Source organism: Clupea harengus, chromosome 16 (assembly GCF_900700415.2).
Source record: "Clupea harengus chromosome 16, Ch_v2.0.2, whole genome shotgun sequence".
Taxonomy (NCBI): Eukaryota; Metazoa; Chordata; class Actinopteri; order Clupeiformes; family Clupeidae; genus Clupea; species Clupea harengus.
Window position 1 is genome coordinate 11,055,872 of NC_045167.1, and position 52,500 is coordinate 11,108,371.

The 52,500-nt window shown below is 43.6% G+C and overlaps 1 protein-coding gene across 1 annotated transcript; it reads left to right on the forward strand.

Moving 5' to 3' along the window:
- The first annotated feature begins 11,917 nt into the window (after window positions 1-11,917).
- On the forward strand, window positions 11,918-42,162 carry mdfic (MyoD family inhibitor domain containing). The gene is made up of 5 exons (XM_012824445.3): window positions 11,918-12,186; window positions 12,503-12,671; window positions 14,382-14,519; window positions 31,889-32,164; window positions 38,694-42,162. Exons 2-5 carry the CDS (start codon window positions 12,575-12,577, stop codon window positions 38,942-38,944), a joined length of 762 nt encoding a protein of 253 aa, XP_012679899.2. The 5' UTR covers window positions 11,918-12,186; window positions 12,503-12,574; the 3' UTR covers window positions 38,945-42,162.
- Window positions 42,163-52,500: the final 10,338 nt, after the last annotated feature.

The following is a 52,500-nucleotide window of genomic DNA, read 5'->3' on the forward strand; positions in this document are numbered from 1 at the left end:
TGAGCTGAGACAACTCCTGAAGCTATACTCGCTCTCATAATTAACACACCTAAGAATTGAGTTTAGGCTCTGAAAGTGTTGACATCACAACGTAGTTACAAAAACAGCATGGTGTGATTATAATCAGTGTGGGAACATATAAGACACTCTGGGAAGTCATGTTAATGTGCAATTTGGATAATTATACATGCCCACGTCTAACCTTGGAAACCTGTAAACATTTCCCTACCATTAATGTAGGAGGTGAGAGGTGACAGCAACCTTTAGCTCATAATGTTTATCCTGGCTGCATTAAAAGTGAAGGTTAGCCTTGAGTGCTGAAAGTCAACAGTCTGGTTTTAACTTTTATTAAAGTGCAGGTAAATATCAGTTCACATCTAGGAGCCAAGTTTCTCTGCAGTGACTTCATGACTTTGTGCTTTGCACTTAAAAGTACCTCAACTGGGGAAAAGCCACTTAATGACATTTTAATGGAGTCTTTAAGTTGTATCTATCATTGAGGATTTTCTCTGTCAGTCTGTCTATGTATGTCACTGTTAGTCTATGGATCTATCCTTGGTACATCTGTCTGCTTGTCTCTTTCGTTTGTGTTTCTATCCACGTATCTACCTAGTTACTCAACTTTCTACCTGCTTATTGATTAACATATACACTAGTTTTACAATCTTCAAAAATATACAGTAGGCCTTCTGTACCTTTTGTTATTTGCATGTGGTTGATTGGTTGACAACCAACACTGTGGCCACTCTTAGAACTCTTAGTTGAGTCCTCTCATACTCTTAGAACTCTTAGTTTAGTCCCCTTATACTCTTAGACCTCTTAGTTTAGTCCCCTTATACTCTTAAACCCTTTTAGTTTAGTCCCTTATACTCTTAGACCCTTTTAGTTTAGTCCCCTTATACTATTAAACCTCTTAGTTTAGTCCCCTTATACTCTTAAACCCTTTTAGTTTAGTCCCCTTATACTCTTAGACCTCTTAGTTTAGTCCCCTTATACTCTTAAACCCTTTTAGTTTAGTCCCCTTATACTCTTAGACCCTTTTAGTTTAGTCCCCTTATACTCTTAGACCTCTTAGTTTAGTCCCCTTATACTCTTAGACCCTTTTAGTTTAGTCCCTCACTCCCTGAAGGTGTGCCATCCTCCATCACCCAAACGAGGGAGAGGAAAGCCTGAAGAGGAGAGAAAGGAAAGGAAAAGAGAGGAGAAGAAAGGAGAGGAGATGAGAGGAAAGGAGAGGAGAGGAGAAAAGAGGAGAGGATATGAGAGGAGAGGAAAGGAGAGGAGATGAGAGGAAAGGAGAGGAGAGGAGAAAAGAGGAGAGGAGAGGATATGAGAGGAGAGGAAAGGAGAGGAGATGAGAGGAAAGGAGAGGAGAGGAGGTGAGAAGAGATAAGATGAGAGGAGAGGAAAGAAGAGGAGAGGAGAGGAATGGAGAGGAGATGAGAGATGAGAGATGCCTCTCGGAGCAGAGCTGCTGATAGCATCTTACAGGAGGCGCTTTTGTGTGGCCCCACAATGTCAGCGTGGTCATTGAGGAGAATGGCGGATGGTGAGTCTGCTCTGCTCTGCTCTGATGGGGAGATAAGGGTGTTTTTTTTTCTTGAGGGTCTGCAGTTCTGCGATGAGCTGCTTTTGTTCTGAGTGCCGGCAGGAGGCAAGGCCACGGATGCTGACACAGCTACATGGCGTACTTATGCCCATGAAAATAATTATTCTCAGTTCTAGGTAGGCTGAAAATTAATGCAGATTTTTTTTATGAACCGGATAAACAATAAAAAGATGTTTTTTTTCAGTGCTTCTGTACTAATTGTTTTCTTCAAAATAATTGTATTACATGTATTTGAAGTTTTAACATACGTATTTGTTAATTAATCACTTTATTTATCATTCCGTAAACTGCTACACAGTGTCAGGCCAGTGCAATAGGCAACACTATTTTTTTATTCTTTTGTATACGTACAGCTATCATTATTAATGTATTTATCTAAAAAATAAAACTTGAATTGATATCATGTCCAGTTTATTACCGGTTTATGGTTCACCCTGTCCAAATCTGTAATCCTCTTTGGTGGTGCTGACATTTGGTGAATTCATGATTTACATAATTAGACAACTTTGATATGAGATTTGTGAAATCCTCTATTTCAACACGCCTGACTTGTTTCCACACACACCTTGCAATCTTCAAACTAATGCCAGCGGTCGGGCGCGGGCTTAGACGTGACATTTCAAAAGAACATGTTTAACTGTATGAAGGAGGAGGAGGCGCCAACATCATTACCATAGACACACACACACACACACACACATTCGCTGTATACAAGTCTTCGTGTGGCGTGTGAACTGATGACAGCGGATGCATACACACACACAAATACACACACAAGCAAACACACACGCACGCACGCACACATCCAGTGCAGAAGAGTTCTTTGACCTTTGACAGCAATGGCTTTATTTCCCATCTAACTGAGCTATCATTCCATGAAGGCAGAGTCCTAAGGAAATACCTCCTACTGGGAGGAAAGAGAGATAGATAGAGTGATAGAGAAAGAGAGAGAGAGAGAGAGAGAGAGAGAGGGAGGCTCCCTGTTACTTTATTGATTTCCTTACAGCTGCATTTCTCTTATTGTTTTGGGGGCATGCTGAGCTGAGCTGTGAAGCCACAGCGTCTGACACACTGTTCTGCCTATGATCCTGACACACACACTCACACACTCACACACACACACACACACTCACACACACACACACTCACACTCACAGACACACACACACACACACACAGGCACTTCTCCACCTGTGATCTCATGCCTGACACACACACACACACACACACACACACACACACACACACACACACACACACACACACACACACACACCTGATTCTGTGATCCTGAGGTAGGGGCCTCGTGTCCTGTCAGCGTGATACGAGAGGTAAACATTCTCCTGCGCTGCTCAACCCATGTTGTCACCACGGGCACCTTCTCCAGGTGAACCCAGCCCTCATCACCTCATGATCATCTCCCACCTGTGCCCAGGATACAGGCCTTTAAAAGATAAGATACAAGCAAGTGTGTTTATGTGGCATTGACGAGACTACTTAAGATGAAGATAAAATAAAAAAACCTTTGAAGAGCTGAGTGAAGGTTGGGATTAGGAAGCTGTTTGGCAAATAAGTGAATAAGTAAATAGATTAAAAAAGGCAATGGAAAACATGAGTCTCTGGCCAAGGAAGAGGTCACTTAAATGCATGGCCCCGCTTTGATAAACAGCCATTCAAAGGCTTAAACTGTTTGCAGCCTCTCACATTCAAACACTCCAAACAGGAAATGGCTCCTCAGGACAAAATGTCACCGTGCGCACCTGAAAGGCCATAAACACTTCAGACTCCTCACAGCTTGAGGTGCACGAAGTGTGTGTGTGTCTGTGTGTGTATACAGTATGTGTGTGTGTGTGTCTGTGTCTGTGTGTGAACATGTGTGACTGTGTGTGTGTGTGTGTGTGTGTGTGTGTGTGTGTGTGTGTGTGTGTGTGTATGTGTGTGCTTGTTTCCACAGGGGGACAATGAGGGCAGCCCACTCCGAGCTCCCACTCCTTCAGGCCTTCGTATGTTCGCTGAGGGAGAAAGCGAGGACTCACCTTTGTGTGGTCTACCTTTCATTATCTCCAGTGCGGCTCTTGGAGTTTGCCTCATCAACTGGATAAATATTTGACGGCCATGCCTCAAATTGAATGGGGTTTATTTTAACGCCACACGCGTCTGCGTGCAGCACAAACCCCGCCTGCTCCTGGAGATGCACGGCGGATTGCCTTCTCCGCGGGAGGCCTCAGATGATCGCAGCATGGGGTAAATTAAAACCTTAAATTAAAAAAAAGGAGAGAAAGAGAGAGAAAATCCAGGCCTCTCAGATTTTCAATATTCAAATATTACTTGACGCCTGGAGAAGGTGGAAGAAGATTATGGCTTCTCTTAGGCTCATCAGAATGGCTGGGTATAATGGCCTCTGCTGTCTTGCCTATGTGTCAGCAAGGCGTGGCAGCTTTACATTACTTTGTGGAAACACTGTACAGACCTTATGCTTTCAATTCACCTTTATGTGAGAAAGGTATTGTGCGTGTGTGTTTGAATGTCTCACTGTATTCATATGTGTTTGCCGATCTCTGCCTATACATATGTACTGTATGAGTGTCTCTGATGTTACTCAAGTGTGTGTTGTGTGTATGTACGTGTGTGTGTGTGTGGATGTCTGTGTGTGTGTGTGTGTGTGTAAAAGCTCAGAACAGGACTCTAAATGTATTGGGCCTCACGCCTCTCAGAAATAGCTCAGTTCCACCCTACTGTGACTGTGCAGCTGTTGCTAGCGGACCTTGGCTAAAGTTTATGTTAATACTCCATTTCTTATAAGCCACTCTAAACAAAAGTTAAACATAATTTTGTTTCGGATCAAACAAATAAACAAACCCGAATGGAGAGAACACACACCAGCTGTTCCAACCGGATTTGAATTTCGTAAGCAGAAAGAAAACTGTTTGGAACCCTGTGCCCTCCAGAAAACTGGGTTTGATCCATCATTAGCAAGGGGCAAAGTGGCCAACAAAACAATCTAGTAGTTTTAAAATATTTGGTTAGAAACAGGATACTGCTCGCTGGCGTTCACAGCGGTAAGTGGATGTGCAATGTAGACGCAAAACAGCATGACAGAGACACAAACACAAACAAACACATACACATACAAGCACACACACGTACAAACACAAACATACAAGCACACATACACAAACATACAAATACACATGCACACTGTGACGGTCGTGGTGCGACCGCACATGAACCGCACACTCCTGCCCCATCTTTGCAACCATCTTAGCGCACCCAAACAGACATGGTTTGCACACACAAACACTCATACCACTGATTACAATTGGATCCACCTCATTGAAACTGCTAATTGCCTAGACTGGTGGAGGGGACCTTAAAAATGGTCTGGGCCAGACCACGTAAATAAGGTGGTTGTTTTCCAAACCTGTGAAACATGATAATGTACATTATATAACATAGTTATGTCTTTGTGTTAGGATACGGAAGAAATACTATTTTTGTCTCAGGGTCTGTCTTGTCATTGTGTATTGTTTGGTTTTTGTGTCTCCCCTTTGTTTTAGAAATGGTGCTGGCCACCTCCTATATATGTTCATTGTTCTGTCTAGGGTTTTTTTGGTCTTGTTCAGGTATGTACATATATGTTGACCTCTATTTTAGAAGAGGCTTAGCAGGTATTTTTAAATCAGAGATTGGTACTGCTGATTGTTGTCCTCTACCCAATTTAGAGGCATAGCCGGTTACATTTCCGGAGACTGCTGATTTTTGTCCTCTACTGAGTTAGAGGCTTAGCAGGTATCTGGGATATTTGAAGAGTTAATAAAACTTATATTTTTGAACCCTCGCTCTGCCTGAGCTTTTTGGGCCAAACCCACATTTTTGACGGCAACCGAGACTCGGGCCGTCATGATATATAGACACACACACCAGTGGTGAGGCCAGATATTTTAAGATGGGTGGTCTTTTGTGAATTAGGGTGGGCCACTATTTTGTACACTCAAATTTCTGTCAAATTATAATATGGACCCCCTTTTTAAAATGTACTTTTGAAGCCTACATCTAGTAAAACAAAAGCAAGATTCAGATGTTAATTCACATCAATGTATTTCTTACCACAATGGAACATGAGAACAATGATTTTTCTTTGTGTGTGTGTGTTTCCATGTATTTGTGTCTGTGTGAGAGAGAGTCTGTGTGAGAGGGTATGTGTGTGTGTGTGTGACAAACAATACACAAAAACAACAAACAAACAAACAAGGCTAACTTCAGTCAGTTTTTTATTGCCACAAGCGACACACTGCACAACACACACGTGGATTTTATGGAGGTGACACAGGACACACACACACAATGACAAGACAGACCCTGAAACATAAACGTAGTATTCCTCAGTGTTTTAAACAACAAAGAAATAACTAGGTAATAAAAAAGCACTTTCTAAGTATATAAAACCCACTTTATCAAAGTGGTCTGGCCCAGAGCATTCCCAGTGTCCCCTCTGCCAGCCTAGGCAATTAGCAGGGTAATTAGCAAGGAACCAAAGTAAATGTTCTGTGTTTCCAGCTGCCACTTCTTGCGTCGGACTGACCATCTATCAGAGGCCACAAACTCTTCAACAAGTTGGTCATCCAAGTATCTTTTCTCAGTGACCCACAGTTGGTGCACCAACCGTGTCCACTTGAATAAATGGTTTGAACTTTGTTGAGGTTCGAGTAATCAGTTGTATGTTTGCTTGTGTGCGCTAGCGGTCGCTAATATGGGGCAGGAGTGTGCCGTTCCTGTGCGGTCGCACCACGACCGACACAATGTACATCATGCTTTCCTTAAAAAAGCATGACTGTTATGTGGACAAAATGAACGTTCGATGGCCTAGGATCTATAATGTGGACAGAATTTGCTTTTGTCTATACAAATTTCGTTTATTTTGTCCACAAAGTGAGAAGTGCAATCAGCCTTTTGTCCACAAAATGAAAAGTGCAGTTGTCAATTCAGTGCAGGACATAAATCATCCGTTTAGGTTTCTGTGCATGAAAGACTGTGCTCTCTTCAATATTTAGTAAAGACAGTGCTTATCAAATTTGTTTCGACGTGATTAGGTTACAGTGGCTAGTTTATAAGCTTTTCTAATGGCTAACTATAGCTAGCTCAGCTTGCAAACACTTATGATATGGCTAACATTAGTGACTGATGCAGCTAGCATTTACTTATGTGTGAGTAGCCTACCCAATCATGTTAATGTAAGCCTGGAAAAGAAAGAAAATTGTGTTTCTAAAAGTATGAAGAAAATTATTATTATTTATTTTTAAACGTATTTTCTCATATGGCAACCTATGTTTTTTTTTTTTATTCCTTCACTCAGTTTCAAATCATAGGCCCCAACACTTTTGATTGGGTGGGTCATCTGTCAATCTGGGCGACACTGGTCCACCCTGGCCTTATCCGATCTCATCCCTGACACACACACAACCACATGGACACACAAACACACACACACACACACACACACACACACACACACTCAGAGCTGAACAACCACACATTAACATCAGTAAGTGGATGTGCAATGGAGATGCAAAACATACAGAACACTAGAGAGCTAGGGAGAGAAAGAGAGAGACTGAGATGAACACAAATACATACACATACTGAGCTGAATGGCCACACATTACATAGATAAGCATAAACACAATAAAAAAAAAAACCCCGGGCGCAGAAACATGATGCTAATGTACTGTTAAACATTCTTGTTGTTTTCTTTTAATAAGTCCCTTTCTCTCAGCCTGCCTCCCAGTCAGGGAATGCCATATGCTTGGCCCTCCATCTGACATGTTTTTGACATACTCCTGAGCCTGCTGCAGCTGTGAAATATGGAGAATCTGACACAAGAGCTACCAGTGTTGGGGGTGGAAGTGTGTGTGCGTGTGTGTGCGTGCGTGCGTGCGTGCGTGCGTGCGTGCGTGCGTGCGTGCGTGCGTGCGGGTGTGTGTGTGTTGGAGGGGATCTGAGATGTGTGTCTGTGTGTCTATTTGTGTGTATTGGGAGGATGCTTTATGGACGCTGATATCTCTCCATAGACAAGGTATGTTCTTCACTGCCTCCCACTGCCTTCTGTTTAGAATAGGTTCCAGTGACCTTGGTCTGTTGGCAGAGATGTCAGAAAGCCGTCAACCTGTGCTCCAGAGAAGGATTGGATAATGTGACGTGTATTTGTGTTTTTTAGAGAAATGTCAACGAGGTTAAACTGGCACAGGTCTTTATTTTCACTTTGATCTCACAGAACATGTGCACCAACAGCATCCACGTGTATACACATATAGAGAAACTCACACTCACACTGACACTCACACACACACACACACACACACACACACACACGCACACACACACACACACACACACACACACACACACACACTTCAAAACCTGTTAGCTATTTTGGTCTTTGCTCACGTGTTTAACCACTGCACATGCAGATTCTGTGGCTGCACTGATTTTCTTTTCCAAGCTACCTCTCCCTCTCTTTCTCCCTCCCTTGCTCTCTCTCTCTCTCTCTCTCTCTTTATCTCTCTCTGTCTGTCTCTCTCGCTAACTTTCTCTCTCTTCAACTCTTTAGGTGTGTCATTAGTTGTCATTCAACCCCTGCACTCAGCAGTCAGAAGGCTTTCCTGCTTTTCCATTTTCACAGATACATATTTATGAACCAGTGGCCAGCCCGAGTTAACATTTGCAACTGATTACAGGCATACTTGAAGTAATACCAGACGCCGGCCCAGATGTGTACACACACACACACACACACACACACACACACACACACACACACACACACACACACACACACACACACACACACATGCGTCTCCCACGGCAGCTACATCACACATCTGCACACACACACACACACGCACACAAAAACACATCTTCACTTCTGTGGAATAGAAGACATTTGTTATTGTTTTAATCACCAATCAATTTACTGGAATTACATAGTGCCTGATCACAAAGAAGGCTGTCCTAATGAGTTTATTTGCACATGCCATGTGCTTTTTAGACAGATAAGATTCTTCTGCCAGGTCAGGATACAGAAAGGACACTCTCTCTCTCTCTTTCCTTCTCCCTCTGTGTTTTCTTTCTTTCTCCCTTTCTTTCTCTCCCTCTCTTTCTTTTTATCATCCCTTCCCTGTGCCTGTTTTCTCTTCCATTCTCATTTCACTTTAACCACTTTCTTTCTCTCATGCTTTCATTGATCATTTAAATAGTCTTTCTTTCTTTCTTTCCTTCCTTCTTTCTTTCTTTCTTTCTCTCTGCCTCGTTCTCTCTTGCTGTTGCTCTCTGTCTCACTTGGTGTGTGCTGATGGAGTGAACTGTAAAAAGGCAGAATATGCTGATCACAGTCGCTGACCAGAACATGAGTGAAAATACCCATAACGCCATTTATCAGGCAGGTCATCAGTGGTCATTGTCTTCATGCTTGACTGGGGATTGGCAGGGTTCCGTTTTATTCTTTTTTTCCTCTTCTTTTTTTTTTGGCGGGGCCTTCAAAAGGCAGACTTATTAGGTTCTCCTCACTCCGCTGAGTCTCTAGTGCGAAGTCTTTGAAGATTTGATCAGTTACAGGCGTGCATTGTGGTGCTGAACCGCAGAGGGTTCAAAGTCACACTTACCTTTCCTGGCGACCATTAGAGCAGATAGGAGCTCAGCAGCGCCTGTAAGTTTGCCATTTTTTTTCAATCACAGAGCTGAAGAATACGCTCATTAGTGTAATTACAGGTTTCCTATTTGTCCGCTTCCACCATCTCACTTTCACAGTTTTTTTTTTTTTTTACATTTTTCCTTTAAAATTCATAATAAAGTACAGTTGCTAGACATGGAACCAGGTTGTGGTAGTGACTAGCAGGGTATGTTGTCTCGTCTCGGCTGCCATGGCTACCGCGCCTGGAAACCACCTCCATGTAGTGCTTCACGAACTCAAATGTTTACCAAAATCACGGTCGGACGGTTTTGTGTTCCTGTCAGTGCCGTAGCCGCGGAGACAGGTAATTCTGACGCATGCATGTACTGTGAAACATGGTGTGTGTGTTTGTGTGTGTGTGTGTGTGTATTGTGTTTGTGTGTGTGTGTGTGTGTCTCTATGTGTGTCAGAACTCCCAAAGAGAGACAGAGAGAGAGGATTACTGAGCCTGTTTTTTCTTTCTCCTGTTGGCACCACTTCAGCAATCAGGCCCAGTGCCAGACAAACAGTGCCAGTCAATAGAGACGTCCTGCCTGCGTGTGTGTGAGATGTGTGTGTGAAGCTGACGCCACGCTGACACCGTGCTGACACGGTGTGACAGTCTGACAACCCACCCCACCACACACACACACACACACACACACACACACACACACACACACACACACACACAGCCTGAGTCTTCATTCAAGCTCATAGCCTCATGACTTCACACCAGGGAGGATGTTTGTCAGCACTGTGACTGTGGAGTACACAGACAGGCATTTACTGGAACCATCCACTGGGACAGCCGTACTGTGAACCATGAACTAAATGTGACACTCAGGGGCTTCTTTTGATTGTCATGTTGCTGGAAAGCAGGTAAAGCTGAAGGGTTCACTGTTTACTGTTGATAAAGTGTGTGTGTGTGTGTGTGTGTGTGTGTTTGTGTGTTTGTGTGTTTGTGTGTATGTGTGTGTGTGTGTGTGTGTGTGTGTGTGTGTGTGTGTGTGTGTGTGAGAGTGTGAGTGTGTGTGTGAGTGTGTGTGTGTATGTATGTTATTGCGTTTATCACAGTATTAGTGCCTTTTAACAGTTCATAAGCCTGTGTGTGTAGGGTTTATGCTGCTTTTTTTATACCAAGTGCAACTTGCCCATCAATAATACTGAATTGGTGCCAAAAAGCCCCTTTTGCCTCAGGAGAGCAAATTATACAAGTCTTCTAAAAGTGGTTGTTAACCACAAGTGAAATAGCAACCCTACAGTGGAGCCAGTAAGATTTAAGACTGGTCCTGTAAATGACAAGCAAGATTGGACAACACTCATAAATTAGATCACATGATGGATGAAACAAGGTTGGTTTCACTGGGAATCTGTTAGGAAAGCCAGCATTTTAACAGACATCTGACGAGTCAGAAAACTCTCAGTCTTGTTCACACGCTTCATGCACTAGTCTCAGGGAACCTGCTCTGTTTGGTCAGTTGTTCTCAACAACAACAACAAAAATATGTACTGTATCTGATAAGGACAGGCAAGGACATGTCTAAAGCCAGATGATTTCTTGGTTTATAATGTATTGGCCTAATCAATCTCCAGACTGAATTGTATTCTACTGTTATGCCACAATTGAGGCTAAATTTATAACATTGTCTTTTTCCCATAGCCTAACTTACTCTGAAATATATATATTTAAATTGTACACCGAAATACATTGTGTGGGCCAGGACCCTCGAATTGGTATATGTTTCCTAATGGGTGACTTTTTTATATCACGGTATCTCCTGGCAGGGAATTTTAGCTTTGCTGGGGAGTCAGGGAGCATATAGGCTACGAGTAATTACCGTCCAAGGAGCACCGAGGCCTTATGTGATTACGGATGAGAGAGGTAATAGATTCAACACTTATAAACGGAGAATGCAGTGTTTCTCCACAGCACCAGTTGTATCTGCAAGATGGATTATGTGGGGTTTGCGGAGTTCAGCATTGACACAGATTCATCGTAAATCATTATGCCAGAGACCCGCAGTGATTTCTGCATTAGGAGCAGAAAATGGAGTTCACCCAGTCAATGAGGAGGGCATAACTCACATCAGTCATCCGCTTTCATGTTCCGCAGGACTTTATCTCCGGTATTGTTGCCATAAGGTTGTGGGGTGAAGTATATGGGGGTTGTGTGTGTGTGTTTAATAAATATATATATAACAAATATCTTCAGTGTGATGATATAATGCCCTTAAGATTCATAAACTGTCATTAATTGAACAATTATATTACAAATCATCAATTGAAAGCACACGTATTACTATAATTTGAATGCTTGCAATCTGACAACAACATATTGACGTTTCACTTTTTAATGTAAACAGCTAAAGGAGTAAAATAACTTTAAGATCAATTCCATAGTCGATCATAGAGATCTCCATAAACTGGCGGGCGTAACATTTTGCATAAATATGTCTTATATCATTCTAAGAGGACTTCCAAAGTCTTTTGGACCTGGCTTGCTTTGAAACCACTCTTGAGTCCACTCTCTCAGCTTAAGAACTAACGAGCACCACGCGGGTGCAGCTGGCAGTGTGTCAGGGTGCGAGTCGCGAGCGGAATCCGGATGTGATGAAAAATGTTTCAGTCGAACTTTCTTCAGCGAAGTAGCAAAACCAGCGTGAGCGGCGGGACACAATTGCCGTGGCTTTTTTAAGCAGTTCATCAGAAAACAGAACGTTTGAAATTGTGGATGTATTGATATACACTTCTTTTTTGTTAAAGTCTCGGCAACATAACTCAGAAAACGTGTGAAGAGAACGGTGCTTTTCAGTGTGGAGAGGATGGGAATAACTCAAGCCTGAAGACTGGGAGTTGACATGTTAGAAAGGTAGCCTACTTATCAACTCTGTGTTTGTGTTTACAAAATCTGTTACATTTTCGATGAAAAGTAACTATGTCATCTAATTTGTAGACTTCAGTGCCAACATTTAGTGAGAGGTGTCCGGAATTAACGACCTAACATTTGAAATTTCGGGAGTGGGGGAACAGAAACTTTCCTCAACTTTTTAACGACATTTTGCAAGTTGACGTCACTTTTCTTCACAGCAAAGATCAGCAAGGCGCGCTTATCAACATACTCATAGCATTCCAGCTATGTTACAGCCTAAAGCCGAGACTCACTGAAGTATTATTTTCATGAACAGGGTTGGTGGGTGATAACTACGAAGGGGAGACATTTTCGGGTGTGTACAGTGTCTGGACAAGGAGGCTGTCTCATGTCCGCGGAGACAGTGTTACCTCCGGAAGGGCCTGTAGGGCCAGCGACTGACCTGCAACAGGAGACGAGTCGTCTTCTGCACAGCTCCACTCAAGGTAAGTCTCCTTGATTGCATTACGACCTTTTTTTACCAGCTAACTTATGTTCACGGAATACACATTGACATTTGCCTTAGTTACACCTAATGTTCTTAGATATGTGCATATAAATGTGTCATTACCTCAAGGTAACATTCAGACTGCATTTTGCTCATGCTACTGCTTAAATGCGCTATAAATTACAATCTGGCAGAACCTATTTCTTCAAATTATTTCTTCAAATTATATTTGTAGATAGACCAGACATCAGTATGTACAAGCCTGCATCAGGCCTGGTGTGTAAAGTTTTCATTATTTTCTTACAAAGGACTGAAGGGGGGGCCTTGGTGGCTATTAGCAACACCCAATGCCAATTATAGTTTTAATTAACTTTCTAGTTGCCCATAAGATTATCACATGTAAAATAAGCCTGGCCCCATTTTTTTAAAAGCAGCCACTGAACCGTCAACCATTCTATTTATACCGAGCATCATTACAGCACTGTCAAAAAATAGCAAAGTAGGACAAAGTAAGCAATCACAGACACTGGTGGCAAATGGATTTTCTCGGGACCTTCAAAGCATCAGTGTTAAGGCTGGATTTCCCTCTCAGAGGGCTGTGTTATGTTCCCGAGAATAGACCTAATTTACTTCAAACTGTAATCACTAAATACTTTGATGCATCACGCCAGCCATAGCTTAGTAAGAGTGCATCGATTCAGGAGAGGCGCCGCAGGCATGAAAAATAAAATTAAAAAAGGTTCTCCATGCATTAGACCAGTGGCCAAGATGAGGCCATATCTATCTCTGTATCTAAAACAACTGTACCATATCCATCATGTCCTCTCATCAGGCTGGTGAGAAGAAGTGGGAAGAGAGTCTAGGAGTTGAAACAAATATAGTCTTTGTTCGGGAGGAGGAAAGAAAGAAGGGGGGGGGGATTGCAGTGGCTCTGCAGATACATTCTTCATTTATCTCTGGAGCCAAAACAGCTGAGCCACCTCAGGTGTTGCACAATTCCACTGATAATAATAGAAGATGCGAGCAGGGGGTAGGAGGGCGGGTGCAGGTTTTTATTTCTTGAGGTTTGTTGAAGATAATGCCACCAATTCCCAATCCCACTTGTACTTTTAAAGAGAGATCTGTGTACCAGTTCTGTTGAAAACAAACTTTCTCATTGCACTGAGACAGAAAGTGCAATTACCGAGTGTGAATAAATATTACCTCAGAGTTATGAGTTATGCTATGAGAATGTTTGACGAAGACAAGTCTTAAAGGTTGGTTTTAGGCCTCTTGCATGGCTATCAGGCACATTTGCCCACTGTTTTCTCTTTTTTCCCCGAGTTAGATGAATGCGGTCTTTATGGCTGTAAAAAACTTGGCAGGTAGTTGGGTGCGGAGAAGCAGAGGAGAGGAGAAAATGAGATCCAGAACTCTGGCCTGAACGTTACCTGGTCCGCCCACACTGTTGTGTAACTTGTGTGCCAAAAAGGAATATGTTTTATCTGGCTAAGGGTACAGCTGAGGCCTCCACTCGATATTAAGCCAAGCTAATTTTTGCTCTGACCTTTTTTTCCTTGATGTACATCAACACACTGCAGTTCTTGAAGTTCAGCGGGTGCAAATAGATTGAGGTAGCAAGGGTTGATGCAGATACACAAACAACGTTTCCATGTTGTGGTTTTTATGTGGCTTTCGAATGAGGTCATCCGCTCTGTTTCGCTTCCAGGCGCATGCAACAATGACAGTTGTGAATCACCAGACGCCACATCAACAACCAAAACTCGGTCTCCAGGGGAACCACAATCCAGCGGAACGCCAGAACATGTGACGGGAGGAGGCTACACCCATGACAACCTCGTCAGAAGTAAGTAGAGTACTGACTACTGGGTGACTGTGTGTGTGTGTCCGTGTGTGTGTGCGTGCGTGTGTTTGGTAACGTCTACTAACTGTTTACTTACTCACCCTTTTTTGTTCAGTGTCATGTGTTTGATAGCTAGTGTGTCACAGCAGTGATACTCAGGTCAACTTCGACAGATTATTTTTTGTTTTGCAAACTGATATAAAAGGGAGCTTTACCCATATTGGGTCAATGGGGAAATGCATTTTCAAGTGATGTATGTTTAAATGTTAGTTCTTTGTAGACGATTGTCTGAAATTAGGGAATCTGTTGAGTTTTTTTAGATGTGTATGCCTTAGTGATACACAAACTAAGAGGGTTCCTCTTCAAAGTTCCTCTATTCTCACAGACTACTACAGAAGTGAACACCGGTTTGCAAGTGGTTTGTAGATTTTAGTGAAGTCAATGATAAATCGGGTTTGTTTGGCCTACATCAAATCCTACAGACTGGTTCCCATTTATTTTTACGAGAACTGGGTCTCATGCCCAGTGTGTTTCCGCGAGCGTGTGGAAAAATATAAAGTTCTGTGATCAGTAGATACAGAATCTGTGATGAATTCAAAACGTCGTGTCAGGATTCCTTTCTGTCCCCCTGCAAAGAAAGAAATTAATTGAATTTCCTTGCGTCTGCAAATGAAAAGAATATGCCCTTCTTTAGGAGGTTATTAATAAGGTATAATGTTGAGGTGATTCCCTTTGGACTGTCACTGACTAAATCTGTTGAACGTTTGAAAGTTATTCACATTTTTTGTGAATCATTATTCACTTCTCCTTAATCATGGACTGCAGAGAGATCACTAGCCCTCCATCTCCAAGACATTTCAAGCAGTGTTTCACGTGTCCACACTACACTTACATAAATCAAGCCACTCAAAATCACGTGCGTGGGGTGTATTTCATATAGCTTTAGCCATTTAGCTTTGGCGGTATGTGTGTGTTTTCTGTGGGGGCCGTATTATTAGATAATAATGGCAGTGTTCAGTGGTGGCTGGGCCAAGCTCTCAGAGGACTGAGCGAGTAAGGAAAGCCCTTTGTGGTTTGGCTTGGAGTGTCCTGGCTAGGACCTATACACCAGAGATTTGTTGGGGCAGAAAGACAAATCCAGCATACCTGATGGTGCAGTGGAAACCACAGGTCTCGGAACTTAGGCCTGGCTGCCGGATGACTGCCTACATTTGTTGGCTAAATTAACTAACTGACCTGAGGTGGGCCCCTAAAAGAGGAAGGATTGTTTGGGGTTTTCTGTAAAAACGAGTCTTTTTTTCCACGCCAAGGCTGGAAGGGGTGTTCCCAGTGGAATGGTTTCTATAAAGTGTGTCACCAAAGAACATCCAGGGTTTAAAATAGAATGTCTGTTGAGGCAACAATCTATCTGTTAGAAGCATGTCTAGGCATTGTTCTTTTGCACTGCGATTTAAACACCTTTTTTGTTTGTTGTGTTGTGAGGCTGCTTGTGCTATTACACTGGACAGCTGACAAGGGTTAGAGTATTCCAACACCACAATCTCGATCATGATAGGTATGTTTGGTGTTATAGACAGTTGACATTGACAAAAGTGCTGTTACATTTCGGAGGCAACAGACTACTATTGCGCTAATGTTATATGCGACATCAATGGCATTATTGTTCAGGTGCGTCACTCAGTCACAGGCAACACAGTGAATCCCAGAAGAGTATACTGACTGTAGGAAACTGGATCCTCTTTTCACTCTATTCGCTTTTGACTAGATATTTTAGTGACATTTCTTAGATATAACTTAGCTATCATTTTAACATTTCATAAAATTGGAAATGCTAAATGCTAAGGCGTAATTGAGCCGCCTTGCCATTAAAAGGATAATGCTTGTCAATGCAATGATGTTTGAAACGAACAGCATAGATTTGAAACAGATAGACCAGGGTCAGGGCTTGCTGGTAGACACGGGGCACTGCTGCAGAAGGCCCCAGAAAGGGCAAGTGTGCTGTCGTGAGTAGCGTAGTTGTAGAGTATATATATAGTGTATATTGGTACATGGCACACATTTGCATGTTTTGTGTGGTGATGTGACACCTTTTTCGCCCCTGAGTAGTCCTATATCTGACTGCTATAATGTGCATGTGACAGCGTGCCGTCACTACAGATGAGTATGTGCTCTGACTGCCATACCATAACGAGCCAGGCTCTTAGGCGCTGTGGTCAGGGTGCAGGTTTAGTACCCCGTAGACCTCGGTACAAGGCCAGGTGGGGTGAATGCTCTCTCCCTTCGCTACGCTACAGAGCACAATATTGCCTTATCTGCCTAATGCTTTGTGATTCCATGATAGGAGTCTCGTATTCGAGGTCATGGATCTTGGATCCAAATAGCTAGTTAGTTAGGTGCTTGTGAGACAGGTCCAGGCTAACATGACCTAATACTTGATACTTTTCATCAATTTAGAGAAAGCCTCTTTCTGTTTGTAAAAATGGAGACAAGCGACTAACTGTTGTTATTTTTTTAATCAATGTTAAAATAGCAGTAGTTCCGCAGTAGGCCTGAGCCATTTTTGCACGGCCCAGATGAAGACAGTGTATGTACAAGAGGTACCACCCTTGTGTTGTTTGGAGCCAGGAAAAAGCCCTGGAGGTATAAAACTCACAGTGGAATGAAATAATGCTTCCATGCTGTTTCTGGATCTCTCGCCCTCTCTCTCTCACTTTCTTTTTTTCTCACTCTTTCTCTCCTTTCTATTTCAGATGTTGGGAAAGAAAGGCAGAAACTGTGTTTTTTGGCCTTGTGAAGCTGTGGTTGTGATTGGAAAACTCTCACCATTTGTTGTTTTTATTTTTTTATTTCTGTTTTTTTTTTTTTATTAAAGAGGAAAATGGCCACCACACCCATATCACATAGTTCCATTGTGAGAAGCCATGTTCTCTCTCTCTCTCTCTCTCTCTCTCTCTCTCTGTCTCTCTCTCTGTCTCTGCACCCTATCCTCTGTTTCTCTTTCAAAAGCACTTGTAATAATATCCACCCTGTCCTCATGCTTGTGAAGAATCTTATTCTTAGTTCTGCTGGGGTTATGTATAGCCTCTCCAGTCGCCGGCAGCGCAGTGTGATCGCCCCCTAAGACCTCTTTATCCCCATGGCTACAGCCTCACACAATTCATTTAAACAGGTCAAACGCCCGCATTACGGCAGACCATTCAATCTCATTGGCTTTGCTATTGTTTGGAGCACAGCTTGCAGACCTTCACGAAAGCCTGATCACAGTGATTCAGGAGGAATAAGAGAGAAAGAGCAGTGAGTTTCTGTTACCTCTCTCTATCGCTCCTCTCTCTCGCTTTCTCTCTCCTCTCTCTCTTTCTCTCTCTCCTTTCTCTTTCTCTACCCCCCCCCCCCCCCTCCAGGCTTCTGTGGCATCTAGCAACGCTAATAGCAAGTGATTGCTTCCATCCATGCAGTTGTTGGTGGATTGTTTTTTTGGGTTATTCTTTTTGCCTTTCACAACAGTTCTTTTGTTTCTAGGTTGTCAAGTTTTCCAGCTCTCACTCTTTTCCTCTGTGTTTCTTTCTTTCTCTCTCTTGTTCTCTCTCTTGCTCTCTCTTTCAGCTTCGTGTGATGACGTGCTTGTTGGTTGTTTGTTTACCCATGCAGCCAAAGCAAAACATGCTCCATGCCCACGCTTCTGGTTTTAGAAACTTTAGCCACATGGGAGGCATTCTCTTTTTGCACAAGCAGGTGCAGTGTATCATGTCTTTCATTCCCTCTCTCTCTCTCTCTCTCTCTCTCTCTCTCTCTCTCTCTCTCTCTCTCTCTCTCTCTCCCTCTGCCTCTCTCTCTCTCTTTCTCTCTTTCTGTCTGTCTCTCATTGTCTTTCTCATGTCATCTGACTTGTGAAGTTTGGGAATAGACAGGTTCATTCCATATCATGATCGATCCCTTTTTTCGCTCAGAGATATTGAAGACTGTGAATGACTGACTGGGCTGTGTCCATGTTCCTCTTCAGAAAGTAGATGTCACCCTGTTTTAGGCTACTGTGATTGAAACAGAAACGTCCGCATTGATGGGGCCTTTCAATGTATGTCAGGCCGCTTAACAATAGAGAGATCGTCTGGCAAACTGATGATGATGATGATAGAGAGAGTGTTCTCTTTCTCTTCCCCCTGCGGTTCTGTTGCACAGATGGAGAGATGTGGATGCATCAGAGGAGGAAAGCCCACTTACTGAGGAGGAAAATAAACCCCCACAAGTCAGATAACAACCTGACGTCTTTGTTGTGAATCCGGAAATCAATAGTCAGCCTCAGTTCTTAGAAAACAGCAAGCACTGTTCTGATTTAGTTGTTGTGAGTATGTCTCTGGAAAGTCACACAAAACTGCGTGAGGCCTGTGACGGGTTGAAGTATTGCTTGAGTCTCCAAAGGATGTTTTAGTTGAATATACCCTTTAATTATGCAACAGTTAGGTCCGGTCGAGCCATTTATACATTTCCGAAGAAGAGGCATTCCATGAGTGGGGATATCCTGGCACAGCCTTACTCAGTCTCTTCACCGCTAACAATCACTCCACGTTTTATATACTTAAACCGTTGGATTGTACAATGTCAACATTTCATTAATTCAAAGTGAGAGAGCAGAAGGTAGGCAGAAATTGTATTATTGTACATACAGTTTTTGAGTGAGGAAAGGGAGCAAATGGAATAGGGGGAATGTAATAATGAACATTTAATGTGAAGAGATGAACAAATTAATGTGGACAAATAGCCTCTCTGATTTAACTTGGCTGCAGAAGGACAGTATTTGTTGCTGGGCAACGCTTGACGCCGAAAACTCAGGTTTGAACAATTTTTTGGGGGACGGGAAATGAATAAATAAAATCAATATAAACAAAAGAAAACACAATTTGGTGTCTTCAAACTCAATAAGCCGGCAGTAGAACTGTCGTATAAAAGCAGTATCCCACCCGTGTTCATGGGGTCCATGGGGATATCCTTCACCAACCCCTCTCTCACTTGTGTCATAGTGCTTAAATAGCCTGAAATGACATTGGAGCCAGTCATTTCTTGAGTGCTCGGAAGGGTGAAAGAGAGAGAGTGGGAGTAGGCTTTCTTTTTCCTCCTCCATTCTACCGACTTCAGAAATGCAGCTTCTTTTCCAGAAGCTTCTATCTCCTCCTGAAATGAGGGTCTTTGGCTTTACAAGCCTTACCAGTCTAAAATAAATTACAGCGACCCCCCTCCCCCATACACACACACACACACACACACACACACAACGCCAGTTTAGGTGGTTAATCACCACATTATTCATGGTGTGTCAAATAGTTCCTAAGTGCTCTCCTGGATAAAGAAGCACTGTCTCGTCTGAAGAACTCCTACTTTTCTCCCGCTCTCCAATTTTTTTATCAGTCTGGAAATTCTGAAGAGAGCCAATAAGGTCAAACAGACTTGAGGCTTTGCACTATAAAAAGAAAGACATTAACTTGGCCTTTGTGTGAATCCCTGATTGTGCCCTCTCACTGGTTGAATCCTCAAGGTTGTTCACTTGACAGGAGCGAAGTGACCTTTTTTACACTGCCGGATATGTGACACTTCAAAAGGTTGATGAATATTTGTTTAATGGAAGTGTATCCACACATTGGATATAACTCCTCTCTCAGGAAGTGCTTCTGATGTTGCCCTGGTGTGAATGTGCTACTGGTGCTGGTAGGAGCGAGGTCAGAAGAGCTGCACATTCTCCTTTCAGGGTAGATGAAATCATTCACTAAAGGAATACAATGTGACACAGGAATGGTAACAAAAACTACTGTACTGTTACCTCAGCCCTTTCAAAAGACATTCATGTAAAACACACTCGTATTCAATACACTCTCATACATTTCATTTTTAAAGGTGGGGGGGGGGGGGCTCTTATTGTTGAAGTCCTGTAACCATTTCCAGTAAAAAAGACTGATTTCATTGTTGTTATGTAAGGATAAAAAAAAGATACGTATAAATCAAGAACCCCACCCGACTCCATTCAGCGCTCTCAGATGGTGAACGACCCTGGAGCAGAACCAGGCCAGATTAGGTTCTAATGTGCCGGTTGTGGGCCGGGTTCTGTTCTGAAGTCGGCTGCCATCCATTCTGTCTCTGCACAAATTATGTTTCTAAAGCAAGAGGCCATTAAAACAGAGAGGTAATTTTCAAGTGATTACTTAGCAGCGGGTCAGAGAATCAGAAACTGTATAAATAGGGTGAAATGCTTATGCAGGGGTTGATTAAAATGGCCATTGTAGTTCTACATCCGAGGGTAATTATTTCCTCATTGTCTCGGGTGTCGATGTATGGTGTGTTTTTTTCAAGCCTTCTAATTAACATTCCCTGAACCGCTAAATTCCGTTCTCTCAAGCATGTATGTGTTTTCTTTTGATATTCTGAGATTTAAAATCCTGCAGGCTTGAACCCAGGAAGTGTGTATGTAATCGTGTACTTCATATTTTCACAGCAGAATATTTGAGCAATCTTTGTTTCCCCCCACACACTCTTTTCCTCTGACACCCACTTTTTTTCAGCTGAGAATTCTCCAGTCCTACATCCTCATGTCAAACATTCGTGTGCATTGTTTCAGTTGCTAGCTAAAGATTTATATTGGAATTTTCCTTTTTGTTCAAACATTTGGGGGGAACGGAGTGTGTGTTGAGCAATTAGATGTACACACACACTCACATACAGACACACACACTCATAGAATAGTATGCAGATGAAGAATCACTCCAAAGGCAGACTGCACAGAGACTGCAGTGAGGAGCTGGTTCTCTGGGAGACCCCAGCAGTTGAATTCCTGCGCTCCTCCGCAAAGAGACTCCCCTCGCTGCAGGATCCAGTCCCAGTGGCTTCCTGGGTGCCTGCACCTTCCCTCACCCTGCACACAAAACATCAGTTGGAAGAGGGGGAAGAAGAGAGTAGATTGAGGAAAAAAAACACACAGAAAGAAAGAGAGAGGGAGACAGAGGGAGCGGGATGGAGGAGGAGAGAGAGCGAGAGAGGAACCCACTTCAAATGAGAGTAGAGCAGAGGGGATTACTGGGTCTCTAACAGGGTTTTGGCTTTGACATTAAGGTTAAACCCCATTTCTATTAGGCGTCCCTGTGTGTGGTGGCGGGGCGGCTCTCTCGTCTGGCCCCGCCGTGTTTGCAGGTTCATCGCCCCGGCGCCGGGTCATTCTGCCAGGTCCTCTGATCACTGAAGGGTGACTGGGGAGCGGAGCCCTGGCTCCAGTCCTGACACACACACACACACGCACACACACAGTTAGACACACTCTCGGTCTGTCTCTGCCAGACACACACATACACACACACAAACACACACACACTGTTAGACACACTCTCTGTCTGTATCTGCCACACACGCACATACACACACACACACTGATACTCTCTCACACACACAAACACACACTGACACTCTCACACACATACACACACAGCACCTCAGAAGGCTCAGAAGTGTTCTGTCCAGTTGCAAAAAACACACACACACGCGCACACACTCACACAAACACCTCAGTCAGAGATCCCGCAACTCACTCTCATACACACATTAAAAAACAAGCACACACTCGCATCCAGACACACGCTTGCCAGCAGGGATCGATATTGCCGTCTCCCCGTTTAAAAAGCCACTCAGAGAGAGACGAGGCACCTCTGCACCCCGGCCTGATTCCCAGGGCTTAAGGGCTTGATTGGCACCCTGAAGATAAAGAGCATTGACCCACAGCTGTCCATTAGGCCAGCTTAATGCTGCGATTGATACTGAGCAAATAAAGGAACCATGTGTGCTGATGCTTTGTTTTTTTATAGACTCCTCATGTGAAATGGTGAGGTGACTTTTGGTATCTTTTTTCCCCAGTTTTTTTTTCTTTTTATGCTTCATTTTGGATGTTACAAACATCTGTTTGCTGACCCTTGCCCTGTCTTGTAATGTCTCCAACAGATGCATTGTATGCTGTTGTAGTTTTTTTTTTTTTGGAAGCCAGTTTGTTTCCTGTGGAACTTTTGCGCAGCATGAGATTTTGAAATCGGTGGAATCTGTGAGTCATGGGCCCTAACTGAAACTGAAAATACACCCCTTCTTCCCTCCTTTCCCTTGCTCCTTCTCCACCTCCTTCTCCTCCTCCTCCTCCTCCTCCTCCGTCTCTTCCTCCCCATCCCTCCCTCTCTCTCTCTCTCTCTCTCTCTCTCTCTTTCTCTGTCTCTCTTTTTCATGTCTGTGTAACTTGGGGTTGGTTGTCAGGGGAGGGTGGAGCACGCTCGGGGCATGCAGTCTGGCAGCTGGACCAGGCTTGCTCTGAGTCACGTCATAACGGATCTTTCTAGAAAGCTGTGGTAGCAGCTTAAAAAAAAACAACAAAAAAAAGCGCGGGGTAAATCTGTGCAAGATGTGCAGCAGTTTAACGCAGCAGCAGTGGTGAAGAAGGAGACTGTGTTTATGGCATTCTTCTACCCCGCTTTGAATGGAAAGAATTGGAAAAAGGCGAGCACGTTTGCACTACATGCGGAGATGAAAGAGAAGAAGAGACTGAAATTGAAAGATTGATAGAAGGAGAGAAAGAAAGGAGAAATGAAGCGAGAGAGAGAAAGAGAGGTAGGGAGGGAATGAGAGAATAAAAGGGCAAAAGGGAGAGGGAAGAGAGAGAGAGAGTAAAGTAGTTCAGTGTTTTTAACATGGTAAGTTTAAGGCCAAGGATTTTCTCCCTGTTATGCTGCATTAACACCACTCAAATTAGCACCGTGCAAATTTCACACAACACAAAGGAGGGTAGACCTTCTGGCTCCAACGAAACATAAGTGATTTTTTTCCACCTCAATGTGCTTCTGTACATTTGAAGGAAACGACATCTCATAGGGCCCCCTTTTAATGATTTAGATAGCAGTCAGACATATTAATCACGGAAAAACGCTCAGTTTTGAAATCGAAGGATAATTGATGATAGCCTGCTCCTCCCGGAGAGCACTGTAAGGTTCAGGTCGTCAGAAATCTCGCTCTTGTCTTTTAAGTTGCCTTCTCCACTGTAAAATGTAATTAAGGAGAACAAGGTCTGAAGGGGTTACTTCTTCCCCTCAATCAGCAGTCAAATTACTAAATTTGAAATTAGTAAATCCCGGGCGCCCCGTCTTTCCTTGTCATTGTTATCGAGAGCAAGACGGAAGAAGAAGAAGAAGGGAAAAAAGGGAGGGAGACAGACGGTGTGAAAGAGAGAGAAAGCGAGGGTGGCTCGGAATATTAAACATCTTGCTTAGCGTCAGAACTCTGCAGTAGGTTGCATTTTGAAGGGCCAAATTTGAGTGATTGTCATCGAGAATTAAAAAGGTGCCATGACTAGAAAATAAGAGTCGAGTAATTCTGACTGGCCCATTCAGTGCCGAGAGAGAGAGAATGAGAACAGGAGCGTTCATCTGAAATGAGATACCACATGGCGGCATCAGAACGGTGTAAAACAACCTGAAAATGCTTCCATCCAAGAGTTCTTCAGATACTGTGCTTCAAACTCAAATCACTTTAGCCAATTTACCCTCTACACACAGGCTCAAGCTGTTGTCTATCTACTCAAATTTATTTTTTTGGTTATGAACAGACATGTGTGATGGAATTATATATCAGTGGTCTGCCGTTATCAGGTTAACTCAACTATTTTCATGAATGCACAGGGTTAATAAAGACACTGTGGGACTTATACCAGTGGTCCTGTTAAGGTTGTATATTAAAGTTAAGGGGGGGGTGGGGGTCTGGCTGGATGAAATGGATCGTATATGCTTTGTGTGGTCGTCAAAGGGACAGTACGTGACAATTATAACATGCCTGCTCCCTTCAAACCTGTCCCCTTGCTCAATAAAGGAAGTCCTTGCTGCAGAGTTGGAAGGTCAAACCATAAATGAGCTTTGATGTGCCGAAGGAAAATTTCAATCAGGAAGTCTTTGTAATAATATTCATTGTACATTTTCTCCCCCTCTGCAATATAATTCCCATGGTTTTGTTACTATAAATATGGACATTGGGATATCTAATTTCTAATGAGAAAAAAAATATGTATGTATATATATATCCCTTCGGATTGAAAGGTAGAACCATGCCATTGGTGTTTGTGAAGAGGAGAAATGCTACCCCGGGCTGTGTTGCTCGATGATGGGTGCTCTCCTGGTAGGTCAGCGCACATTTACAAATTAGCATTTCAATCAGCTAGGTAGGCAGGCCCCAAGAAGCCATAAAATATGTATTTATAATATATTTATTTCACCAATCCGGGAGATAAACAAATGAGAGAATTCAAAAGCGCTGCTACTTATTTTCCTTGAAATTCAGAAAAGAATATATATGTTTGAATCAAATGGTAATAGACAATAATAATAATGAAAAAAACATTTTTAGCCAGTGTGTTTCAGTACACGGGTGTAGCCAGTCTCTTTTAGGCAGTATCAGTGTAGCGTTAGGAGAGACACAAGAAAGGGGCTCTGCAATTTTGGCTCCTTGAGCATGTCAAATCCCTCAGCAGATGGTACTATCATGATTCATTGGAAAAGGAAAACACACACACATACACCTGGGTGCTGTGGTATGGGGCTGTGTGCTTTTCTATGATTGTCTCAACCTCTCAGTCATTCCTGTCCTGTTTTTCCTCTTTGAAACAGGTAATAATAGTTTGCCATCACAAGATAGTGGGATTGGTCTGTTTAGCTAGATGGCATGACGTGACATGTGAATTACAGTATTTCCTGTGATGGACATTCTAATGGAGCAGGGCAAACATGTCTCCAGTGCAGGGCTGAAATAGTGAAGGGACTGGAGCTGTGAAAATACCCAGGAATGCATTCCGCCGCTTTTCAACCTGTATACTTTCCCACCTTTCACTCGTCGCACTCGCCGTTTCATGAAATGTGCAAATCAGAGTTTGTCCCGGTTATAAACTCCTTTTCTCTGTCCCTGTCTCTCTTTCTCTGTCACACACACACACATTCACACACTTTCTCCATCTATCTATCTCTCCCTCTCTCTTCCTAATACACATGCATGTGCACACACACACACACACACACACACACACACACACACACACACACACACACACACACACACACACACACACACTCATACACTTTCTCGCTCTCTCGTTCCCTAGTCCTAGTCTTTATCTCTTATTCCCAGAGTCTTGTTTATACCCTTTCGTGATTTTACATCCTTACATATTCCTTCCTGGGAGGTCTCAAATGTGTCTCCTGTCTGTGTCTTTGGGGTGCAATTGTAAAGTCTTCCTATGGACCTATTTTCTGTGACAAAAGGAAGCAGACGGTGGGGGATTTGAGAGGTGGTGGTGTCGGTGTCTATGTAGGTGGTGGTGGTCGGGGGCAGGGGGGGGGGGGGGGGCATAGTGTTTATACACAGTTTTCCATATGGAGCTTCGCGGTGCAACGTGAAACGCCAGCATAGCCCCCCCCCCCCTCACCCCCCACTCTGCGCTCCGGATCCGAGGTCCCCCGTGTGGCCTCTCGGAGAGGGAGCCGTGGTGACAAATGGCAATTATATTTGTGTGTTCTTCGGGAATCCATCACGCGCTGGCCTTTTAAAAATGCTCCCGGGATAGTCTGGGGGGGTGGGGGGGTGGTATGTGTGTGTGTGTGGGGGGGGGGGTGAGGTGGTTGTGCTTGTCAGAGACGCCGGCGACCAAATTGGGCAGGCTGCTTAGACAGTCAAGAACCGCTCATCCCCGGCTCTCACTCTGATGTGTTTGACAGAGTGTGCAGGGGGATAGCATGTTTTATTCACATAGCCACAAATGCACAGTACCCAACATCTTGTTGACGCGCAGGAACAGTAGAGGTGGCCCAGAGCCCAGCGCTGAAAGAGATATGCATTCAAAACAAGAGAGAAGAAAAAAATACATATGAGCAAGGTCTTCTAATGATGTGACCTTTCAGGTAGTGTGTGTGTGTGTGTGTGTGTGTGTGTGTGTGTGTGTGTGTGTGTGTGTGTGTGTGTGTGTGTGTGTGTGTGTGTGTGTGTGTGTGTGTGTGTGTGTGTGTGTGTGTGTGTGTGTGTGTGTGTGTGTGTGTGTGTGTGTGTGTGTGTGTGTGTTTGCGCCCAGTTTTATGAAATACAAGTGTTTGTGGCTAGCCACAAGTGTTCACATTTAATAACTTATAAGTATTTTTGGGTCTACCCCTCTTCCTTTCTCTCACCCTCTCTCGCTCTCGCTTTCTTCCTCTCTCTCTCATCCACTCCTCCTCTCTCTCTCTCTCTCTGTTTGGGTGGGCTGGTTATACAGCAGCCTTGTCTCTTGGATGCCTGTCAGCTATGCTAGAGCAGTAACTATTGCAGCTGGATTTCACCCTCTCTCCTTTTTTTTTCCTCTGGAGCATGTTTCATAAGCTGAGTCTATTGGCACTTCAGTAGGTTGAGACCTCTGAATGCAAGGCCTGTTACTGGACTGTCTTTCTGTGTGTAGGTGTATGTTTGCGTGTGTGTGTGTGTGTGTGTGTGTGTGTGTGTGTGTGTGTGTGTGTGTGTGTGTGTGTGTGTGTGTGTGTGTGTGTGTGTGTGTGTGTGTGTGTGTGTGTGTGTGTGTGTGTGTGTGTGTGTGTGTGTGTGTGTGTGTGTGTGTGTGTGTGTGGGCATGGTGTTACGACCCTGGCGGGTCTAGGCCCCGCCCCATGAGATTTGCATGCCTGTCTCTATCTGTCGTTACAACAGGAAATTGGATCCAGGTGTATGGGTGATTGGCTGGGCTACAAAAGCCCTGCTCAGATGGAAGTCGGGAGAGCGTTTGGATACCCGGCAGTTGGTTTTGGATTGGTCGTAGAATAGTGATTGGATTGTGGATACCCGTTGGATTTTGGATTGTCGTCGTCGTCGTCGTCGTTTGTTTTATATTACCATTTAACTGACATACCATTACATCTTTTGTTTCTCTCCACAACACTGACATTCACCCCACGTTTTCCTATAATTAATAGATAAACTATATACTTGTAACCCTTAATAAATAACATATTATTATTATATACTCAATTCTGCGTGGGCAGGGTAAGTTACAATGGATACAACCTGCTGCACTGCTGTCAAGACTTCCTAGGCGTCTGGGAACTCAAACTTCTGTGCTTGTGCACATTGCTTTTTATGTGGTGGTTCTCTGATAACTATTTATACTTTGTGAATTGAAAGCTTGACTAGATTGCCCCTTTTTTCAGTCCTTCTTTCTCTCCCTCTCTCTCAGTCTGTCTGTCTGTCTTGTTGTCTCCCTTTCTCTTTCTCTATTCCCCATTAAGAATCTTTATCATTGGCATACTGCAGGACTGACCCCGGTCAAAGGGGTTATGACCTGTGCATTAAAGAGATGAGAGTCAGCTAGAAAACAAATTTGATGAACAGTAGATAATGCAAGGAGATGGAAACAGAATGGAACAACTGCTTTGTATCAGCTGATCTATAGACAGGTGCATTGTTGTGGTGCATCACTAGAATCTGTTCTAAGGTAAAATAAGAATCTCGGCTGTAACATAGGACATGCCCTTTGGAGTGTGTACACTGTCTTTTATCTACTTTAGTTAATTAAAGGTTCACACAGACTCAAAAATATGATCCCTGCAAGAAAAAGTACCCAGTGCCTATTGTTCTGCAACCTTGTGGGCTTTGTCATTCAAGGTGTGCGCCAAGTGTGGAGTTGCAAGTTCAATTCCCTCTCTCCTGCGCGCCGGTCTGTCTAATTTAGCCTCAGAAGAGAGTTGGTCTCACAAGTCAGTATTTGTTTGTGGAGGTTTTTCTTTTTTTTAAATCTGATTCTGACAGATTTGCCGGTCACAGAGACACTCGGCTGCTTTTAATTGCATTGTTTAACATTCGCATTCGCGTCAGGGGCCTCCCAGGTTGAGGTGTTGTTAAAAAGCGGTGTGCTGGATTTTTCCTTCTCTTGTTAACAATAATTGCACTTGTTGGTGCACAGGCACACACACACACACACACACACACACGTATGCACGCAGGTCCACACAGATATGCGTGCTAATAGACTCTCACACACATCTGTATGCACACCTTTTTGCATACACACACACACACACACACACACACACACACACACACACAGATGCTCACGTTCACACATGCACACAAAAGGCGGCAAGAAAAAGCTGAATGTTCACACCTCTGCTTTGGAGAAGTTCAAGTTCATGGCAAATCAAGGCGTTGACGAGCTGTCACTGAAGTTTGCCTGTGATTGCCGTCAGAGTGGGCTATCTCTACTGCCTCCACCGCCTCTGCCTCGACACGCACCGGGCAAAGTGCCGAGTTTGTGGAAAAACTTGAAGACGAAGAAGGGAAAAAAAAACATAGAAAATGAAAATGTGGAGGAAAGAAAGAAAGCAAAAAATGAAATGTAGAGAAAAGTGAAGAAATGAAGAGATAAGAATGAGGCGGGGTGTGGATGAATAATTCAGAGATTGCTCCGAATGTCACGTCGCTAGCGTTGTCTTTTTTTCTGACGCAGATGGAAGGCAACGCGGAGATCCCAGTGGAGCTGAATAGGCACCTGTCTCTTCTTCCTCTTTCTCTTCCTCATTTCCTCCTCTCTCCTCTTCCTCCACACCTCCTTATAGCTTATCTTCTCCTCCTCCTTTTCCTCTCCCAGATAGACACTGTGCTGCGACTCGGTTAAAGTCACCATGCCTGTTTCACACACAAACACACACACACACACACATTATATTGTACACTTGCACATGCACAAAAACACACACCATGACATTGTCACCTGCTTTCCTCTCCCGGTTTATCTGGAAGTTGTCCAGTGCTAAAGTCAGTACGCTATTGGGATGTCAGGGGTCATTCCTTTCAGAGGGCAGAGTTTGGTTACCACACACTGTACTGTGTGTCTGTTTTGATCAAAACACATCCATAGCTCATACAGTGTAATGCGTTTGGACTGTTATGGAGTGTAATTTGTGTCAAAATTTGTTTGGACGGTTATGGAGTGTAATTTGTGTCAGAATTTACGTTTGCATGTGTAGGTATGTAATGTATACCAGCTGTGGGCAGTGCCACACCACTTTAAAACATAGATCCATTAAATTGTTAATTGTAAATGTATTCAATCAGATCTTTAAGATTAGTGAGGCACTTTTTTCGGAGTTTGTTTCTAAGTCGCGAAACAAGGATTGGGTGTTTAAATGTTTGCGTAAGAGGTTCACCTTCTTCATGTCTCATTAGCTTGCCTCCTCTGCTACACTTAGTGTAATAGGTTTCATGTGGGGCAGTGGACAGGAACTCCATAGCGCCCCACAATTTCCCCCAAGGAAATCTGTGGTCAGAAATGGAACTGCACCAAGCCCTAATAGACAGCCGTTGGAGCAGAAATAAATCTGCCCTTCTTGCTGTGAACATCCTGGTGGGCCCAAGGCAACACAACAGTTGACCCACAATATTAATATTAGTCTGCACTATCATGACTGCCGTGCCAGTTGTGGCGTGTACCATCCAACAACATCATGCGTGCCACAGAGTTTCTTAACTCAATTCAATGACTGCAAATTCAAGACAGAAGCCACATTGATGTCAAATTGATATTCCATTACACTGTAGTCTTAGAGAATACACACGACACTGAAGAGAAGCCCTCTGTCTGCTGCAGGCCACAGTACACAGATGCTAAAGTTAGCTCACAAGCCGTCGGCCACTCGCGCTGCTAGCTAGCTTTGTGGCTCTCTGACACACCAGCCGCCTCAGACTTGCACTGTACGCCCTGGCCTTGACTCATCCCATAGACTCATCCTGGCCACGTTGCACATGTATTTTTGTTTATTCTTTCCCACTGTGGCAAATAATATCTTTATTGTGTGGTCGAGTATGGAAAGGGTAGACAGGGCACTATGCTGGGGGTCTGCTGCTGTCAGTCGGTATTTGATGATTTCATTTTCAGTGATTGATAGAAGTGTATAGAATAGAAATACACCATGTGTGTTAGGTTTGTGTGCTACTGGGGAAGTAGCTGGTGTGCACTGCTAGTATCCATCGGGGGTATCCATGCTAGTGTTCTTTGAAGGCCTAAAGTCCATTTTCAAACTGAATGTTCTAGCTCTCTAGTTCCGCTGTTTATATTTGATGACTGAGACGGATGGTTGATCTTTCAGAGCGCAGTGGGTTTTAAAATATTCAAATAGTTATCAATTCAGGATTCAATCTAGTGGTTGTTGTTGTTGGTCCTGTACTGTGACTACTTTCGTTGTGTGTAACCTACTATGAGTTGAACTTCACCCCTGAGCTAAACCACAACGGGAAAAAGGTGTATAAAAATAATCACATGAAGAGACCTAAACATCTGACAAAAACAACAATTAGCGTTTGACATTAAGCAAATATGCTTATGCAAAACAACTTTTTACACTAGAACTGTCAACATTCATTATCCGTATTAGCACCTGCCATTCATTATTTGAGTGAAACACTGTGAAATTTAGCAAGGTCTTATATCCAGCAGCACATTTGTATCTGAGCACATTGCAAAATAGAAAACTTGTTTGATTAAACTTGGTAACCCTGCCTATTTCTCTGGTCACAAGCTGCTACTGGTGTATACTGTTAATAGTGTGGAGATTTCTGTGAAATAGTAGTGTTCATCTCTTCTCCAATAGACATTCCCTTGTGAAAAGGCTTTGTGTTAGGATGGGGATGGGTGTTAACAGGCGCCCTCTGCATATCCATTAGCCCTCCCATTGAAACGTTTTGATCATATATGTTAGATGGCCATTTATTTGTTCATATGAATGGAGTAATTAAGAGCTTTTACATTTATAGCATATCCAAAGACCTTAGAGAATCACCTCAAGTGACCAAAACAGTTCATCATTGTGGTTCAGTATATATGTTTTTAATATATTCGAGCAAAAGTAAAAAAAAAAAAAATACTTTTTATAGTATTATTTTTGATAAGGATATTTTAGAAAAAAATATCATAAAATTGAAATACAAAAAATACATATATGACATGCATGCTACTTACTTATTATTGTACCTAAACTTGTGCAGAATTGAAACAAAAGGTGACTTTGGAATCACTGTTTAAAGTAAAAAAATATCACAGCATGTCAGAACCACAAAAGTGCCTGAATCGAGCTCCGGACCCCTCTGGGTTAGGAATTGACAAATGCTGTGTCATGCTTCAAAGAACCCTATCTTTCTGCAGTGTGTGGCCATGCCAGAAAGGTGTGTGTATGTGAAAGTGATCGGTTTAATGGGCAGTATGTACATGAAGAGACTAGCATACATCTGTGTGGTGTGTGTGTGTGTGTATGTAACTATGTGTGTGTGTATGAGATGTTGTAAGCCAAATCTGTCTCTCCTCCTCCCTTGTGCAGCCCAGCCCCGACCCCTGCCCCCCCTGAGCACCTCCTCCTCCTGCGAGGGAGACCCCACCAGGCTTCAGAATGGCCTTCCCGTCGCCATGGGCAACGGTCATGGCGGGGCACGCCCGGGTGCCACGGCAACAGTGGAGCCCAGGAAGCAGCATCCATCACCTGTGTCGCAGAAGATGCAGCGGAAGCTGCGCTCCAGCCTGTCAGTCAACTCCGACAGCAGCCGGAAAAGCAAAGGCAGCTCCACCGGATCACACAAGCCTGGCTCGTCACCGGAGGGTGTGTAGACACGTAGGCACACACACACACACACACACACACACACACACACACACACACACACACACACACACACACACACACACACACAAGGCTCCACTGGCTCACACACGCCTGACACGCACAGACACACATACACACGCACGTACACACACATGCACACACTGACGCATGCACACACAGTACACAGATACACACACAAACAAACCATACAGCTCCACCTACACATATGGACACCATGTGGACATACAAAATATCAGTAATGCACACACGGGAACATTTACATTCATGAGCACACCCGCACATATGTATACCCTACAAATTAAACAGACTAACACTGAGAAACACTCAGACAGGCTTCTGCAAATATCCACACACGACCATGAAGCACACAGCCAGCACATGGGCCCTGTTGAGACAGCGCTATTCACCCAACAGATTCATTGTGCCTTTGCTTATACTTATGCACACATACAGACGTGGACACAATTGTTGGTACCCTTCCGTTAAAGAAAGAAAAACCCACAATGGTCACTGAAATAACTTGAAACTGACAAGCTCCAGTTTTGTCTCATCTGTCCAAAGGACATTCTCCCAGAAGCCCTGTGGCTTGTCAATATGCATTTTGGCAAATTCCAGTCTCGCTTTTATATGATTTGCTTTCAACCAACAGTGGTGTCCTCCTCGGTCGACTTTGGCTCAAACAGCGACGTATGGTGCGATCTGACACTGACACCTTGGAGTTCACCTCTAATCTCGTTGGAAGTTGTTCTGGGCTCTTTGGTTACTATTCGTATTATCAGTCTCTTCAATTTGTCATCAATTTTCCTCTTGCGGCCACATCCAGGGAGGTTCTGAATAATATGTGCAACTGTAGTCACAGGAATATCAAGCTGCTTGGAGATGGTCTTATAGCCTTTACCTTTAACATGCTTGTCTATAATTTTCTTTCTAATCTCCTGAAACAACCCTGTCCTTAGCTTTCTGTGGTCCATGTTCAGTGTGGTACACACCATGATACCAAACACCACAGTGACTACTTTTCACCCTTTAAAAAGGCAGACTGACTGATTACAAGTTTGAAGACACCTGTAATGCTAATTAAAGGACACACCTTAGTTTAACATATCCCTATGGTCAAATTATTTTCAATCTTTTCTAGGGGTACCATCATTTTTGCCCAGGCCAGTTTGATTCTTTTTTTTTATTATTATTATTCTGTTGAACCACAATTCAAAAGCAATGTCTGATTTTCATTAGTTAACTTTCAGTACATTTTTATTTATTATTACTTTTGTCAGTTTCAAGTTATTTCAGTGACCATTGTGGCTTTTTCTTCCTTTAGCGTAAGGGTACCAACAATTTTGTCCACGTCTGTATGTCTAAGCACACACACACACACACACACACACACCCAATGCGGTGAAGTAGATGGCATACCACTCCGATAATGGTTTCCATTGCTCTTTACTCCCAGAGAAAGGGAGTACACTGTTGCCTTCAGCAGCATGAAAGAGGTATTTAGTATCCTCTCCTCTTTGAAAATAAAGACTAGGATAATGCTTCTGTCTCTTTAGGAAGGACTATTGAAAAAGAAAAGGGTCTTATATGCCGATCTTTCACAGGAAGTTGATGTTTGTGCACATTCCTGTTTAGTAAATAGTCATCTTCAACTAAATAAAACGAAGATGTTAGTGCACATTCTTGTTTAGTACATAGTCATCTTCAACAACATAAAACGAAGATGTTAGTGCACATTCCTGTTTAGCACATACTCTTGTCTGCTGGAAATAGCAGAGAGGAACTCTGGGAATGAGTGTGGTGGTGGTGGTGGTGGTGGTGGGGTTGTCAGGTGCGATGACGAGCAGCATGGGGTAATGAACGTGGCGTCCGCGCCGGCGGTAATGGTCACCAAGGTGCGACCTCTTAACAAGGCACCAGCGAGCCAGGAGCCCACCAAGTGTCAACCCCTCTGCAGAATGGAGACACCACACCCCTCACCACACCACGCCACGACTTAGCCCACTCTTCCCATTCCCTCTTCTTCCTTAGCTCATGTTCTTGTGTTCCACTCCTACTTTATTCTCCTCTCCTCTCTTATCCACTCCTCGCCGCCTTTCTAACAGTGTTCCCTCATTACTTCTACCTCCCTGTGCTTGTGATGTGAATCAGACACCTCCACGTTTGCCCCTCTTTCTCTTTCTTTCTCTCGCTCTCCCCTCTCCCCCTCTCTTCCTTCCATCTTGCTTCTTTCTTTAATGCCATCTCTCTCTCTCTCTCTCTCTCTCTCTCTCTCTCTCTGTGTCTTCCTGTCTTTCTGTTTACTCTGTTTCTCGTCATGGGCATGTTAGACACAAGATGTCTTAGAAGATGTTACATGCCCTGCTGCTAAAGTGAGTGCATGCTTGTATTCACTTAGTGATCTTATATTTCTTTTTTAGTTTCTTTATTTCGACTGTACAGTCAAAGTGAAAGCTTTGGACCTGTATTTAACTGGAGGGCCCGCTAGTCCCTATGCGTTCCACAGAATGCAGATGAGAGGAATGGATGTTTATTTTGTGACATGAAAAAAAAAGTAAGATGTCTTGCCTGCTCTGATGTCTGTGTACAAACAGTCGTGGCGCTTTCTGTAATTAGTAAACATATTGTTTTGTTTGAGACAACAAGCTGGTGTTTGAAAAAAAAAAAAAAAGCTGTGTGAGTCATCGCACGTGTAAGTGAAGTTGTCCCCTTTCGGCATAGACTTCATAGACCCGAGACTTGCATCTTTAAAGGTGTTACATTTTCCACATCTTAATCAGTGAGGATGCGAGAAGAAGGAAAAAAAACACGCTTTTCTTTTTCGAGGCCTCCCAGAAAGGGCTTTTGTGTTGGGCTGTTTGTAGGATTGAATCTGTGAATCAATATGCTCGTGTTCAAGTGTTTATTTCCCACTGGAAAACAGCAAGCTGTTGTGATGTAGTGTTTACATGGATTACCATAATCTGTTTGCCTGTGAAATTAGCTCCTAAACAGCCTCGGAAAACATAAGAATAAAGCTTTACAAGAACTCCGCTCAGGGGATCTCGTGTGTGTGTGTGTGTGTGTGAGTTGGGTGGGGGGTGGGGGGGGGGCTTATGTTGCTTGGCACTGTTACAAAGCAATGATAACAGCAAGCTTACTGGAGAGAGAGAGAGCGAGAGACATGCGTACATTAGAGACTTTGTTTTTTATGAGAAGGTGAAGACCTTGTGAGCTTCGTAAATGTGTGTATTTGTGTGTATGCGTGTGTGAGAGAGTGTCTTTAGTCCACATTGGAACATAAATCAAAACGAACTTTCATGCTTGGCTTTTTCTGCTTCACTTGTCTTGTGTACTTTCAAAATTGATCTGCCTGGCTATCACAGAAAAGTTTCTTTTCAGAAATGTGACGCCATCTCTTTCATATTTCCTCTGTCAGTTGCTTTCTCCCTTTAAACCCTCTCCCTCCCCTCTTCCCTGTCCTGCATCCATCCCCTCCCTCCTTCTATCCCCCCGCCCTCCATTCTGCATCCTCGCCTCCCCTCCCCCCCTTTAATTTGGATGTTTTCTCTGCTCTCGGGGCAGTGCCTCCTCCTGCTTGTTTCATGTCAGGCAGTTCTGCTTTTTGATGTGGGCCCTCAACAGTTTTCCAGATGTCTCAGGCCATTTCCTCCCCAGCTGCCGCACCACTCTGCGCAGGCCCAGGCGGCTTGGGGCGTCCGGCAAGATCGCCTGACATAAAACATGAACATGCACCAGCAACAGCAGCAGCAGCTTCATGCGGGCAGTTATGCAGAACCGATGTTGCTCCTTTGCCGTGCCTCGGTCCGTCCCACTGCTCACTCGTGCCCTGTGAGAGTGTGTGTGTGTGTGTGTGTGTGTGTGTGTGTGTGTGTATGAGGCATGACTCCACGAGACTTGAACTAATGGCCGGCAATGAATTATATATCCAACAGAATGGGGAAGTGTGTATGGGGGTTTGAGCATGTATGTTTAGATACAGCCTAGCATGGGGCGTGTCAGTGTTGGAAGTTTATTCGGTCGTGCTCAAGTCCATCTGCTTTTTTGTCGAACTTTCAGACAAGCAGGGTATGGGGTTTGATTTCATGTTGTGTTGTTTGTGAACAGAGGTCCTGTTTTACATTGTTCCAAATAATATGTATCCATAGGTATCATGTGCAACACCCCATGTGTCTGGCCTAATGAGTTCTCAATAGCCTGGAGAACTGCAGTTTTCTCAGGAGCTTAGATGCTGAAATATTCATCATATCGCACTAAGCATATTCATTTACTCTTCACAGTTTTTTTCTTTCTTGCAGTAATCAGATGTGTTTCATACTTCACTTTTGAAACTCACACACACACACACACACACAGACACACACACACACACACACACACGCACACACACACACAGACATACCGCATTGCGTTTCAAGTTCACATTGGAACACCACTGGTCAGTTCCAGCATCTGTAATGAAAAAATATCACTTTGATTAATCAAACATGAGAATCCAGTAGTCTTAAGCCTTGGCTGCACCCATTCCTCCTCTCCTCTCCATTCCTCCCTCCCTCCCTCTTGCTCTATCCCCTTTCTACCCTTTCCCTCTCTAAGTTTCTCTCCCTTTTAAATCTCCCATTCTCTCCTTTGTCTGTCTTTGTGGCAAAATGGTTCAGATTTGCTGCTTATAATTATTTTGTACTGATCTATCCCTCTATATTTCTCTGTCTTTTGCTCCCTCTCTTCCCCTACTGTGGCAGTGTGTGTGTGTGTGTGTGTGTCTGTGTGTGTTACTCTACACATTCATGTCCAGACTTCCTCTGAATGCAGCCTCGCTGTTCGCTTTTAGCCTTGTCTCTATGTTTATCTGATAGAGCATTGGTTCCCATGGGCTCTGGCCAGGGAACAGGTGTAATATCATTGCCACCACACTAAATGAATTACTCTCCGCTGGCTCTGTTTCCGAGGGGGGTCTTTATCTCGCCACGACGCCCCTGTAAATTCTCCATTGGATGCTTCATCAGATTAAGTTACTTGACATGGCGTGTCATTTTCACTAACCTCTCACTGCTCGCACTCTTCCGTGACTGTGTACCACGTAGGAGTGGACTCAGCCGACTTGTTCTTGTGTTAACAACAGCTTGTCTGTGTGTTTGCCCGCCATTGATTTGCCCTATAAACAGTGTGCATAATATTGGTCTCCTCAAGCCCTTTAAAACACACACTTTGATTGCGGGACGGATGTAAATATCGGCACAGCCTTTTGTCTGCGTACACAAACACAGATGACTTTTACAATCCACTCGGTCAGTCCCGGCTCAATTAGTTTAGTGCTTGTTTTGTTGACACCTTGGATGCTGATAACATGCAGGATTAGCACATGCACTTATTGCATGTAGTGTAGTGGATATCTCCTTTGGTTAAACCCGAGGTGCTTCAAAGACGGACCTCATGCCAGTGTAGGATTCCGTTATAACAGGGTTTCCAAACAAATTAAATGCCCAGGGCTAGACTTTACGGCCAGTAAGGCCAATATCATCATCATCATCATTATCATAATAAACGTCAACATCATCATCATCAGAGCCACTGAATCTGTGTGACCTACAGCCCCAAAATCCATCTTTTAAAAATAAAAAAGCATTTTTTCCCTCCAGTCCTCAGAAACAACAGTAATTTCGGCCACCTGCTGAGTGGCCACGCCGAAGGGTCTGGATCGGGGTTAAATGTTAATCAGCGATGGCAGAAGCGTCGGGCATTAGCAAGGCAATTTGCCAGCCAGAAATCTCAGGGACGTTGCTAATCAGCTTTGCGTGATCAGGCCCCATGTGCGTTTGCATGATAATGCCTCCATTATGCTCCAAAGCCGCTAATCAACTCACAGAAAAAGTGGAAATTCAGCGCCCCTGAGTTTCCTGATTCCTCTCTGCCTCGATCATTCCTCCTCCTCCTCCTCCTCCTCCTCCTCTTCATCCTCCTTCCATTTATGCTGCAACCCCCTTCCCACACACACACACACACTTACATATATGGAAATACAGGAACACACACACTCCCATACACACATGCAGACCATGAAACACACACCTTTTTTGGTCAAACAGCTCTCTTCTGCACACACACACACACACACACGCACACACACACACTTTCTGTCTTGTATATGTATACTCAGACATTCCAACTATGCCCTACAAACCTTTAGTTGGCATCAGAGTTTTGGTGATACACGCGCACACATATGCATGCACACACACACACACACACACACACACACACACACACACACACACACACACGTCGGCATTGCAACTAACAATGATAGATAGCGATGTTTTGGGGAATTTGGGAATGTCTGTTCTAATCTTTTTTTGAATACTGTCATTTAACCACTTTTGATTTTATCAATTTATTTACATTTTTTCCTAAAACTGTATTTAAGTTTTAATATTGTTATTTCATTTCTTGTGTTTTTTTATTTTATTTTTTACGTTCCTTCCCTTCCTGCTCCTTGCGCCGGCTCCAGACTGCTGTGTGCACTGCATCCTGGCCTGCCTGTTCTGCGAGTTCCTGACGCTGTGCAACATGGTGGTGGCCCAGGCGTCCTGTGGAACCTGCACCTCGGAGGCCTGCTGCTGCTGCTGCTGCGCCGACGACCTGGGCGACGACTGCAACTGCCCCTGCGACATGGACTGCGGCATCATGGATGCCTGCTGTGAGTCCTCCGACTGCCTGGAGATATGCATGGAGTGCTGCGGCATCTGCTTCCCCACATAAGAGTGTCCAGGGAAGGGGGACCGGAGATGTGGCCGCCTCACTCTCTGCGCACCCACCAACTGACCCAGCCATTGGCTACTATACATATGGGAGAAGACAGAGAGATGGAGACAGAATGTGTGTGTGTGTGTGTGTGTGTATACATATCTGTGTTTATGTGCCTTTATGCGTGTGTCCGCCTGTGTGTGTGTGAGTGTGTGTGATCACAGTTTAGACTTGATCTAGAAAACCATCTCGTCAGGCCATCGAAACATCTCCCAATGCGCTCTCCATCAGTGCAGCCAAGCAAAGGACTGAACTGATACATGATATCTTAGTATACTCAAAGTATAGGAAAAACACATAAAAGTTGCTTTAATGTTGTACATCAAATATGCTATCTAATGCTTAACACCTTATATTGCCTTACATCCCGTTCTTTTGCTGTCATTTCAACTGAATCATTTCGGGAGGTTCTACCGATTCTACCTGCAGTGCCAAAGGACTCCCATGGAACCTTTGTTTTGTTGATCTATGAAATATCTGTGATATTCAGTAGTTCACTAACTTACATGTACACACTAGTTAAAGCTGTCTTTTCCTGAATGGCACTGTCACAGACTGTTGACAGGTCACCTTAAAGAATTCATGGCCATGAAGGCCTCCTTATAATTGATGGCTGTGGATTCATCAGCCTGATGACTTCCTTGTATTGGACTGTTGCTAAAGCTGATAAGAAAATCAATCATGTTTAATGAGATTTTGTCAAACTACTCTTAAGTCTACTGTAAGCTTTTAATAGCTAGTAATAGCCAGCATCAAACTGATACTAAATTGAGGACCACACAAGCAATCCCTTATGCCAGATAATTCAGCATCTCCAACACTACCAATATATAGTATGAGCCCTTTTCTGTAATCTGTACTGATTTAAAATGCTGGCCTAAGGACTCAATGAGATATGTTAACCCTATTGGTATCTGTAGTAAGGCCCTATGTGTCCCTTTTTAGAATTTCTCAAAAATGTACTTTACATTTTCATTATTTTCTTTCCTTGGATTGACTAGCTATTTTTGTCTAACCCACAGTCATCAAACATTTTTTTTTATAGAGGTTAAGAAACAATATTGCTGTGTCAATAGTTGTTCATGCACTTTAACCTGCAGTATTAAAATGTTTGTAGTGCTATTCCAAGAAAGGTGGATGCAAACTCAGAATGTATGTATTTCCATAGCTGCCAAAGGGGTGACCTATAGTCAGATGCCAATAAATATGTTATTGGATTATTTCAGCATATTGAGGGGGAAAATCAATGTAGTTTTAAGTACACATCAGTCATTCCGTTAGATTTAGATTTCCTCCAAGGATTCCAAAGAGCAGTGTTTTGTGTATTGTGTTATTCAATCTACTATCTACTCCTTAAGAAAGTAAAGGGATGGCTCAGATAGTCCAGCTATTCAAGGAAGTCCACTACCACAAAGTAGTTCCGGAGGTTTTCAGTGTCTTTGGTGTATTTTGTTGCTTTTTTGTTGACTGCCATATTCCCATGCTCACTAACCAGCGAGAACGAAAAAACAAAGCCTTCAGGTGATTCTCATTGCATAACTGACATACACCGCTACGTAAAGTAGACATGGCACCCCTGCCTCTCTCACTAATGAAATGCTTTCAGCAGACAGATGTAGGGAAAGAAGTGGTTAGGCAATTAATGGGTGGCGATGGAGCAGGATGAGCTCGCAATTGTGCGCTTTTTCTTTTTTTTTTTGTCAATTTCATTTTCATATGCAAGATATGTGAAATCCTCTGCAATTCCATGAAAATGGAATCCATAGGACCTTGTTACTGGAGAATGAGAATGACTGACTGGTCTTGGATCATTACTGCGATGCCAATCATTTTAGTGAAACTTCATTTTTTTAAGTCAGATATTATCCTTGCTGTGGACAGTGTCACTTCCAAAAGGTTCATATGGATCCATTTCGTTATGGCCATCCATTCCCAGTAGATGTTTGGATAATGACAGATAATAACTCTCCATCTGTAGCTTAACTGTGTCTGTATTCTGTCTTTTAAGTTTGTCAGAAAAAAGTATTTTTTTACGTTAAGTGCATTTACTGGATCAACCCAAAGTGATGCCTGGGAAAATATTGGAATTAGATTTTATTTCTTTAACCAGACACATTGCTGTTTTGTTCAAGTACAACACTCTTGATAGTAATATGATTTGTAGTCATCAACATATTACTAGGCATATCATATTCTGGATTTTCTTTATTAGAGTATAATACCATTAGGTATTTTGCCCTATTAAGGAAACATTAAGAAGGTTACTGGAAACAACCAATTCAATACAGGGTTGGACAGAACAGATTTTTTAATGAATAGCATACTGTTAAAATAGTAATTTGTTGTCATTGTGAAAATATTTACTTTATATTTTTTGACTGAGTTTTAGAGCTTTTTTTTCTAGTCCTTTTGGGGCGTACTCTATATAAGGTGATGCAGACATTTCTTACAAAAGTCGTCACTTCTGTGTCAGCCATTTAATGTGCCATGTATTTGGGAGAAAACTGTTTTCTTTTTCTTTTTTCAGTTGTGTCCAGTCTTCCCCCTTCAGATCTGCTCTCCGTTTAGCTCAGTCGCTGATAAAAACTTAAATCAGCTTGTGAATTCAGTGCACAAAAAGTCTTGCACTCCAATGGACAATTTAGATTTCTTAGAGAGATCTTAGAGTTTCCATTTAGAACTCTCTGTTGATGAAGGGTTCAGACTTATTTGGCATTTAGCATTTAGCCTTTTTCAAATTATATTACACCCTTAAGAACCCTTTTTGCAAACAATGTGTTGTATGTTTGAAATAAAAAAATTTTGTAGTTAAACATTACATTTTTGACTCACGCAGTGCATTTTTTTTTATCACTGAGAGTAGATTTTCAGGAAGAAGGCTCTTCTCTCCTGGTGTGGTTGATTCATTACAGCTCAACCAGTCCTACTGGAAACCATGGGAGATGCTTCTGGTAGAGAAATATTCAACAGGAATAATGTGAAGATATTCTTGATTTTTCAGAGCATTGCATATAACAGTACTTGTGTGTATCTACTTTTTCTCTCCCCAAAAGTAAGGAATATTGAATTCTCTGTGCACAACTTGATCTCATTTCCTCAGCATACTGTATATCAACCCTGTTGTCCATGAAGTAGATCACTATGGTCTTAATAAACCGTGAGAATACATGTAATCCAGTTCTCTTTGTTCTGTCCGTGCAATATCTCTCCATGACAGTCACATAGCACATACTCTAAATCAGTGTGTCTTCCACCTGAAGCACGCTCTGTTTCCTGTGTTTGTTCTGTCATTCCAACTGTCACGGTAAGTGTTTGCTTCTATATCTTAGTACAGGGAAGTGACGCCGTTGGGGAAGGAATGAGTTTCGTACTGTATTGGAAGTGGAGACGCGGCTGTAGATTCTAGATACTCACATATCCACTCACATACATTGAACATACAGACACATTATTGGTTTGAGATTGTAGTGGCTCTCTATAGTCCCTCTCCATCGCGCTGTAGTTGATCTCCTCCTCTGGGCGCTCTCTTGGTGGATATGATGTCTCTGATGTGGTGCTTGACACCAGCACACAGAGCGCATAGCTGGGGGTGTGACCCGCAGGTCTCCATTTTGGTCAATCTGAGTGGAGAGGAGGAACAGATAATGGACAGAGAGATGAAGGGATGATGGAGAGAGGAGAGGAGGACGTGAGGAGGGCAGGAGGGGATGGGTTGAGGAGGAGAGCAATAGAGAAGAACAGATGGTAAGGTTGGACAGGAGGGGGAGAGGAGGCGGAGGAGCTACTGTTTGCTCGTGTCCTGTACAATCTCCGTTAGGATGTCATGTCACGTCGCCATGGCATCCTGAACACAGCAACATGGCCGTCCGACACAAGGCAGGGGTACGGGGTTGAACCGGACTACAGCCCTCCCGCAGAGAGGGACAAACTCTGACCTTTGGCAGAGATCCCCCCGTTAACCTCTTAATTAAACCCCCCCTTCCCCATCTTTCACCCCCTACTGGCCCTCCTGCTGATGCTGAGACCTTCTCTCTCTCTCTCTCCTTTTTTCCCTTTTGTTATTTTCTGCCCTGCAATACTACTCACACTGGATATTACCGTCTGATTTCACTAATGGATCTGGACCATATTGGCATGGGTGTCATAATCACATGGGAAGATTCTTAGCCTACATGCTCAGCCCCCCCCCCCCCTTCCTCCTCTTAATAACAAGAGAACAGACGGTGGAACTGGGTGGCAGAATGAAAACTTCAGGTAAGTGTTCGGTGACCTTTTCACAAAGTCACTCACCTTTTCTCTCCTTCAATCAATCCCCGACAGCTCTCCACTGTGTGCCAGCACTTGTAATGTCACAATTAAGGAGGTGTCATTCTTTTTCTCTATCTCTCTTCTCTGTCCCTCTCTTCCTTTCTCTGTCCCTTCAACTCCTGTCTCTTTCGCTCTCTCTATCTATCTTGACACACACACACACACACACATATATATTTGCATGTATGTATATGTGGAGGGTGGAGAGCATATGTGGTGCTCGGAGGACCTCAGGTCATTTCGCTTACAATATTAAATAAGTCATTAGGGTGCCATGGACACACTGGTGGCCACCCCCTCACCCACCCCACCCCCCCGGCCCCATCTCTCTCTCTCTCTCTCTCTCTCTCTCTCTCTCTCTCTCTCTCTCTCTCTCTCTGTCACTCTCTCTCTCTGAAAATGAATATCTGCTGCCCTTAGCCGTGGGATCAAATTACCACATATTTTCCCACCCATCTCACTCCCGTGCACTCACCCGTTTTTATCACTGAAGTTATTTTAAATGGGAATCCAGTGACAAGATCGACCTTGCAGATTGTTGCAGCGTAGATCCTCTTTTGAAATGACAGTAAACAATTTGTACACGAAATAAATAAATAAAAACAATAATGAAGTTGCCATGGCATTGTAGGGATGCAAAACCGTAAGGCATGCCTTTATGTATTAAAACAGACACACAGACAAGCAGAAGTGGCGTTTTGGAAGGGGGTGGCTGGGTACGAGCCACACAGCATGAGGACATTACAGCCTCATCAGTCCCTGATGAGAACTGTGCTGCAGTGTGTGTGTGTGTGTGTGTGTGTGTGTGTGTGTGTGTGCTTCTGTCCCCCCCCCCACACACCCGTGCGGAGGAAAAGGCTTGTTCCTCCTCTTACTGTCCAGGAACCACAGCCTGACATACTATGCATAATGCAACACTGTCCTTTCTTCTCATCCGTGCCAAAGTTTGATGGACTCCCTCGCTGTTGACCGGGGCCCTTGTATTAAATAAATGGGAGGGGATCTTTGACTTGCCTTAGTAGAAAAGGATGGTAGCAGTGTGTGTGTGTGTGTGTATGTGTGTGTGGGTGGGGGGTGGAGGGTGGGTGTTCAGAATATTGGAAGAAGAGTGTTGAAGGGTGGTGGAGGGAGTGTGTATGTGTGTGTGTGTGTGTGTGGGTGGAGGGTGCGGGTACTGAATACTGGAAGAAGGGTGGTGGAGGGAGGGAGTGTTGGGGGTGGGGTGGGGTGGTTGTTGAGAGTTCAAGTAACGTCACTCTCAATTAATCCACCCAGGTAGTCACCCCATTAATGGTGCCACACGACAGTGCGGCGAGCTATGCAGATGAGATCATTACCTGGAGAACTTAATTGACTTTGACAAAGGACTGGAATGGCTGGTGCTTGACAGGCATTCTTGTATGTTGTTATTTGTTTTGCTCCTGCAATTAGAGGAGGCCGTTTTCAATAGATATCCAGTATTAGAAAATGAAACGAGCTGATAAAATAATCTGAAATAAAAAGAATCTATTTTTTATCTGGTATATTAAGCTCTCTGTTGATAATTAAATATATTAATTTGATCTTTTTGTTATTTATTTTTTATCGTAATCTTCCTCCCAAAAGGACACAAAATGGAGCAAAAACACCAGGTTTCTTCTGTGAATTTATAAATGTTTTTTTTTTTTCCTCCATAGCAACAAGGATGAAGTCATACAATAATACAACACCTGTTTTGGGTGGTAATGCCATGGCAATGTAACAGTGGCGGCCAAGTACTAGGGCAACACAGATCACAAGCTCTCCTGCTCCTCGGCATCGGAGGGTTCAAAGTGACGGTCCATCAGGCTTTTCAAAGGCAAGTGCAGACAACACCACACTTAATCTACAATGAGAGATGGGCTGTGTGTACTTTTCCTTAGTGTTCAACCTTTCTCCCTCTCTCTCCCTGTCTGTGTGTGTGCATGCGTGTGCGTGTACTGTATGTGTGTGCGTGTGTGTCTGTGAAAGAGAGCGCACGTGTAATACTCTTAAGGTCACGGCCACACAAAGCAGTACGTATAGAAATGTGTGTTGGGGTGGCCTCGGGTCAGCCAGGGCAATAGACACATCAGACATCAACTCTTCTTTTCTCTCCGTTTCTTCTCCTATTCGCTGCTCATGGCGCAACCAACCATGGTGGAGGCAAATTGAGTAGGACGTGCCAAGCGGGGGGAAAAAAGGCCTGTTTATTTGCTTGTATTCGCTCCTTGAGCTATAAATTAGATGTCACCATCGCTCCATGTCATGTTCTGATAGGGGAGTGTTGAGGGTGGCAGAACGCTGGTTTGATTGTTTGCTCTTAACATCACTTAAATGAAGGAGGCCTTGCAGGCCCCAGGAATCATGTTGACAGATTGACAGTCGCGCTCCAAGCGCCACTTTGATAAATATCAAGGTATTTACGAGAGTCGTGCGATCGTTCTTCATTTGAAATACGCTCAAGCCAAAATACACAAAGCCAACCTAAAATGGTTTTATGTGAATGAGATGTTTATGCATGTCAATTCACATCGTACAATAGATCTCTTTTCTTTTTTTTTTTCTTTAAAAGTGAAATGCAAAATGAAAATAAAAATAGAAAAGGAAAACATGTCTGGTTGAAGTGAAAAAAGAATACATTTAAAGAAAAAAGATGCTCTTTCTTGTTTTGATTCTCCAAGCACAGAGATGAATGAGATTTGTGTGTGTGTGTGTGTGTGTGTGTGTGTTTGTGTGTGTGTGTGTGCATGTGTGTGTGTGTGTGTGTGTGTGCGTGTGTGTTTGTCTCGCTGCTTACCCAGCGCAAGGCGGATGTATGTAGAGTTTAGTTGTTAAGAGGCTGAGCACTAGTTTACCTCCTATCATGCAGAAAGCTGAGTACAGAGGATAAAATGCTTCAATACCAGCAGCAATAGGCCTCCTGGTTCCCCTTCACATTTACTCAGCCTGACTGACAAGCGAGGCCTCATTTACACACACACACAAACACACACACATACACACACATGCACACACATACACACACACATGCACACACACAGCAACAGCAATACATACACACAAACACAGACACACACACATGCACACACATGCACACACACAGCAACAGCAATACATACACACAAACACTCACAAACACACAAAAATTAGTGTGTGAATGTGCGTTCATATGAACAGACACAGAACAACTCCTGCAGAGCGCACCGTGTATCTCGCCAACTAAAAAAAAGACATGGTGGGGCTGACACCGAAGCCAGACAACAAAACTCAATTCTACACAACACCCAGTCTATTTAGAAATACACTGTGACAGTTACACTTTAAAAAGTAACAGTTGAAATTCTTCAACCCAAAGAATGCCGTGTAGGCAATAAAGAGCTTTTCACACTTTTCAGAAAGTCCTAGCTGGGTCCATTCTATTGGCCCTGTGTGTTTGTGTGTGTTAGTGTGTATCAGGTAGCTGTGTGGAACTTCCTCCCCTCTCTCCACATCCTCTATTCACTCTTTCAGACAGCTGTGTGTCTGCTAGCATCTTCGTTCATCAGCTGCTCTTAATTGTGTTGTCTGCAGACGGCAGACTCGTCCCTGTTTGCAGGTCTGTCTGTTTACGCTTCGCTCAGTGCCTTCTGCTTCTGCTGCCTGCTGTTGGTAAGCAGGCTTGTTGTTTGTGTGTGTGTGTGTGTGTGTGTGTGTGTGTGTTTGTGTTTATTTGTACGCAAGCTCATCACATCTCAGGATCTGCTTCGTTGTGCCGTGCCACAGGGAATAAGTTGGAAAAGTTTTGCAGGTGTGCGTTTCAAGACACCTGCGTGCTGTTCACCCTCCCCACTCCTGTGGGACTATGACTGGCTGTTTACCCTCACAGACAGACACACACACACACACACACACACACACACACACACATGCACCCACAAACACATTGATATATATATATATATATATATATATATATATATATAGAGAGAGAGAGAGAGAGACATAGATAGATATACAACACAAACAAACACACACATATATACACACACACACACACACTCACACACACACACACAGACAGACACATCCTGCATCTTGTTTGTCTGAACTGTTCAAAGCCTTTTAACACAATGCCACAAGCATGGTGAAAAAACTCTTGTTTGTGTTTGACGATAAGACCTGTGGACTCGTAGCATACATGTCTGTCTGTGCTGCTGCCACTCGCCACAGAAAAACTAAAAACACAAAAAGTGTCACACCTCGTTACATCATTTCAGCTTCCTGTGTTCCATAGGCTAAACACAGAGAATTGCCAAATAAGGCTTCAGATCGAATCTCTCTGCCTTGCATACAACATATGCCAGGAGTGAGCACTTTCAACCCCCCCCCCCCCCCCCAAAGGAAATTTGCCCTGCAGACATTGGCGTTCGATACAAGACACACAACGGACGTCTTTCCTTTTAACTGCCCCCCCCCCCCCCAAACACACACACACACGCACACGCACACGCACACACCCTAACACACATACACGCACCCCAACCTCTCCTCGCCTCTTCCCCTTAAAATCAAATGTGATGAGCGAAGAAGACAGAGAGGTGGTGTGCGGGAGTGGGTGGTTGTGTGTGTGTGGTTGTGTGTGTGTGTGTGTGTGTGTATGTGTGTTGGTGGGGGGGGGGCATTATTCATGACTGTACTTCCAGGTTAAAAATGTATATGCAAATGCGTCACATTAGAGCATGCACAGGTTGTTAATAAATTAACACGTGGCAGAAATAATTCGGCGTAGCGCGATGATTTCTCCGAGCCGGCCTGTCAGCCGTGCCATTGTTCTGCCGAGAAACGCAACGCTCAGATGGCAACGCAGTCAGTGAACTGTGATGTTTTTTTCCGTGTACCGTCTTTTAACTCCAAGGATGCTGGCACAAATGCATGTGGGTGTGACTGTGTGTGTGTGTGTGTGTGTGTGTGTGTGTTTTACTGTCACACTGTGAAGCTTTGGGTTCATTAATAAGATGAGGAACTGGAGAAACATCACTTCACCCTGACACAATTGAAGGAAGCGTGATTTTTGTTTGGAATAAAACGGAAAATCACATTCACCGCTCATTAAAAGGAAGGGCATTTTGGATAGATGATTTGCATTGACTATTTTAGATTTGGTTTGGTAATGTTTGTACTGAACAGTTGAACAGAAAGTTCTGTTTTAGTTGTGGTGCTGTGTCCTTGCTTTTGTGCTTCGTCCAGTCATACATCTCTCTCTCTCTCTCACTCTCTCTCTCTCTCTCTCTCTCTCTCTCTCTCTCTGTCTATCGTTTGCTATCTATTTCTCTTCCCTTCTCCTGCCTTCATTCTGTCTTGCCCAGATTTGAGATTTGCACAGACTGATCATGCGACGGGCCTCATCTGACAGTCTGTTTGTGTAGTTCTCGTCTCCGAAATGTTCGACGTCAAGTGACTAGCACTAAGTTTTAATAAGCCCCATTTGTACAGTGCCCTGTTCAAACACTCCTCCCCAGCGTAGTGTGTACTCTAACACAGGGGGCCCTATCTTTTAATTAAGGCCTAAGCTAATGTGCCACTTAATAGACTAATCGTGCCATTTTGTTTTCTCTCATTTATTAAAAAATGGTCTGCGTGATTTTAGTGTCGGCGTTGGCCTGGCTGCCATGAAGGCAGAGGGACGCACCACAGTAAAGTACAGGAGCGTCCAACACATTTCACTTTCTTTTGAGAAGAAGAAAAGAAATAAAACAGTCAAGCTTTCAGACCAGACAACCTTTGTGTGTGCGTGTATGTGTGTGAGGTTATGTGTGTGCGTGTGTGTGTGTGTGTGTGTGTCTATGTTTTTGCGTGTGAGTGAGTGTGTTCTTTTGTCTTCATTGTCAGGATGTGTGATTTTTGACACACAAACGGGAGGAGGGAGAAACCTGAGAAAAGAGGAGTGTGGGTGTCAGTGTACTTGTTTAACAGATTAAAAGCACAGAGGGCACACTACAGGGTGTTTGTGTATGTGTGTGTGTGTGTGTACATGTGTGTGTGTGTGTGTGTGTGTGTGTGTGTGTGTGTCTGTGTGTGTGTGTGTGTGTGTGTGTGCGTCAGCAGAGCCTCAGAGCCTCACAGCTGGCTTCTAGAAGCAAAGAGTCTCTCTGCTGTGCTCTGTTTTTGCGATGAAAACAAAAGGCTGATTCAAGAGTAACTTTTTCCAGTGTCAGCGCCAAGCTCTCTGGGTATCGGACCCCTCTCTGGTGAGTTCGCCGCTCCGCACAGAGAGGTGTGTGTTGGTGTTTACGTGCGGAGATACCTGATACACACCCACACCAGTGACCTGACGCTGCAAATATGACAACTTAACCAACCAGTATTTAGACTGCAGGCTTCTTATACAATACAACCTCTTATATTCTCCTTTTTTACTTTGTTTTTCCTCTTGTTGTTGTTGTTGTTGTTTGTTGTTGTGGAAAGTGCCTTAAGAGAAGAGAGCGGGCAGAGCCTCTCCCTTGCAGTGCATGGCAGTGAGCGGTGAAGACTCCCGAGTCAGGCCACAACAGGCAGACGCTGGTGATCAAATGGAAAAGCTGCGTCAGCATCTAAAGGCCGTGTGATAGGACAGCGCCGTGGAAGGTCCCGGTAAACAATGACTCATCGCCATGGTGCTGAAGCCTGTAGAAGGGAAGGAAGGCAGACCTCCTGTCTGAAACACTCACAGGGAAAGCAGCCAAGACAATCAGGCCTCTGTTTGCAAGGCCTGGGCTGCTAGAACAAAACACACACACAGATGTCCAACTCACACACACACACACACACACACACACACACACACACACATGCACACACACATACAGGCCCATCACAATGTCACACACACACACACACACACACACACACACACACACACACAAACATGAAGTGGAACTATGGAGCGCATATGTAGTCTGTAGTCCAAACATGCCAGAACACACACTAAAAGACGTATACCATGCCTCTGAACAAAGCCCTTTCCGCAAACACAAATACCCACTTATAACACACACACACATGTGCAGCCACAAACACAGTGAGTATTTTTGCATGGTCAGCTCTCTCCCACGAATAATAAAAACATACATGCATTCACACATGGTGAAAAACAGAGTAAAATGTCCCAGGACACCACACAGGCACAATATGGAGTGGCAAGTGGAACAAACCTTTTGTCCACCAAAAACACCAACGCCATCCGTTCTATCTAAAACAATACAACGACGATAGACTGGATACAATCCCATCATTAATCCAATGCAAACAAATATCTTAATTACTGAAAAACAGAGGATACCAGACATTTAAACATATGCTCATTTTACAGCAGCATGTGGTCATATAAAGTGTACACATTACACATGCCCATGTATACATGAGTTCATAAATAATGTGTACAGCTAAGACACATGCGAACAGACAGAAGCACGCCTGCATGCGCTAACAAACGCTAACACACCAACAACGACACACAAAGAACCTGATAAATAATTAAACCTCCTGCGGAGGGACTCCGAACCGCTGTGATACATTAATTGGGCGAAATTAGCATGAATTAAAGCAAATAAGTGTAACATGTGATTTATTAGTTATCAAGCGTAGTTTAGCGCTGGAAAGATTCCGATTTCCCCCATGATTGCTTTAACAGCCATAATGCTTTTCTTAATTTTCTCTGTGGAAAATCAATTTTTTTTCAGAGCTCATTAACCATCAATATGTTACAATGCCGCTCCCCTGAGTACCTTGGCTACAGACGAGAGGGAAAAAAAAGAAAGAGAGAGAGAAAAACATTATGCAAATGGCTGCCAGTGTGTTCTCAGTATGTAAATAGATACTAACACCAGTGCCGGGCCTCGATGGAGAGCTTTGTTCCAGAAAGCCCTTTGTTTTCACGGCTTCTGCCGCTCAGCTCAGGATGGGAATGAAATAGCTTCGCACTTCAGGCTGGAGTGGCTAGTAAACATCTCACCCGCCTAGAAGGCCCAGAAATGGCTGTTTTTTGTGGTGGGGTGTCTTTGTCTGACTTTTTTGGATGGTGTGATAGTAGTTGGATAAAATGCTTGAAGTTGATAAGTTGATGGTTGTATTTTTTTAATCGTATGTTTTGTTGGTGATTGGATTTGTGTGATTTTATCCTCCTCAACTTCTGGTTGTCTAAGTAATTAAGATTTGTTGTTGGTTTGTGTGATTTTATCTCCTCAACTTCTGGTTGTCTAAGTAATTAAGGCTTGTTGTTGTTTAAGGGAGAGAAAATGTAATCCTGGTAAAATTGGCTGCTATCCTGCTGTGTTTATGTATGTGTGTGTGTGTGTGTCTGTGTGTGTGGTGTGTGTGTGTGTCTCTGTGTGTGTGTGCGTGTGTGTATTTTCCAGTTCTTCACTTTCCTCTCTGATGAAAAATGCGCCCTTGTAAAAGAAAACCTCTCCACCCTGAAGCCATAATGGTTGCTTCATAGCGAGTCCTCAGAGCTTTGAGAGCATCATCAGTTTACACTTCTGTTTTCCATCCCACCATTTACACACCTGCAAGAAGCACTTCCAAAGACCTCCGAACATTCTTCTTTCATTGAACATAAGTGTGTGTGTGTGCGTGTGTGTGTGTGTGCGTGTGCGCGTGTGTGCGTGTGCGCGCGTGTGTGTGCGCACGTGCGTGTGTGTGTTTGTGTGTGTGGGAAGGGGGCTTCTATTGCACCTTCCAGGACCCTGGTCATTCCCAGCACAGCCTCTCTCTCTCCGGCCTGTTTGAATGGAGTCTGAAGGGGGAAGCCTCTCTAAAGACACCCCAGGGAGAGTACCCATAGAGCAGGCTGACTAGAATAGGTGGCCAGGGGATCATAAGAAGCCTGGGCACAATGGTTTGACCTTGACACCAGCAGGCCTGCATACAGTGTGTCTCAGCAGGAGTGGTGGTGTGTAATTAGATAATGTGTGCCATCTGTAAAATGCCATGAAGGGACTGCCTGTGCACAGCCTTGTGCTGGTATTAATAGTGGAGATTGTGAGGGCAGTTTAAGACTCACTGTGAAATTCTTCTTACTCTGACTGGAAAAAAAACTAAAACTTTGGAACACTCAGTAAATGTGCTATACTGTTGTATTGTACTGTAATGCTTTATTTATGTTAGTGTGTGTGTTTATACATTTGTGTGTGTGTGTGTGTGTGTGTGTGTGTGTGTGTGTGTGTGTGTGTGTGCGCGTGTGTATG

Bases quoted from the DNA above. Each gene is read 5' to 3' on its own strand.
- mdfic (XM_012824445.3), top strand. From the start codon at position 12,575: ATGTCCGCGGAGACAGTGTTACCTCCGGAAGGGCCTGTAGGGCCAGCG. The intron at 12,672-14,381 runs GTAAGTCTCCTT...TTTCGCTTCCAG, and splicing joins TCTGCACAGCTCCACTCAAG to GCGCATGCAACAATGACAGT. The intron at 14,520-31,888 runs GTAAGTAGAGTA...TCCCTTGTGCAG, and splicing joins CCATGACAACCTCGTCAGAA to CCCAGCCCCGACCCCTGCCC.